This window comes from Oryzias latipes, chromosome 19 (assembly GCF_002234675.1).
Source record: "Oryzias latipes chromosome 19, ASM223467v1".
Taxonomy (NCBI): domain Eukaryota; kingdom Metazoa; phylum Chordata; class Actinopteri; order Beloniformes; family Adrianichthyidae; genus Oryzias; species Oryzias latipes.
Window position 1 is genome coordinate 15,191,892 of NC_019877.2, and position 72,089 is coordinate 15,263,980.

The 72,089-nt window shown below is 39.2% G+C and overlaps 2 protein-coding genes across 2 annotated transcripts; both read right to left on the reverse strand.

Moving 5' to 3' along the window:
• Positions 1 to 1,079: 1,079 nt before the first annotated feature.
• LOC101161194 (heparan sulfate glucosamine 3-O-sulfotransferase 3B1) lies at positions 1,080 to 22,873 on the reverse strand. Its single transcript, XM_020711996.2, has 2 exons — positions 22,049 to 22,873; positions 1,080 to 4,551 (listed from the first exon to the last, which is right to left on the reverse strand). The coding sequence occupies exons 1-2, from the start codon at positions 22,612 to 22,614 to the stop codon at positions 3,933 to 3,935; spliced, it is 1,185 nt and encodes a 394-aa protein (XP_020567655.1). The 5' UTR covers positions 22,615 to 22,873; the 3' UTR covers positions 1,080 to 3,932.
• A 2,323-nt stretch (positions 22,874 to 25,196) lies between these two features.
• Positions 25,197 to 56,839, reverse strand: LOC101161443 (protoheme IX farnesyltransferase, mitochondrial). Its single transcript, XM_004080592.4, has 7 exons — positions 56,723 to 56,839; positions 55,269 to 55,411; positions 54,736 to 55,132; positions 53,076 to 53,200; positions 33,010 to 33,080; positions 27,536 to 27,768; positions 25,197 to 26,066 (listed from the first exon to the last, which is right to left on the reverse strand). The coding sequence occupies exons 1-7, from the start codon at positions 56,751 to 56,753 to the stop codon at positions 25,645 to 25,647; spliced, it is 1,422 nt and encodes a 473-aa protein (XP_004080640.1). The 5' UTR covers positions 56,754 to 56,839; the 3' UTR covers positions 25,197 to 25,644.
• Positions 56,840 to 72,089: the final 15,250 nt, after the last annotated feature.

Here is a 72,089-nt window from a genome sequence, read left to right on the forward strand (position 1 = left end):
TCTGTAACAGGGATAAGATCATCCGAGGAGAGACAGGGTGGTCAGAGTCCAGGTGAGAGTCGGGGCAGGTGGCAGGCAAACAGAGTCAGAAACAGAAGATCAGATGCAATTACAGCGCTCAGTAAGGAAGGCAGAGTGGCACAAATAATACTTTGCACTGAGTGTGGCTCAGTGCAGTGCAAAGTATGCTGTGGTTGATGAACGAATGAGAGTCGGGTGTGCAGCATCCAGGAAGTGTGCGCTGGGGTTGCTGGGAGATGCAGTGTGGTCACCACTCTGGAGACAGTTCCTGATGGTGACCAGAGGAGGAGACAGAGGTCCTACTTCTGACAATGCGTAATTTACATAGACTTGTCAGTGAAAGTGGTCGCTCATCTTCACGTTTCCGAGCCCGGTGTGATTGTGGCATTACATGGTTGAAGGTTGGACTTATCATTCAAATACTCAAAATAATTTAGAATGGAATAAAATGTACTTACAAAATGTATATGGCACAGGTAATTAATAACGAACTGGAAGAATTTGTTTCAACAAGTTTTAGAGTGCTAATCAGAAGTCAGACTGTCCTGTTATGGGGTTGAATTTAAAACTAAGTCCCAAAGTATTTTTGGAAAAAGTTTTGGGATTTCATGTGAAAAAAACATTCTGAGAGGTTCAAATAGATCCATTACTCAGAAACACAATTTTTAGTGGTATATTATTTAAGAAACAAACGCGCATCGAATTCGTAAAATGGCTCAAAAAGGAAATGCATTAAAATAGCAGCAGTTTTTCTACTTAACTAAATGATTAAACTTTACAAACATAAGATAGTGACTTTAAAACCACTCTTAAGAGGTAAATGAACCCATGTTTGAATAAGTATAATAATGTATACATTTTCTGAGATATAACACTTACATGTTAAGAAAGAAACGCTTCTGTTAATTTATCTTAATTGCGCAGCTACAATCTTGTTCTAGTCAATAAATAAACAAACAGTAGATGTTTATCATTTATTTTTAGAGTTGATATTTAAGTAATATCTAAAGGAAACCATGAAGAAAAAAACAACGAAGCAGCAAAAGCCAGACACAAAATATTGGTAAAATATATATGTATTTATTTGTTTCCTCTTACAAAGAAATATTATGAATGCTCAATATTTATTCATCCAGAAACATCTGTACCCTTTTGCTCTTGAACAGTGAAAATTAATTACTTTGATGTAAATACCACAAAATAATTGATTTACATATCTTTCCCAGTTTTGTATATACAGATCGGCTTGTATACGTCATTTGTGAACAAGACAAGCATACTAGTTCTCAGTACAGGTTGACTAAAACTCAACCATAGCCAGAGCAGCATCATAGAATGGATCCATGTGTGCAACCATTTTCTTATGTATTCTTGATAATCCCCTTGAAAATATGACCAGAATTCATATGCAGTACTCCCATAAGTCGGAAAAAAGAATCTACTCCTTTAGAATGTAAAAACTTGATAAAAGAGGTCACCAATAAATGCCATTTCTAATCAAGCATTGCACAAAAGAGACAGGCAGGGAGATAAAGGCTTTTTCTTTCCAGAAATCTCAGCAAAGAATCACACATTAAAAGAAAAGTTTAACTGCCTCCATCTCCCTGCTGACAACTGTTAAATTGAAGTTTAATCAGGCAGTTCATTTCAACTTGAAAGCAAGAAAAATAGGATTGCTCTTTATCTATCTTTTATAACTCGAACTGGCTAATTATTTTGAACTGGTAAAGAGGCACAGCATTTTTTTTTTTTTTTACTTTAGGAAACTCGTCACAGTTTTATAGATCACCCTCTGTGAGCTTCATTTACATTCAGTCTGGGCTCTGCGTCAACACATAAAACCCTTCTCTGGATGTTGATAATCCCTTGCCATTATGCCTGCATTTATGTAATGGCCACAACGCCAGTCATGCATAGCACAGTGTCGCACAGAACTTTGTGGAGAACGCCGCTCCGTGCTTTTGTTAGTTGGTTTCTGCTCGCTGTAGAGCATTAACGTCAAAGCGCGATGGTCGCATATGTCTCTCCTGCATATCAAGAATTCAAGTACAAATACGAGAGACTAAATAATAAATTCAGGTTGCAGGAAAAAGGAAAAGTATGGAGATCAATCTTTTAAAACATGAAACACCTTAAAGTTAATTTCTTTTTGGCAACAAGCAGGGATTTGAAATCTGTAGTAGAAAGTGTGAATGTGATGAGGATGAATAAGGCATACACGATAAAAGCCATGGATGAGGACTCATGAAGTTTTCTGATGACACCAGAGGACAGACAGCTAAATCCTGCCTGAGGCTATTCATGCTGCGATCTGAGCATTTAAAACATCTTTTATTGTCTCATTGACTTCTTCAGAACATATGTCAGGTCTGGGCGGCTGCATTTCACTGAGGGGAAACCTCGTTGCAACTTTATGCACATTCTTGGGACCCGTGAAGGTTCTCATTCATCTAGGTGACCTTTTGTTGAAGTGAAGTCGGCGCTACTGGACTTGAAAATCTTATTCCTTGAAGCCCTTAAATTGACTCAACTTCAAAACATTTTTGGGGTCGATACGCCATGTCTGCTTCCAACAAAAGATTTCCATTTTAAGCTACCTTCACACTGGGCATGTGACGTGTATTCTTAAAAGTGTGTTTAGCAAATGGTGTTCAAACTGGACAAGTAGGGAGTGGTTTCTTCTTCTTGATCTTTTGCTAATGTTTACTATCAAATGTTAGCCACCTACAGTTGGAAAAAGCTTGACGTAAAATGTCAAAGCGTGTTGTGAATCTTGCTCCAGATGTATGACAGATTTAGCGTTATATAATTTTGTCTGGGCACCAACCACAATTATTAATTTCTCCTCCATAATCACTTTTTAAATCGTTGGCACTTTTGTTAATTAAAAGGGACACCATCCATACGTTACTACCAGTTACTACCCTGATTGGTCAAAATTCAACCTGGTTTGACTTTCATTGTGTGTTCAATAGCTGCATGTTTTGTATATAGAGCCCGAAAAAAAGAGTTTTGAACACCGAAGCGCAAAACACGCATTCACATAGACTTTTTTATTGAAAGTGGACGGTTGAACGCATGTTGCGGAGGGCAGCGTGAACGTCGCTTCAGTGTGAAACAAGGCACACACTGTTGTTGAGCTCCAGCTATCTGCTCTCAACAAATCAAAGGCCTCTGAAGGAAACTTGATTGAGACTTTGCACGACCTTTGAGCAGAGAGAACAGGGCATGAGCCTGGCTCAAAGCCAGCGCCGCTTCTGAATGAAGGGGCCTGATCGATCTGCCAGTTACCTTTCACCGATTAGCATAATGTTAACATGTGCTCTTATGTGGTCCGAGATGGGATTTAATGTTTGATGGATGCTTCATTCATTAAAACAGGCAGCAGGAGCACTGAGAGGGAAAAGGGCAGCTGTATACTTTAAGCATGAGTGACACAATGAGTATCAATTAGGTCTATTGATCAAGCCTTAATTGAGTGAAATGGGACATTAGAACTGCTTCTTGGGCTGATGAAAGGGATTTAAAGCTGGATTCTAACAGAGAATTTCACAAAAGAATGGCAGCAGCTATGATGCCTATGTAAATGAGGATGGGTTGATGCTCTACACTTCTCTGGAAGCACTCATTTTAGTGCTTTTCTTTTTCCAGCTCAGCTTTGACTTCAGCTGTTGTTGATTATCTGAATCAAGATGAGGAATGTTAAAAAGAAAAAAAAAACGTGGGTTAAACGTTATGTACAAATATGGTTAGGCAGCTCTGTGAATTAATTGCTTAAAAATAAAAATAAATAATAAAATAGATTTCTGTACATTTTACATATATCTCAATACCGCCATGTCTTGCGTTTGAATTACAGAGAAATAAAAAATGTACAACTTTAACAAAAAAAGTGTTTTGGGACTTTTACGTCAATCCCAGCCAAAATGATGTCCCGTCATCTGATAGAACTTCATATTGAAGGGTCTGTAGAAGTCCCGCAGCCTCTGTACCACCTCCGGATCAATGTTCGGATGAGTCCGTCCTTTGGTCTTCCCCAAGCAGTGTGGCTTGCTGCTGCCTTCTGCTTTCTTGAGGCACGGGAAACCCTTGGTCTGGTTGAAGTAGAAGTGTTTGTCTGTGATGATCCTCTTGAGGCCTAAGAAGTCCTGAACGCGACCCAGCTCTCCAGCCGGGTCACTGATCAAACGCTCGCCGCTGACAAACAGGATCTGCTCCATGGGGAAATACTGCAGCCAGTTGTCCAGGTGCTTGGCGTAGATACCGATCTGGATGGCGCTCCAGGAAGTGTCAATGAGCCCTGTAGTCCTGTTTTTGAAGGTGAGGCTCTCAAAAGAGGGAATGTCAGGCTTCTTAGACAATGTCTGTGTGTAGTCAGAGATAGCCCTAGTGACGGGGTCCCGCACTACCACGATTAACTTGGTGTCCCTGGACATGGCTGATATCCGTGCTGGAGCCTCTCTGGTCACAAAGTAGCTGGGGGTTTTCTCCATGGTGATCTGGCCCTCCAGGGTCTTCGGCATCAGCTCCCTAAAAAGAAAGAGAATTAAAGGTTAGGAGAAGGGTAAGATGGAGAAAGGTCTCGGATAATGTAATCAAGCTGATGGAGTGTACTGCGTTCTGCAATCAATGACTCACTGAGCCTGTTTAGCCTTATTACAGAGCTTGAAAACCTATTAGTGCAGGCAGCTCTCCAATGTCAACAATCTCACTCAGTCAGGAGATATCTCACTTTAAAAAAAAGAAAAGAACCCCTTAGAAAACCTTCATTTACTACACGATTATAGGGATATTTAGAAACATTATCCAAGTTCTGTTTAAACAAGTGAGGAATTAAAATCATGTGTTTTCCTAAAGCTAATCTGGCCATATGTTCCTCTTTTGGGATGAATCTCACCCACTTACATTAACGTGGCTTTCTAAAATTATTTTCCAAGCCCTTATTTCTCAAACCAGTCCAAGCTTTAATTCTCCTTTGATCATAAGAAAAAAAAAATCAAAGCCTTAGCCAATTTAGAGTGACGAATGGACAGATAGAAGAAAAGACAGTGAATTTTTTTGTTAAACCTAGAGCTGTTGGTTTATTTTAAGCTCATATAAAACTTAAAAGACTGATATTGTGTCTGCCAATTCTGGCCATCCCAAAAATAAGGAGACATGGGGGACAAACAAGCTTGACAATTGTAGAATCTCAGCCAAGTTATCAATGTATAAAGGAACAAATGGAGACTGCTATGTTTGGTGAATACAAGCCCCTGAAGGTTATTAGTGCAGTGGTCCCCGACATGGGACAGCTGGTACCAGGCGGCAGAGAAAAAAAAAAACAACCTACATTTTTATTTATAATCTGATTCTAGAAAATTACAGGATTTTCTGCACCACATTCAACTCATTCTTAACGCTTGTCAAGTCACTCTGTCATGTTTCTAAAATCCAACTGCTACTTTCCCAAAGCGGGACCTTTAAACTGAAACCTCTGAGCTAGCAAAGTTAACAAGAAACAAACATATTGGGAAAGGGTTAAGGCACTGAGAAGCCAATGAAGAAACAGAAGAAGAGTCCTCGACTTCAAAGATAAAAGGAAAGCTCCTCTTAACAGACAAAAAACAGGAGTCTTTACTCGAAACATGGATTTTTTGTGAAGCTATGGACACACTGGACATGTGACGCAAGTTCAGTAATGCACTAAACGCCAGTTCTTGAACACGCATTTAGCCCACTGTGTTCACACTGGATGAGCAGTGCATGTCCACCACCTACAGTTGGAAGACACTTAGTGCGAAACTTTGAAGCGTTGCAAATCTTGTAAATCCTGCTCCAGGCTTCTTCCTTTACGGTTCTTTTTCGATATATGATGGACTTGGTGTCATCTAATTTCTCCTCCACCTCCTCAGTTTTCAAACAGTTGGCACTTCTGTTAATTAAAGGGATGTCATCAATAAATCATTTATTAAACGTTTGACCTATTTAACTTTCAATTCACGTTTTGTACATAGAGCCTGAAAACATTTGTAGAAACTTGCATAGCTATGGGTGAATGCAAGAGTTTTGAACGCAGACGCCAGAAATGCTAATTTATGCGCGTTTACTTAAACTTTTCATCGAAAGTGCTCACGTGAACACGCGTTGCAGAGGGCAGTGTGAATATAGCTTGACAGTTGTTCCCTCACTCCACATATTAAATAAATAGTCCACTTCTTGTGAAAAAAGATTTAATACCAAAACTTAACAACATTTAAGTACTGTTATTTAATGTTCATTTCTGTCGTAAGTGACCATGGTATAAGCAGGAAAATGCTCTCCAAGGTGTCTATTATCAGAAATGACTAGGTTATATAAAGGCGTGAACTGTCCAAAGCAGAGCCCAGTCCAGGCTGGTCCGTGAAAATACTGTCTGACACTAAACCGCTCCGTGGCCTATAAGGTTGGGGACTGCAAATTTATTTTTGTATTCAAATGTGCTTCAATCTAGACATCAAAGGGTTATCTCAGACTTTATACTCAGTTATGAATCCAAGCCCTCTCCTTCTACCACATATTCCCCTTCTCCATTTCTTTATTGTTGTGATATCTCAACCAACAGCAGACTGACTAAAAAGAAATCAAACAACCAAGGCACTGAAAGTTGATCAGGTTTGTTGCAGCTTTTTTGATACAAAAGAGATCCTTTTATAATGACTAGAAAGGTTTAGATCAGCACTGTCTACACAAGCAGCACTTGAAAGTGGCTGGTTCCATAGAAAGTGAATGCGCTTTGCTCTCTCAGCATTAGGTTTCACAACTGGTGGCAAACCGCAAAGTCAAGATTATGGAGGAGCCGATAAGAGCTGTTTGACTGACATTGGGGGATATATCATCTTTCTCTGTCTGGGCTCTGGACCAGGAAGAAAACCAGCCTGAGTGATCTACATGGGATCAAATGCTTCTTTCAGATTCCCAGTGGACAGATAAGGGGTCAAATTTTGAACTGTACAACAGGTTATGTGAAAAGTAGCTTTTTTTTTTTACGCATTTAGCCTCGTGTGACAGCCAGACCAGACATCAGACTGGCTTTACCCTTCCGGCTGCCTGACACAAAGTCAGTGTAATGTGAGAAGGAAGCAGGTAATTGTCAGCAGAATTTGTTGCCTACTGCACGCTCTGCTCTGACAGCTCACCTGTTGCGCATTGCGTGTCAAGACAGACCATTTTTTAAAACGTGTTCGCCATAGCCTTCTGATTTTTGTGATCATCGTTTCATGATCAGTTAAAAATGGAAGGCTGTTTTAAATAATGTTGGAAAACTAAAGTAAATTGTGATCAATACACAAATAAGCATTAAAAAGAAAGATAACCAATGGCATCGATCTATCAGAGCACACACCAACTCTGTTGTACCCCTAAAGCCTGCTTTTGTTGTGAAAGCTTTTTAAGCTGAAGCAAACAAGGAATCTGGAAAGCTTCACCTGGACTGTTCAATACCTAGGTATTAATCTCTAAGTCACATTGGTTGAATGTTCGGCTAAACATGTCCTAGATCGCCTTTAACCCTTGTGCTATCTTAGATGACCCCACCCTTACATTGACGTGTTCTCCCTACCATGACAAAGGTGGATAAAGGTGGAAAGATTTCATGTAATCCATGGACACCAGTGAAGATCACAAATCATTGAAGAAAAAAGGTTCAGAGCACTGTCTAGTGGGTCTAGATGACCCAACTCCCAATGGTAAAAAGTGCTTAGGAAAGCACAAGGGATACTAAGAATCAGATGGTTCAAAATGAACCAATGTGAACATGACTATGAATCAGATCGTTGGTAAAATGAATCGTTACAACCTCAGCTATTCAGATGTCGCCGGCAACATCTTCACTGTTAAGCTTGTTAAATTATATTTTCAACTTGAGGTAAAAGAAAAAAAAAAAAGATGAAACGCTGGACACTTTCTTTGCAAGGTCTGGCACTACTCCACAAAATAATGCAAGAGCTGAAATCTAGTTCATGCCCATTAACACATGGTTAATTCATGCAATGCAGAGCTCGGTGCTCAAATTTGTGTGCAAAGAGTAGGAGAAAAAAAAAACATCAAATGGTGATGTCAAGTAACCAAGAAAATGAAATGGCATAAGTAGATTTGCATAATCCCAATTCACCATTAGTGATCTAATTATGATAGCATCACCCTGAATGCTGACATGTCAGAGCGGTGAAGGGAGCAAACAGGGGTGCAAGGCTGCCACTAGAATCTCACTAATGGACTGGTGAAATCAACACACTCAACGAACTCTGTGCATGCAAGAGCGTGGGGGATCCTGCAAACTGCAAACCAAACAACTTAAACGGTGCTGCACGTCGCCGATCTCTCGATGCACAATGGTGAGAGTGGTTGCAACCTTTTCGTCAACCCATGTGCCAAGATTCAAATAAAAAAAAGAGCCCCGAATTAAACTGAAAATGCTGCGCAGTCTAATCCGATTTCAATATGACAATACGGCATGGAGATGGGGAGGAGGCTGGAGTTACAATGTGACAGATTATGCTGATCCAAGCGAAGGGACTCCTCTTTTTAACAGCTAGTGTTGGGGGTTGCAGAAGCATAAAAAAAGGGGGACGGTGCGAAAGAAAATGGTGAGGAAGCCTTTTTTTTAAAAGCAGCAATGCCACAAGAAAAGATCTCCTCCTCCCCCCCACCCAAATAAAAAACCTCCACCTCTGACTTTACCCACTCAGGCTGCCAAAGGAGCAAATCAGGGTGTGAGAAGGGAGAAAAAGGAGAAGAAGAGGAGGGGAATTTTAGTGCGACAAGTAGCTCTTGCAGAAACAATGCCCATTATGTTCATTTTTGATTTATGAGGTGCTGCTTTTAAAGATCCCGTCAGCAAACAGGCAGTCCTGTGACACCGGCCTCTTCTTTTTCCCCTGCTTTTCTTTCAAAGTGAACCATTGTCCCTGACCACTGAGCAGGGCAGCGGTCAGGGCCGAGGGGCGGTGATGGGGGCAGGGTAGAGAGAGGGCAAGATAGAGGAGGAGGAAGGCTGGGAGGTGTGTGGGAGGGAGGGTCATCATTGGCAGCTGAGTGAAGCACTTCTTCATCCTTAAGAGAGGCCCTTTGGAGGGCTCTTGAGCAAAGCGTGTGCCAAAACTGTCCTCCAAACAACACCCTGTTCTCTTTAGATAACAGCGGCCCCTCAGGGTCCGGCTGTCTGCCGCGGCAACAATAATACTGTAAAGATCTAATATCATGACACAAACTTCCTTCCTTCCTTTGCTGGTGTGCTTTAGAACCTGCACCTTTACCCTCCAAGACTAATTCCATGTGGGAAGACGTGATAAGACAGAAGGCAGAGGCCCCTGTCAAACGGTTGCATTAAACGTGGGCAGGCGGAGAAGGCCTCTGGCCTGAGTTTTAAAGAGCCATCATCCCAGTAGATCTAAACGGGAGGCAGGAAACAGGTTATTTCTGTCTGATGCTTCCGCCTCCCCCCTGTCACTTTTGATGTGAAGATAAGGGGCTGCCACTGAGCCACCGTGTGTCACAGCATCCCAGACGAAACGACTAGTTTGCTCACAGACAAAAGGAAAAGCCTCACGTCTGTCGATTTTCGATCCGGAATGTTTTCAATTGTCTCACATGTCTGGTTGTTTGAAGGGGGAAAGATTTGAATCTCAAATTAGGGGTTTGTACATTTGAATGCGAGAAAATCAGAGGGCATTTTGTGTCAGCAGCGAAAGGAGGGTGGAGTTCACCATTTAGAGTTGGAGCCGTTTCCATGACTTCAAGACCCAAGTGAGGGCCATCTACCCGTGGGAGGTGACACCACCGAGGCGATCACAAACACCAAACAGTAAGCAAAGAAGCTCCAGGGTAAACTTACCTGTCACAATAAAGCAAGATCAGAGAAGCAAACACATCCCAATCCCAGAAATCCAGGACTTTGAACAGCATGTTTTAGCCATTTTAGTTCACTCTTTTCTGATCCAGGTTTGACGTAACAAGTGCAAAGAGGGAGGATAAAAAGTGGGAGAAAAAAATGCTAAAAGTTCTCTGAGTTCCCTTTTTCTCCAGCTGCTCCTAACCACAGACTTTTCTCAAACTGATGTGATGGACTTTTTCAGAAAAAGGCTTTATTTATTTTTGGGTCGTTAAAGACCCACTCTAATGAAAATAGTGTTTTGGGTGTTTTAAAACATGATCTTGTGGCTTTTTTTCTAATGATGGAGGACAAATATTAGGAAAATTAAGCTTACAATTGCATGCTCCGAGCTCTCAGCAACGGGGAGGGAAAGGGGGCGGGGATGCTCCTCGCCAACAGTCCCGCCCATAACTCAGATATGAATTTCTAATGACCTTCGGCCACTCTGCAGACACTATGACCAAGAAAATGACGTTTTCATTTTGGATAAAAATGTAAAAATTATAATTTAAAGACCACTGGGAACTTTTTGTACTTAAATCAAAAGATGATTGGAGTGGGACTTTAAAGCAAAGTTGTGCTCATTAGTGGACATCAGTACAGAAAAGGACCAGGTTTAAAAATATATATTATTTTCATTAAAATCAATATTCAGGTATTAAATGAAATGAATTCACAAAATCTACCCACTTGGCTGTTTGATTCAATAACCTTTCTAATGATAATGATGATGTTCAATAAGCTCTTTTGTAGAGATATCATTGCTTTGGTGAAGTCCTTCACTTGGAGCTTTTTGACACTTCATTTCCTGACAAGACAAACCGTTTACCTATTAAAGTGAGGTTTCTCCCCCCAAAAGGGGACCCTGCCTTCTTGGTTCACTCTAAAAGTAGTGTTATAAACTTCTGTGTCTGCATACAGATTTCACTGCTGATGGGATTGTCCACTGATTGCAGGAATGCTTCAAATTACCAAATGTGGTGTTACTGGGAACTCTGGTGGTAATGGAAGCCCTTCCAAATCCTCAGCTCAAATGAAGAATTCCGACTGGCCTAGTATGAAAACTGGATGACGTAGTGTGTCAGAACGTCATCGTATTCTTCCTAACTGAGCAACTGAACTGAGTCATTTTTTGGGGTTTCTTAAAATCTTTCTATAAAGTCCTAAAACTCATCAAAAGAAACACCAATCTTGAAGTTGGACAACTTGTTAACAAAGGCCAAATCTTTCCATTTTTATGAGTAGAGAACCTGCTACAAGTAAAAAAGTCAAAACACACATTTTTCTTTGGGGGTAAAAAAAAAAAGGAAAGAAAAAAAGTCTGTTAGAAGGAAATGATCCAGATCTCCAAAGCAGTCCGTTGACACTGAGCTATCCAAACTCTGAGATTGCTTAATGAAAGCAGCTCCCAGACCCCTGAACTCCTTCCAGGAGCTGCAACATGTCAGAGCAGCCTGGGAATCCACTGACCCTCCGCGTAAACACAACGGCTAACCCAAAAAATGCAACTCGCTAGGCCATCATTTGTCTCTGAACCAGGGAGTTCCAGTCAGCGCAGTGCCTCAAACTGCCCCGAGTACAAGCCTGCATATGAGAGGGGGGAGTTTATGGCAGACATCATGAATCAATAGGAATGAGAGCAGGCGTCAAGCGCTGTGGTCACAGTCCATCCAGTCTGGGCTCAAACCCAGCCAGTATCACACAACAGCAAGACAGAAAAAAAAATAAACAAACCAAAACATGAAATGACTGCATGTCAGCTCCCTTCTGTGAAAACACTTCCTGAGATGTTCCCCTTTGACTCTGTCGTAGTTGCCTCATGATAGACAGCACCATGGTTGCACGACTATCATGTTTTTATTATAATCTCTAAAAATTTTCTTTTCAAGTGACTTTGGGTCCGGACTGAAACCACAATGGCTTGCGACCGTATGCCCTAGTCACACAACTGGACCAGGGGTTGAACCAAACAGGTGGTGTGGGTTTTTGGGTAGAGGGTCACATTGAGGAGCGGACGGATTTTAAGAGGAGCACAGGTTTGTCTTGCAGTTGCCTTGAGACTCATGACGTAACACCAGTAACCCCATCATGAAAATGGAACGTACGATTATCCCTGTGAAGTATAATATAAGTTACACATACTTTTGCTCCAAAGCTTTCTCTGGAGCGAAACACCGTCTATGCATGACGTTAAATCAGAGCAGTAGTGACACACGATCGGAATGAACTGCTTACATGCGCAACAATCGGATCAACAATCAGCATCACCCATCTATCTCGATCGGAAAGAAATTTTGATCCGAACGGCGTGTTTACATGACACATTTTTCTTCCGGTCAAGCGTTCTTTCCGATTACTTTTGTCCATGTAAACGCAGCTACTGACTCCTTACTGACCATGCGCAACTGCTGCATGCACAGGGTGTGCACTTGATATCTAAGTGCACCAGTAGGGTACCCATAGGATGTCAACACAGACTTCACTATGATTGCCTAATTTCCTCATTTTTAAGACCCAGACCACATGCAACGGATGTGCAAGGAGCGTGCATTTTTCACTTTAAATGCACTAACTTGTGCAGTGTGCAGGATTTGGAGGGTTGAAAAAAGGAAAAATCCACATGATGTGCCAGCGTCTCACCTACTTCACCCATACTCACCCTTGCATGTTGTTTAAGTGTTTGCTACGATCTGTCAACCGCAGCGTGACCATGGTAAAAAATGTGCATGAACATTTATGCCCCACAGGTTAATAACCGAGCTACCTACAACTTTGATATTTCTTGTGACCCCACTTGCATATAGATTTGCCTGCAGACAGCCTATACCCAACCGTAAGGGCAGTTCAGACTAAGGCAATAGATGGCTGCCTAGGATTACTGAGAAAAGAATGCCGGAGAGCCCACCATGTGACATAAATAAAACAGGGGAGTCTGTGAAAAGGATGGTGCAAATCAGAAAACAACAAGACCTCCTCTCCGTCCCCTCATGAATTGAGACTGAGTATTCCCTCAGAAGTGCAGAGCTTTATTCCTTTCGATTCTAAGGAATTGCTCTGAAAGTTTTGCTTATCTGACAGAATTTTGCCAATTTGATCAACGAATGATGCAGGACAAATGACTGGATGCTGATAGAACAGGCGAGGCCGTTGTGGAGTTGAAGTCCACTAGAACTGTGATTAGTCGCGGAGTTTGTTCAGCGCTGATAATCCTCTCTAATCAGCGTGTTTGCTGAAGGTGTTAGTCCAGAGCTGGCCTCAAATTCCTCCACTCCATCAGCATCAGGGTGCGACTGACTGACAGCCAGAGCCAAATCAACTGATGAACTGCAACAAGCGAATAGCTAAGACAATAGGAGCTGCAGACTAGCGTTTTTGCGAGCTGTTTGGGTGTGCGAACGTTTTCAGGGTGTGAAGACAAAACCGGGCTGTCTGGCTGATTTCCTGACACTTGACATGCACCAGGAGGCACATGACTCCTTGATCTAGCTGCAGCAAAGATGAATAAAAGATGAAAAAGACTCCAGGAGAACATACACGCCACCACCCCCACTCCCCAGGCGCACGGAGTCGGAGCAAGCTGCTTTGCATCCTGTTTGAATTGGCTGTCACCCGTAACTGCCTGCACACCTTTTAGAAAACAGGTGAACTGCATTGTGTGCTGCAAGAGAGGGGATTTCCTTCCTACTGTATGTCACTCCCCTGCGTGTTGGAGTTATTATTTAGCCCCCATTACTCATCCTCCAGCTGTCGTTGCAGGTTAATGCTTTACAAATTCCTCAAGACAGCCTGACAGCCAACATATAATTAGCGTTAATAGGTGAGACAGCTCCAGTGACAATTAACCTGCACCTTTCAGGGGTGGAAAGAGTGGCGTGAGCATTCCTCCGGTAATTCTACTCCTTTCTTTGAATTTGAGCCTTCTTCAGATCATACCTGTGAAGACAACAAAACTCTTTTGTCTCCCGTGTCTGCACTTGACGCACAACATTTCCGCAGTGGCTAAAATATATTTCCATCACACAGCTGCAGCACAAATCAACACAAGAAGCCACAGATTGAGCAGCGATTCGAAAGAAAATAACATTTTCGAATGTTTTAGTGGAGGACAAATGAATCATGTTTTGATAAATCAAACAGCAAAACTAAAGACAAACATGGCTAAGTTGGTGAACATGTTAATGAACCTAATATCCGCTTGTGTGTGTACATTTTTCAAGACAAAGTAATGTTGTATACAAGTGTATTTTTGCATGAAAAACAAGTCATGAAACTTTTTTTATTTTTTTTATTTTTTATGATTTTAAAAGTTAAACCCCAACAATTTATGCCCTGAAAAAGACCAAAAAAATCAATGAACGCGTTTTCCGTACAATGGAGCAAACAAAACTATAAGCTTCGTTTAGCAAAACAAAGGAGTCAGCAATTAGTTTATCAGTCAGACCATATTAACTGTGTTTACAGTAACTCTAGAACTTGTTTGTAACACGCTACATGTTAGCCACGTTAGAAGCATTGGCCATGTTAGCATATTCACAATAGCTGTAACTCCCAACCTTGTTTGCATCAAATACAATAACAAACTGATACAGCCGAAACAACGTTACTGTGACTGCGCTAATTCAATTCCCAACATTGATCGTCCGACATCGCTACAAATGAGCTGCGTTAACTTATTTATGACAACACACAACTATGTTAAAAAAAACAGCCCAATACCGCAAAAAAATGTGTTACTGGGAATACACTAACCTTGTTAGTAACACGTAAAAATAAACAGTCTGACAGCGCTAGACATTAGTGTATTTACAGCAACATCCAACTTTGTTTGCAACCCTTAGAAATAATAGACGGACATTTTGACACAGCGCCTTGTACCTCTTAAAATGGCTTCAACATCAGTATACACAACCATTTGCAAGGTGGAGCGCCTTACATAGGACACATTGTTGTTTTTTTGAAGACTTTTACATCCTCCTCATACAGTAAACTGAAAACTGAATGTTTGATTCTTCTTTTTGCTTGTATTCAGTTGCAATTGGTTTTTAATGTACTGGAACCTACCAATTTGTTTTCTCTTGTACTCTATTTTATTGAAACTAAACCAGGAATGGCTTAAGAGGAGTTTAAGATTTAGAAGAGAAATCTTTCTTTTTTATCTTTGGGAGAATTCTTTTTTTTTTCTTCAAATTTATTTTAAGGACTAAACTTCATTTACATGTTGGGTACATTTTTTTTAAGTGCACACATATTCACTCAATTTTGGAAAAACCTAAACTGCTCCATCTTTAATAAAATAGCAACTTTTACACTTAAACATTTACACTTAAAATTTTAAAAAGAAACATTTAAATTCCCAGTTTGTCCTAGCAAAAATGAAGTCTGGATATTCTCCAACTTAATCCAAAAAATGTATCCAGCTCGGAATTTCTACTTTTTGTTCCCCTTTCAACCAGAAATAGTTTAACCCATTTGCATATTTTGCTGAGATTAGGAAACGTTTGATGAAGATAACTAAGATAAATAAATTCTCTCTGGTTCTCTCTGAACCAGATAGATATTTTATTAATTTCCCGTCTACTGATCACTGTTTTTCTTCTAAAACAATTGCCGAATTTACACCACAAATGTCTAAAATGTCGTGTAGAGGCACTCACTCCCATTGCTCCCCCAGAGGTGCTCCTATTTGCACAGCTCTTTAGCCGGGGTTCTTCCCCTCCTTAACCCTGGCAAACTAATCACTGCTGGTTGACGTAAAATCTATAACAGAGCTCCGGCGTGGGAATGCCATTACCCCACCATAAACTCTTTTGGCAAGTGTCTGGATGTAACTAACATTCATTTACAGTGTATGTTGACGTGCCACACTCTAGCTTTAAGTGATCCCAGTGAAACACAGCCATAAATTTAATACTTATGCAGGAGTTGGGTTAAATTTGTACATTTAGAAAGCTTATGAACACACTTTAACCCTATAAAGGCAACTATAGCAAAGAATTGATGGAAAATTGTTTTTGTTTTTTCATTAAGAGATTTTTAAAACACTTTGATGATACCCAGACAAAAAATGTTAGTTTAAGGGTGTATTCAGACTGGGAAAACGGATAATTCCGGACCCAGTCTGCTTAATTTGGTCTGGATCGAGTTCTAAACCTTGCATTTGGTCTGCATTCAGACAGCAGTTAAGGGGACTTTCCTGTTCCGGAGTAAAGTTTGTAAACAAGTGACATATGACTAAAGGTCTCTTCATTCATTTGTCAGGAATTATGAGGGTGGGACAAAGTAACTGGTGGCAGAAATTATCAATAATTAAGTTCCTTTTAGTTCATTCAAACTTCATCTTTCTCTCACAGTTTTAAACGCATGTATCAATGTTACTCTACGTCAGCAAAAGCAGACCAAATGTGTCCAGTCTGAATACACCCTAAGATGTAAAAATATTAGGATGCATGTTCAGGAAAAAAAGACCTTATTTACACACTGTCTCAAAGTTGATTCTCTCACTTTTAACATAGTTTAACTGTATTATTAACACATAATTATTAGGTAATTTAATATTCCTTTAATACATCAATTAATTAAAGAAAACAATAGATGTGTTATTTTCAACATAAAGTTTAAGATAATTTACATAACTCTTGCCTTTGAGAGTTATGACCAGGAAAAGCCCTTCTACTGCCTCTAGTGGAAAGATTATGAACTACAGGGCAGACAATTTGAAATAGTTTATATCTAATGGGTTTTTAGGAAAGTTTGGATCATGCTAATGAGATCTTAAATATGATACAAATGTTGATATAGGGTTAAAGCACTTCTATCAATTTAGCTTCTAAATAGGGGGTATACCAAGCATTGTTATTGTCTTTTTAATTGTCATAAAATTAACATTATTCTAGTGTGCTTGGGGGTGAAGTGTCCATATTCATTTGGGATTTGTCACATTTGAATAAAGCAAACCAGTTTAAAAGTTTAACTGCTAAAAATGACAGAAAAAACACATGTGCTGCCATCGAAAGTGGAGTGTGTCCAGCTTGTCGAGTCAAGCTGAAGAGTTTTGCCAGCACTTATGAGGGAAAAACCCGACGGCACGAGGAGAGTACATCTAAATGGAGGGGACGACCGTGGCCCAGCGAGGTGCCCGCAGAGGACTCGCAGCGTTTAATGAGCTCTGCTCTTTCCCTGCCAGGCTAATGTAAAGCTCAGGGGAGCGGCGGTGGCGCTCTCCGTCTGTGTGTGCTCTCCCACAGGCTGAGGCCCTCTCCAACACCCTAATGGCCACCTCTGGGACTCCATACGTGGAACAAGTGCAGCTTTTGCAGCTTTAGCGTCAATGTTTTCTGCTCTTCTTAGCTTCCTCTTTTTCCCAGGAAAGCATACATAGCACAAAATAGAAAACGGCATCTGTCCAATTAAGCAAGGAGTGTTTAAACAGCAGCAATGATCGACCATTAAACCCTAGAGGGAGGATGTCTGGTTCTGCTCTGACTTGTAGAACAAGGTCTAAATTATCACCTCATTATAAAAGCTCCTGATTTACACTTTGCAGATTGGCGGGGGTAGTTTCTTGTTGTTGTTTATTTTATTTTTTAATGAGACAGTCTTTTTTTAATAGAGGATGAGCCGCAAACGTTTACTGTAGCGTTAACTTCCTGTTTTTTCTTTTTCTTTAACAGTTGCTTGACTGGTCATATTGTCTCTACTGATGTGCCACTGGACACCCGCAGAAGGAGGGCTGAGGGGGCGACAAAGTGCTGCCACTCCCTTCTCCACAGGCCTCCCCTTTCACTATTAACCGCTTGTAATTTGCGCCTGAAAGCTGTCTTTTCCTCTGTTCCTCCACCCACATGGGCCACGCCAGCTTAGGCAGGAGGAAGGAGCGGAGGACAGAGCGCTCGCCTTTACGCTGACCGACTAAAGCGAGTCAGTGGTCAGTGAGGCCTGCAGTTGGATCCTCGCCGGACTGGACAAACAGACCGTGAGGTGTGACACTTTTCTTACACATCAGCGGCACAAACGCACAGCTGCTTGGTGGAGTGTTTCTTGGGAGATTGTAGAATGATATCCGAGGAAGGAACTGGAAGTGGAAGATTTAATGAGAGGATGTGAACCTGCTGTCAGCTGCACGGTTGGCTGACCAGGGACTACCAGGAATCATAGAGGCAAAGAAGGAGCCGGAATATTGAATCTTGTGAATGGAGTGTTTTTCCCCGAACGACTGGATAAAACCGAATCCTCCTGGAAGATATGGTGACGCTTTAAAGTCCCACTTTGATCATCTTTTGATTTATTTTAAGAGAGTTCCCAGTAGTCTTTTAATTATGATGATGCTTTTTTAGGCAAAATCAAAAAATGCCTGTCGTTTTCTAGGACATAGTTTCTGCAGAGCGGCAGTAGATCATTAAATTCTCCTCTTGAGTTGTGGGTGGGACAACTCTGCCCCCACTTCCCCTCCCCACCGCTGGGAGCTCTCTGTTTACACCCTCTCTCACTAGCCTACAGCCCCTAGCTAACATTAGTGGCGCAACAAAAATGGGGTCGAATATTGCAGCCATCCGGTCGTACAGTTCTGAGCCAGATGCCAGCTCAGACAAGGAAAACTAAGACGTAGACGGATCTAGTCATCTAAATGGATGCATCGGAATGGAGCAGAGCATGGAGATGGGGCCTGCCCATTGAAGTTTCCAATCTTTTTCAAACTGCATTATTTCATCCTCTTCTGATTCCCAACAATTTGAACAAAGAAATACTCAGAAAGGTCATTTTAAGTCATTTTAATTATATATTTCCTCCATTACAGAACATGTTAAAAACACCCAAAACACATTTTCTTTATCGAATTGGGTCTTTGAGAGCTGAGCTGATAAAACCCCCAGCGGGGCTGCAGCTTCCTGCAGATGGTCAGCACAGACTCAGACGTGGTTCTGACCCCATCAAGGGCCCTTAACCCATCTCTACACATTACGTCCAAACACGCTTGACTAATCAATACTGGCCATCCCAGAGGAGTTAGGCCACGTTTGTATACAGTGTTTGAGCGCTTCAGTTTCCTGTGGCTGCAGATGAAGATTATTACTGCCCCCACAGCTGAGCCTTACCGAAACATCCATTAAAAGACACACCTCTGCGCACCCGCCGACTTCCCACAATGTATGCAAACACCAGCAGCTCGTGTTTAGTTGGCTTGGTGCCTTTCACTGACACTCTATAGAACCAGGTGGCCTCTGCAGCCATTGAAAGGGGAAGGAAGGAGGGTGAGGTCAGCGGCGGTGCGGAGCGGACGGGTCACCTCCGTGGAAATGGGAGTCCTCCTGCGGTGAGCAGATAAAAGGACGCGCACCCATCCAGAACTGTCCTCAGCGTGGCCCGGAGCTGCAGCCCCACACACACCCTCACACACTACCAGTGGGGGGGGGGGGGGGGGGGTTAAAAATGCCACAGACTTCCGGAAAATTCTGATAGTGGAACAAGATTTTTTTTTTCCTTCTTTTGCAACAATGACCCAGTTGTGCCTTTTGTAGCTTTCAAAGCAGCTTCTTCTGATGCTGCTTTGAGATTTTGTTTTCCCTCTGAGTTTATCGCAGTTTGAATACAAAGGCGGAGCAGAGACATCCTGATTCAGGACGGAGTCTACAGACATGTTGTCTACAGTCTGCACTATTAAAGCAGGTGTGACACATGCTTTTCTAATATTCCCCACATCTATGCTTAAAAAAAAAGGCAGATTAAAGACCTTTGAGTTGCATCCAATTTAACCAGATCATCAAGTTAACCTTTTGGCCCATCTCTCACTTTATAGTCCATTCAGAAATAACTATAGAAACAAATGAAACCTTTGATTTAATCCAAAAATGTTCATACATCCATATTGAGACAACGTATCAGTAGTTTTTAACATAAATAATACAAAAAATGGTTTTGAGCCTCTTTTTTCTTTTCACATACTTTTTATTTGATAGTTTTCATCTTTTTTTTATTTCACTTTTTCATTTCATGGAATTGCATTTTTTAAGCATTGAAATTAAAATTACCCACAATTTCTGAAGTTTCTGCACCATGAGAAGCTTCCACTGCAGCAGATGAAAGGTGTGCAGATGAAGAGCACCTTTTATCATCAGATAACAGAAGTTTTACTTTTGTTGCATCATAAAACTGTTGCAGCAACTAAATATCCCAGTTCAGTCCCTCCGACTCTGTGTGTGTTTGTTCCTTCAGGCTGGTTCATGCATGACCTCACTGTGAAAATGTCTACCTCCAGTTATAAGGACCCCCCCTCAGTGAAAAACATGAATCATGCGTTTGTCTTTGGCACAAGTAAAAACTGTCAAAGTGCATCAGAAATCCACAATGAGACGCGTTTTTTTCTTTTATTTTGAAGCTCCTCTTTCAGGCCGCTTCCTCCTCTCTTCTCTCCTCTCTATGGCTGCATTTATTTGCCGGAATTCCAGCTCTACGTGAGCGTCTCTTTTTTTTAGGGGGGATGGAAGCTGTTTATGCAAACGAACAAACACGGGAAAATTTGTTACACAACCTGGACATGAACAAACTGTCTCTATGAATGATCTTTGACAGAATTTGAGTCTGGAAAATTCCACTTTTCCCTCCAAAGTCATCTCCAGGAACTGGTCCTAATGGGACGGTTAAAAGGATAAGTAATAAATAAGGTATGATCTCCTTCTTATGTACATCCTCACTACACAAAATGATTTTTTTTTCTCCTTCACTTGGGACCACTAAAACCATCTGTTTTAATGAAACACGCATTTCTGACAGTAGTTCCCCCCATAAAAGTTTGACATGACTAAATTTACTGTTCCCTAAATGCAACTTGAGAGAAAGAAAAAATTAGAAGCTGCACTTTTAGCTCGACACGTTAAAATCACAAAAAATGCCCTGGCTCAGGTTATGTGAAATGTCTTTTCATTTGAAGGGGAAGTTGTAAAACCATCTCTCTTTACATTTTTTGTTTTGTTTTTCATGGTTGACTTTGGTGGTACATTACAGGCTCCACCCCTTTCAAATCTGAACTTCAAGAAGTCCGTTGATTTAGGAAATAAAACACAGAAAAGGCCTACAAAAGTCACCGACTTGACAACATCCGTAAAACTCAACCGTTGAAATCGAGTTGCAAGTCAACACATTTTTGCACCCAAAGCTGTCCATGAATGAACTTCCAACAGGGTTTAAAACCAGATTATGAAAATCAGCCTCGTCTAATCAACCATCAAATGAAACCAAAAGCCTCCAACTCTGGTGGAAGATTTGCAAAACACCAAAGGAACCACTTCCATTCCATTTAACGAGGCTGCATGTTGTGAGCATTCAGCTGCGATGATGAAGCTCAACAGTTCCTCCACTCATTATATTAGCACTTTGTGATGGAAATGAGCGAGGTAAAGTTAGTTTATCAAGCTCTGAAGACTTTAAATGGGTTTCTTCTCTGAAGGCCTCTCGCTTTTGTCTTGTAGATCCCCTTCTCTGGGGGCAGTTGACATAAGAATGCTTGAACTACATAGAGCCTGTTAGATATGGAAACATTTTGAGCTTAATCTGGACAAATACAACTTTTTTTTTCCACCATTATATCTTTTTGGTACATTTATTATTTTACATCATCGTTTTTTTTACTTTAAAAAAAAAGGTTAATAATTTAGTAGATTGTTGTTGTAGTTTTTTTAATGGTAACATGACCACCCATTAATTAAAAAAAAAAAATCATATTCTGATGATAAAAACTGTAATTTGAAGGGTCGCTAGGCTGCAGTGTTGCTGTGTGTCCGACAGAGATCACTGCGCATGCAGAAGCAGCCAGGCCCGTGCGCACAGCTCTCCAAACCTCACTTTTACGCACGAAGAATTTTTAAATAAAGAACGATTTGACGCGATAGGGGACAAAAAATGACGTGTGCAAGAAACTTTAAAGCAGATTAAAAATATGCACACCTTCATTATAATAAAAATTCAGTGGGGTTATGACTGAAAGAGAGGAACCTTTACAAGATCAATTAGCGTAAACGTTGAGTTTATTGGAATATTTTGCATTCCACTGCTAGAATAAAAAGCCTGAAGATGATCTGGAATGAAGCTGCTTTGCTGCACTAAATTTCATTTGAAGAGAGTTGTGTTTAAATGAAAGTTTACCTGTACCACTCCAGTCCGTTGTCGTAGTTGCGGTCGAAAAAGTGCGGCTCCGCTCCCACGGCCCTGATGTCGGGATGAACCCGCAGGAACTCCAGCAGAGCCCGAGTGCCTCCCTTCTTCACCCCGATGATGATCGCCTGCGGCAGCTTCTTGCTCCCGGAGCCGTTGGAAAAGCTGGACAGGGCGCTGGGGTCCGGGGCTCTCTGCTCCCCGGCGCGCATCTCCTCCTCCCAGTCCTCCAGCCGGTCCGCCTCGTTGTTGAGCAGGTCCCGGGACGCGGCGGTCCTCACGGACGGCTCCTCGTAGTCGCTCTCCACATCCTCCCACGGCTGCGGTTTAGCGAGCAGGCGGGAGACGAGGTCCGCGCCGCCGCTCTCGGTCCTCCTGCCCACCGCCGTGCCGGTCTCCTTGCCCACCAAGACACTTGGCATGGTGGAGCAGTGGCCCACGCACGAGTACAGCATGTAGACCCAGACTAAAAACATGATGCCGAGCACTACAAGTTTCTTTTTCACTGGGCTGGACCACAAGGCATACAGACTGTGACAAAGCAGGCTATATTCCATAAGCCTTTCGGGGGGAAATCGTCTCCCAGCGGCGCATTTTGCCAAACTCACTCCCGGCGACACCTCCGCAGAATTAAAAACATATTTAAAAAACAAGCTAGTAGCATAACAAATCACAGGAAAAAAATGTATTGAATACAATTATTAAATAACGATAACTAAAAAACATGAAGCTAGTATTATTAACAATAATTTAGGGGGAATATTGTTCCTATTCCTAAAGAGAAATTCACTCCGCCACTCCGTGAAGGTTCATCTCAGGTTTGTCAGCCCCGCCACTCGAGCCGCGCGGGTTATACAGTGACACCAAACGAGTGACACCGCCAGCAGCCAATAGCAGCACAGACATTAAATGGCAGCAGGTTTGTTGATACGGGAAAGCCAATCAGAGGAGAGATTGGGCGGTGCTAGCCGTGGGATCCTCGGTATGGAAATGAGACGCGCGTGCCGGACTCTGTGGAGTTTGGAAAAATAAATTTGATTTTTAAACATTAACAGAGAATTCTGCGAATTCCCGCGGATGAAAACGGTTCATGTAGGTTCAAACAAGACAAATGGTCTTTTTTGGAATCTTTAGGCAAAGAAAATCATAATTTTAACAGAAATAAAAAGTAAGTTGTCTGTATTTAATTGACGTTATATTCATACTTTTTATTTATTTTATTTTAAATGTTTTTTGACCCTCTTTTATTTTTTTAATGTGCCACAAGTCATTTTGATGTGGAATTATCAATTTAGCAACGTTTTGGGGATGTGAAAAACCGTCAGTTACTGCAAATAAATAAATTCACAAGTTCACAAATTGATTCATATATACGGTTTTATTATTTTTAGGCTCTATTAAATCCAATTTGTGATATTACTCTTACTTTTACATTGAAAAAAGTATGCTCCAATGTTGTTAAATTGAATTCTACAAGTTGGACTGTTATTTAAATAATTAAAAAATCAATAACAAAACAAGCTATCTGCGGCTTTTATATAAATATATTTAACTTTATTTTAGTTGACAAAACTTCATTTAAACTTTCAAATTGTTTTTTTTTTTTTTACAAAAAGGTGGCGAATAACTGAAATAAACTTTGAAAAAAGTTAATTGATTTCCAATACTTTTATTTCTAATTTGATTGCAATAATATAGACATATATATATAAAAGAGTTCATTAATTGAAAACAGTAACATGTGAAGGATTTATGTATTGTCATTACACGCAGTTGAGCATAAAACAAACTTACAAATAGACTGTTTTGTTCTTCTAAAGGACATCCACTTATTAGGAAAACAAATGAAGATAATTAGGATCAGATAGTTGTTTTTTTTCTCAGAAAACACCGTTCTTGTCGTTTCTCCGTGTATTAAAGTCACTTTTGTGATGCAATCTTCAGGCAGGTGATCCAGTTTCAGTGTAAATGTTGCTTTAGGATCTCTGCAGCGCTTTCGGCTCTGGTTTGTAACAAGCAGCCCTTTGAAGAGCAGCCAGCGACCATCCGTCATCCTGGAAGAAGTTCTGGAGGAGGGCCGGGCTGCTGCGCGCGGCTGCCCCGCTCTGACGCGCCTCTGTCCGGGCGCGACACTGAGCACGCAGCCCCGGCCGTCCACGCAGATGGCCTGTGTGGGGGAACTTGCTGTAGTCTGAAGACACACGCTTTACTGGAGATTTTGATGCGTCTGGCGGGAAGTTTTAACCTAAAACTGGATAATTAAAGGGTAGAATTTGACTTATCTGAACGAAAAAGGAAGTTGGGGGAAAAAAGATCTTGCATTCAACAAGTTCTTCTAATTTTAAACTTCGTAATATTTTAAGAAAAAACAAACTGCATTTATGCTTGTATTATCTAAAAAATATCTAAAAAAGTGCCTAAAACATGCACCAGAATTCAATGCATAGTTGGAGAAAAAAAAGGGAGCACATCGTTTTGGCAAGTTAGATCAAACTTTTGCCAGCAAAAAATATATTTTTTTAGTTTGTTTTCCATCACAAGTTGCACATTTGTATTTAAATAAGCTACAAAACACAAGTTTACCTCTTATTAAAAAAAAAAAAGAAGAAGTTTCCTGTGCTGAACTCGGAGGATTTAAGGTTAACATGACAGGACCAACAGAGAAGAGAACATTTTGAGGAAAAGAGATCAGAGCTGGTTCTTCGACTCAAGCGGCTGTTGTCAACGACAACAGGCCGTCACCCTGCAGCCCGGAGGTCAACATGGACATTCTATCTTCACCCAGGTTTTGTGGATTTTTTTCCTTAGTTTTTCTTCTGATTGCAACAGCTGGCCCCTCTCACACCCTCTGATATCGAACTTCACATCCGTTCAGATGCTGCAGGAGGATGTCGTTTCAGGTCTCTCGGCCTTGGCTAAATCCCGCACGCCATCTCCGACTTTCTTTTTTTATTAGAAGGGGGATGATGGCAACTCCGTGTGCCCACTTCCCCACATGCACGGATGGTAACCAAACACCAAAACTGAGGGTAAACGGCACAGAAGGGGAGCACATGTTGACTGACAGGCGCAGAGGTGGCCAGCTGAACACAGCTTTACATTTGGGCTTGAAGTGATAAAGACAAGAAAAGACACCTCGCTGAGTCAGCATCTCCTTTTTATTTTATAGGCCGATGTTGCTGCTGGACGTACAAAAGATCGGACACACAACAAAAATCATGAAATGTTTTTTTCTTGAAGTATTCGTTCTTAGAGAGTTCAACCTTCTGCTTTTGGTTCATTTCAGACTAAAGTGCCACAACGCCAGCAAATAAAATAGGGTTTATTAACTGTTAATTACCAGAGATTAAGTAAAAGTTAAGAACACCCTGACATATTTACTCCAGATGAATAAAAAAAATGAGGCATTTGTAATCCCCTTGAGGTTGTCCAGGCGCTGAGGTGTGTTTAAAGAGAGGTTTAAACTGTACAGGTTCATTTACGACCAACAGAGATAAACTTTTTAGAGATAAATACAGAATATGTACATATCCACAATCAATGGTGTTCTTCGAATTCTTTAAAAAACAGCTGTGAGTTCTCTCACATTAGTTAGCTGGCACTGTGAGTGGCGCCGGCCCAGAGTCCTCGCCACCTCTGTTGTACTTCTTGCAGGTGAGAGCCAGAAGCAGCAGCATGGGAAGGTGCCAGAGGCTGCAGAAGAAGAGCTTGCGGGCGCTGTTACGGTCTCCCTTTTGGTAAAAGCGGAAGGCCAGGTAGCTGATGTACAGGTTGATGGGTAAGGAGATCACGGGAAAGGTCCAGGTGGTGACGTCCAGCACGGGCGCCATCGTGGACAGCCCGATGAGAGCCAGGCTGTGGCGCAGCGCCACGCGCTTGCACATGGAGGGGTGGGTGACGGACATCATGCGGTAACCGCCGCGGGAGTAGTCTTCCCTCAAGTTCCAGCTGAGAGCATTGAAGTGGGGGAACTGCCAGCTGTACAGGAAACCACCCAGCAGCAAAGCACCTGGGGGGATAAAAGAAAAGAAAAGGGGAAGAAGGGGATTAATGAGGCTAAATATAGAGGCTGCACACTTTAAAGAACTATTTCTTTAATTCAGTCATCTGGGGAAAAAATAGAACCAACTGCTGAGATGAAAGCCAACGCAAAACTTAAAAACTGATTTTAGACTTTGAATAAGTGATTGAAATATATTTTTACATGTTTTTATTAAAAAAAAACTATCAATCTATCTATTAATCTACATTATGAAACAAAAACGTAGGTATTTACATGCAGGTAAACAAAGTGAATCAAAAAATATCTTGATATATATTAAAAAAACAAAATGGTCAATTTATTTCTAATAAATATTGAAAATCCCGTAGGTGTGACATTTTGACGGTTTCAGTTTAAAACCATGTCTTCAAACTTTAATTTAGCTTGGAAAACCTGTTGTCTGTTCGTAAATGATTTGCGATAAAAAGCAGCTGCTAGAAATTCATAAATCACAATAATATGAGGCATAAACATGAACTCCAGGGTCTCTCTGAGATGAAGCAGCACTGATGACACATATTTCATGTAGCTGTCATAACAAAACACTTGATGCGTCCAACACACATGGGCTGGATCACCCGCCAAGTCTCTCCTAACTTGACTTAGCATTACACTCAATGAAACAAAACTGTCTCTAAGCTTTCTGTACAGTCAGATTAGGCTGTTCGGAGGTGTGAACTCAAACCCAACAAACAGTCCAGCAAAGTCAAGAGTTAATATATGAGAAGAAATACAATAAATATAAAGCATTAGGCAAAACATTTTGACTCCGAGTGTTTTGTTAAAGACCCACTCCGATGAAAATTGTGTTTTTAACATGTTTTTGCGGCATTTTTCCGATGATGGAGGACACATTTAAAGAAAATTAAGCTTAAAATAGCATTTCTTTATACAAATCACTGTGAATGAGTTTGAAAAAGCTTGTATTTGTGACAGAAAATACCCTGTGGAGGCCACAAACACCCTGCTCTGCTGCATCCACTTGGAAATGAAGAATTTCTCCAGAATAAATAGATTTTGAAACATGAAAATTGTTTCTATTTTGCTAAAAGTTTCTTTCTAAAATGAAAGATTTAAATGCCAATTAGAAATGTGTAAACAATTTATAAAAATAGAAACCAAAGAGACCCCCGAAAAACTGGATCCCAAAAATGAAATTTTGCCAGATTTTGAAATAAACCATTTAATTTCCACCAGCTGTTGACTTAGTGCTTTGATGGTAAACAAAAAAACATTTTTTCTTCTTTTATATTTAATGTAAAGAATAACACAAAGGCCTGCGACAGACTGGCGACCTGTTCAGGGTTTATCCTGCCTTGGCCCAACAGTATCTGGGTTCGCTCCAGCATCCATGTGACCCTGAAAGGGATTCAGTGGGTTCCGAAGATGGATGGGATAATATTAATATTTACTTTGTGTCCATTTGGGAAACATACCTGGGTCCACACAGCCCGTGGCAGCGGTCCAGCCCATCACAGGAGGAATCGCCCCAACCAGCGCTCCAATCCAGGTGTTGGTGATGCTAAGTCTTTTAAGTGGCGTGTAGCAACAGGTGTACAGAAAGATGTTGAGGGCACCCAGGAAGCCTGTTAAAGGATTTACTGCCAGGGTGAGCAGAGCCACTCCAGGAACGCCACAAGCCAGGGCAAATGAGACGGCATGTAGGGGACTGATAAGAGAAGGAGGCAAACAAAGGAAAAGAGGGATCAGCTATATCAGCAAGATAAAGCCAGACAAGACAAAACTTACAAAGAGCAGAGCAAAACTACTTTGGGAGCAGTGGGATGATAAAGTTTAGTGGCTTGTACAGACACCAGATAAGAGTGATAGCTTAATATGATCAGAACAGACGCCGTTTAGCTACGGTGCACGGCTGACTCAAATGAGACGCTCGTCTGATAAGAGTCTGTCAGGGATAAAGGTGTTCCTGTAGGATGAAGAGCATGCCGGAAGATCAAAACCTGAAGAAAACCACAGAGGCTCGGGGTTTTGGCCGGATGAACACTTCCTTCTCCGCCTCCTCCTCCTCTTTAACTCAATCAAAGCAACGATAGCAATGTCTGGTTCAAATTCACCAGTTAAATGCTCCATAAATTAAAGAGTGCGCAGATTAAAATCTTGACCAAACGCGGTCTTTTTCTTCAAAAAGCAAACAGGGCTTTTATTTCAATGCAGTGAGTTTGGTTCAATAATGTGATTAGTGGTGCAGTGTCTGTTTCATGTGGGTTGAAGTGGGGCTGTGCCGGCTGCCTTTGAGCTGTTGACAGTTTGTCTGTGGGCTGACTCAGTGGGGGTCAGGGGAAGTGAGGTACGTCATGCATACTGAGCTGAGTTTACAGGCCTGCGCTATCCTTCTGACACAGCAGCGCTTATGATAATAGCTGGATGATGTCAATGGAGAAAACCCAACATGGTTGAAGAAGTACTGTGAAAAGAAAAGCCACTAGAAAACATAGATACAGAATTTATTACTGTATTTTCTGCACTATAAGGCACAATTTTTTTTTTAAAAGGAGACAGTGTGCCTTACAATTCGGCGCACCTTCTAGAGCGATTAATTCAGGTTGTGTTTACTGATGTTGAAGCGAGTTTGAGAGGTGCACTTCGCTGTCAAAATGTCAGTGTGTTTTTTTTGTTTTTAACAAGTTGTAAGCAAAGTTTGGTGTTATTGTGTATACGCCAACATGTAGCGTACCGGACTGTGTTTTTTTTTTTACATAAAGTTGGGAGTCAGAATAGTCGCAATAACATTTTGTTATCGGTATTAATCTGTTTTTGTACAAGTTAGGCCTGCACAATATACCGCAAATTTATCGTTATCGCAATATCAAGCTGTGCAATATGCATATCGCAAAAGACAGCAAATTTGCAATAAATGGTTACCTTAAATTTGGCCAAACAATCTTATGGCAGCTTGAAGTGTTTAATGGATTGAAAGAATCCCTTTGTGCATTTGAACAATCAGATGGACCCCTTCACGTTGTTAACTAATCGGATGGCGCCCTATTATGTTGCATGTTCGCCTCCTATGTCAACAAGGGTCATTTGTAGTATAATTTTTAAGCTGTTGTAATGGAATGGGAATAATATTTTTGGTTGTTTTGCCAATTGTTTATATACCGCAAATTATATCGTTATCGCAATATTAATATCGCGAGTTTTCTTCAAATCGTGCAGCCCTATTACAAGTTGTACACAATGTTGGGAGTTACATGTATTGTTAATATGCTAACGTGGCTAATGTGTAGCGTGTTACAAACAAGTTCTAGAATTACTGTGAATGCATTTAATAAAGTCTGAATTATATCCACCTTTTTACAATGTGTTGATCAGGACCACCAAAAAAGACAAAAAAGAATTAATATAAGAGAATAAAATCCTAAAGGTATGAGAAAAAAGTAAAACATTTACCAGAATAGTCATAAAATTATAAGAAAAACATTTAACATTTTACAAGAATAAAGTAGTAAAATTATGAGGAAAGAAAATGATAATTTTACTAGCTTTTTTTTAAATAAAGTTGGCTGCGTACACCTTCATTCACATTACATGCCGACTAAATCTATTAATGCAGCCATTAATGCTGATGCCATAAGGCTTTAGTCTATCATAGGAATCCATGTGCCACCATGGATTTGGACCACTGTAGCTACAGGCTAGTGCAGACAGTGAAAACATCGCACCTGCCGGAAATCCTCTCCTTGAGGGTCAAGAATCTTTTTGGAAATTCTTTTCAATGCCCTTGTGCTTATAATAAGCCAGTGTTGACTCACTAGAACACTTATTATTTCTTTATTTGTGAAATCAAAGTGCAAGTAACCGCTTACTATGCGCTTCACGTCTCTCATACTGAAACAAAATATACGCTTTTTATGTTTTTTTTTCTCTATCTTCATTGGTAAATAACCTATTGCTTCAAAAATGCATGACTTTAATCTAGTAAATTCTCAAGTTATAGTTTATGTATTACTTTATTATCACGGAACTTTGATTTTTTTCCTATACTTTTATGATTTCATTCTCGTTAAATGTTAACTTTTTTCTCATATATTTATTCATTTATTATTTTTAGAGTGACCCTTATAGTCCTTCGTACTAGGGTTGGGCGATGTCCCTTAAATTGGCCGTTGACTATGTTTGCTGTCAACCATCAGGATGGACGATGACATCGTCGGGGGGGGGGGTATTTTTACATTTTTCGTTCTTATATAACTGCTATTCGTTTTTTTGCTTTTTTCATTTTATTTCCCAACTAATGACTAATCCGCGATGATCCAGAATAAACTGACGGAAGTGACTTTAACAAAAAAAGTAACAAACAAAATAGAAAAGAAGTAGTCCGCTCCCGCACTTCACTAGTGAAGTGGACCGGCGGAGCGCGGACTTCCAGCTTTGTGTTTGAGGGGAAGGGGGGGGGGGGGGGGTACATGAGCAGTATGTGTGGGAGATTTAAGACTGCGATCCGTCCCGCAGCTCTAGGGGTACAAGCAACCAAACTCAGAACCGGGTCTAAAAGTGTGTGTCTGAGCACAGCTCGGATCGTCAGCACACACACAGCGGTTTGAGCTTCAAAGCAGAAATGTCGCTCAGTCCTTAGAAAACATTCAAACAATCACGCGGATTTGTGTTTCCAGTCGTGTCCCGACTAAATAAAGGCTGATGTTATTCACAGGATGCAGCACCACCCAAAGCTAATGTTGTTAGCCCGTGTTAGCATACTGCTAATCCTGGCTTCGTTCAGAAAAAGCACTGACCCCACGGATTAAAATTCAAATGATGAGCGAACAGGTGTTTCATAATAACCGTAACTTTATTAAAGGCACGTTTTGAAGATCGTCTCGTATTTTACCGAGCTGACATGTCAATGTATATAGCCGCTCGGCGCTGTTTAACATTGTTTTGTATTGAATTGTTACATTCAATAAAGTTTGAAAAAAAAAAGCCGCTCGGCGGAATTTATATCCTTCCGGTTTTCAAACCCTACTGCGCATGTGCGAATGATTTATTCCGACGGAAAGTGTGACCTTAGTGAACGTTTTTATATTCTGAAAACATTTTTCTGGGCCCATGTACACGGTTGGATTCTAATCCGACCATTGATCCCATCAAGATATTTTGTACATGTAACCGCGGCTTATGGTGTCGACGCGCAACGTGGCGGGGGCGTGGCATCACGATGGTGGTCTCTCCATCGGGATGTCAGTCACCCATCACGACGGACGATGATATCGTCCATCGGCACAACCCTACTTCGTACCTTACATTTTGGTGCACCTTAAATATGACATAAGTTTGAAAATAGACCTTTTATTGATAGTGTGTCTTATAAACCGGCACGCCCTACAGTGTGGAAAATACACTACCTTAGAGCAAAAACATCCCAAGAAAAAAAGTTATTTTTGAATTATATTTGGTGCAGGACAAAAATACAATTTTCCTCACTTGAAATATACTTGTTGTCTTGATTAGAACAAATACTCCCACACACTGACATCATTCATCTAGACTCGATAACACTGACAGGTAACGACTTGATCAAGAGGCATTTGGGAGGAATCCTTCAACATTAACAGTCACCTCTTAAAGTGTAATTATCTGTGACTCAGCAACTGCAAAGCATTTATCCTCTTCTGGAAGCCACAAAATGGCCTGCTGTGCCCAACCTGAAAGCTTTTCATCACAACCACGAATGCCGTCGTCAATGCTGACAGGACCACCGACATTCCTGCACAATTGGTGCCCCAACGAACTTCAACACCCATATTGTTGAGATCAAGTCGAGCAATGCAAAGTGGAGGAACTATCATTTGGCCTTAACACAAACACAGAGTGTGTAAAACCTGGCCTTATTGATGGTTTGTTTGACAGGACGGTCCAGCTTTCCATCTGCTCTCCATCCTCACACAGGACCGTGTGGTTTAAAGAGAGCAGAGAGACTGAGGGAAGCGAGGAGAAAGAGTCTGGCCGCCACACAGACAGACATGGCGGGACAAAAAAAGCAGTTTAAACTGTCAAAGAACTGTTTTAATAACCACTCTAACAGCTCTAGTTTCGACTTTTAAACAGGTCAGTGTAGAATTTCTGGAACTTGAACAAGACAGTCGAACACTTACGGTACAGTTCTCACATCTTTAGCTGTATAGCTCTAATTTTGGCATGCATACACTAGCAGTTCCGATACATACTTTTCTAGCTATACAACTAGTGAAAGGCACGTTTTTTTTCTTACGTAAATGTGTTGCTTATTTTAGTGCGATCTGGGAAGGAGTAAACTGCAATGGATGCAGTTTCCAAGCATAGACAATGCGGTTGGTTTGTGTTTCCACTGGTTCACGCATCGCTGACTATTTGTGCTCGTGCTCACTGCTCACGATTGACAGCTTCACAAAGAGGGCAGGTAGGTACAAGTAAATCCAGTCACAGAGAGATCTGCCAAAGCATGGCACAGTTCACTGTACAGAGGTTATTAGAGGAGGTGCTGAACCACAACTCAAAATCTTACCAGCCTACCACTGCTTCATGAAAACACCTACTTTTGGAGATAAACACCTTAAAGCTTGCTTCCCTGAGATGTGAGGTCTGTAACTAAGAAATTGGCATGAGGAAAAGCTTTTTTCTACTTTTGTAAAAAATTCTCTGACATCAAAAGGTTACGTTTCATTCCAGTTGATGAATAATGAAAGGATCAAGTCAGAGAGCAAGAAAACAGTGGGATGATTTGTCATTCACCCAGCATGAATGGTACAAAATCGTAGCTTGTGTGGCCAAGAAGCTGTCAAATGTTGCTAGGCTGGTTCATTTCTCTCCTGAACACTGTCAAGACATACTTTTGAAAAGAAAGAGTGCAAATGGCACTGCCCATGCCAAATCAGAAAAACAATTCTTACATACACAAGGAAGACAATCGTACCTGATCTGTCCCCTGACAAGGGGACGGTTCTTTGTGCGATTCATGTTGGAGTCAAAGGGCACCTCAAAGTACTGTGGAGAGAGAACAGGCACGTTAATGACGGTGACGGACGATCAGGATATATTGTTCCTGATAAAAAGTCACAGCTACACAAAAAAACCAAGAAGGAAATGAACTGTCAACTTTTATGAATAGTTTCTCCATAACTCCCATGGTGTAGTTCAAAAGGTACATCTGCTTTAAAGGTGTGAATGAAAAACAAAAAAAAAGACTCGACTATTTTATGAAGTGCATCATCAGGTAAAAACAGGACACTTCTACAGTTGCAGCCTCAGCAGTACTTTATCAAAATCACAAATCTTTCAGCTAACGGTCTAATATTTCAGAGTGGATGTAGGAGGTGGAGCGTTTGGTGAGGGGGTGTTTGCGGTAAAGGTGCTCTGGGACACCACTATGTGAAAAACTACTTATACTCCTGTTTTATGATCAGCTCTGGAGGAGTATGCTTCAAAGTGCTCCCACGAGATTGGCAATGTGTGACTAAAATGCAAACATATGGAGCGCTTAAATGCAGGAACCGGCCAAACTGCATGTGTTTGTGCATAAAGGCACCAAAGATGTGTGAACTCGCTTTCCCTATAAAGCTTGAAACTAATGACGAAAACAGAGGACGGCCTTACTCCCTGGAATACCAGGATGCATCTCTCATAATATATGGTGCACATAAAAAGTTTAATAAACAAATAATCCACTTTGACGTGGTAGTTCCCAAACTCACTGCATCGTGACACCGGACAACTTAAGTTTATCAAAATAAAACTCAGAAATGCATTTGAGTTTTAGGAGTGAGCTGCAATGTATCATAAAGGGATACGGGTGTTGTGGCATCCAAACTCTGGAGCATAAAAGGCAATAAAACCAACAGTAGAATGAGTCTCCCTTTTTGCACTCTTAAAAATAAAAATGTTGCTGTGGTAAACTACTTTGCTTGGTTTGGACTGGGCTGACGCGCAGCTGCGTATGTGGGCTTTTGGACCCCAAGGCCCCAGACATAGGTGTTAATTCTATTTCCTGGGTCAGGAAACACGTCAAGAGGTCAGGGGCCACATGAGAGAGGAGTACACTTTGTGGCCAGGGTAGAGTGGAGCGGCGCTGAGGCCTTAGGCAGGCCCAGGGCCAAGCTCGCTGCAGCACTGCACACATAAAACAAACCCTCTTAAGTTTCCAAAAAGCAAAATCCCACATGTTTAAAAGAAAAACACAGAGAAAAAAATACAGTGGAGGACAGATCTTATACATTGTTAACCCACCTGTGCAATAAAAGACTATCACAATCACCCAAAAGTTTTTTGTTTTTTTTTTGGGATGAATCACGTGTTGAGTACAGATGATTTACTGTGAATGTCATTCAATTTGTCCACCCCATTGCAGGCGCTTTGCCGTCATTTCATAATTTGTCCAGACCTGCTCTGGTTCCTTCCCTTTCAGCTTTCAAGTTAGCCTTTCTCATCTGGTTTGCATCAGCTGGCCTCTAAGCCCGTGTCATTATTTCCGCCAACAATGCAATGTGTTATAACCAAAGCAATAAAGTCATTGGAGCACTTGTGTTCGTGTGCAATGGCAGGTAGGTCTGATGTTTTACACCAGCAGCACCAGATCTAAAGCTGCATGGAGTTGAGACACCACTGTGTAACTGAGGAAACTAAGGCAGGGCTCACACAAACAGACCTTTAATGTATACTATGACAAATAACTAAAATGTATAATGTGCTCACCTTCAGATAAAATACTTTTCTGATTATGACATTTTGTCTAAGGCCCTAGTCACTCAGATTTAGGTTCTGTAAAGTCCGTCCTAGGTAAGAGAAGTTCTATGGCATGTTTTACTAAAAGGAACACAAAACAATGTAGAAATTAAAATAATGGATACCTACAAATGTTTCCTTCTGTTATGAAGGAAATGACAAGATTGTCAAAGGATGTATATTTTTGATGATCAAGCAAGCTAGCAAAATTTTATTATACAGAAGTTTCCCCCATAAAGTCCTTAACCAAAATAAAAAATACATTAAACTATAAAACTACATATTCTTTTGTAATTTCTCTTTTCCCCCCTGAAATGATTATTTTTCCTTTATCTAAACCAGGGGGAAAGAACAGCTGAATAAAGCCAGCTTTAGGGGCCTTCTTTCATTGCTTTATCACTGTAAATGAAGGGTTTATTAGGTCTACTATAGAATAATGAAATCAAAATAGATTATTTGTTGCGACAAAAATGAACAATTTGCTTTTATATATATATATATATATATATATATATATATATATATATATATATCTTCTTCAGTTTTTTCATCACAATTGCAATCCTTTTCAAATGACATTTTTTCATCTGCTTCTGATTCACAATGATTTCAATAAAGAAATACTTAGAAATGCAATTTGGGGCCTAATTTTCTTCTTTTTTCTTTGGAAAATTTCCAAAAGATCGTGGTAAAAACACAATTTTCATCAGAGCGGGTATTTAACATCTGATTTGTCCTCAACAATAAGAAAAAAATACATATGATCACAGTCTTTTATATTGTTGTTAAATGTCTATACTCTATTTTCCAATTACAAGTATTAGCAAAAATAGTTCTGTGTTGTAGATCTTTTCATGTTTTAGTCTAGTTTTATATGGACTCCTCACTCACGTTTTTACATTTTGGATTCCTGATGTATTGTTCATCAAATGCATTTCACATATGTCATCCTCTGCTGTGAGATGGACCCAAGGAGACAGATCAAAGGCGTTCTGTGATTCTGTAGAGTGAAATGTTCCTCTAAAAAAAGAATAATTTTGCTTCTTAAAAATAAAAATTTCTTTGTTCTTATTGGGTGGAACTAGCTTTAACATTAATCAAATCTTTGATGGGAAAATTCTTTTTTCACACTTTGCCATAGCTTCTACATTTACTCTTTAAGTGATTTTCTTCCTTTTAACTTTTCACATTTTTGAAAAAACTGTTAAACAGGTCAAACATGTTTACAATTGTACTATTCCCTCAGAAACTCTTCATATCAAAACTAGCTACTTCCATTGCATAATCAGTCATGTATTGGGGATTAAAACAGGTTTTAAAGACCACGTATCTGCTTTCAATTAAGAGCACATACACAAAACCTATAATTGTGAGGCAATTATCTTACAGATGATGAAGATGAAAAACAGACAAGACACCAAAGCACAGCAAAGAAGGAAAGAGGGCGTTCAGCTGCCAGATCCTGCAAGCTATCAAAGGCAAAAACGACCCACAGCCAACCAGGAGGTCTGAATTGATAACAGGCTGTGGGAGTCGCTTCCCATTCTGGTGTGGACGTTAGCAAAGAAAAAAACTGTTCATCACCGTTACTGTTTACTGAAATTGTGAATGAATGTTTTCTGAAGATAATCAATCATCAATAAGCACTGGATTTTGTTACTTGAAGAGAATCTTATCTGATCAGAACCGGATTTCAAAAACTGTAAAACTATCAAATGAATTAACTCAGTAGGGGGTGGGATTATTTAAACTTGCTTCTTCCCACTCCTTTTCAAGCAATACATCAAGCTCTCCTTAACTTTAGTTAATTATCTCTATATTTAATTAAGCAAATTTGATTTAAGTGACTGTTTTGTTTTGTTTTATTTTCTATCTTTTTAAACTACCGGTATGCATTTCATCATTTCTGTAATGAGTTTGATAAATATGTGTAAATTCTTTTTTGCTTTAACTACAATGCTTGAAATCAAATCAAATCAAATTATGGGAGCACTTGCTAAATGGCACATTTTTGATGACTGCAGCTTATCAAGGTTTATTTTTTAGATTGTGAAGAAAAAAAAACTTTTTTTGACATTGGTTTGTGCCGCACCATACTTTATGCTCCTCTGGAGAGAAGGACAATCGAATCCACATGAGAAATAATCCTAACAGTAATACTGTAGAGCAATAGACAGAGGCAGTAGAGTGTTTACTCCAAAGGAAAGGAACAAGGAACAGCCAGAGCTAAGCAGCTGTGCGGCTTTAACTCACAGAAACACCAGCTGCTCAAACCCAGGTGCACGAGCTAAAACCAACAATCGCAAGTCATCGCTTGTCAGAAACCAACGTGCGTGCACATCCAAGTTTAATGATAAATTCAAACTTCCACAGAGGTGGGTGGTACTCTATTGCATGCAAGCCAAGTCTACTTAGAGGGAAACAAAGGGACCTTCAACACCAACTGTGAACTGCCTCTGATCAAGCACTTGAGATGCAAGAAGCCGAAGATGCACACAGATTAAGCTTCTCTTAGAAGTCACAAATTCAATGCTTTGGGCCAACAATGTCCTGATGAAAATCTAAATAATGGAGACTAAAAGACAGACGTGGTGTGCCTCCCGTCACAAAACAATTAATTGAATTCAAAGGTGTTTCAGGGCGTTTCTCACATGGACATCTGTAGTTAAAAGGAATTAGACTTTTATTGGTTGCTGTGACTTTGTAGCTTTCATAGAGATTGTATATAATTTCTTACAAATAACTTGCTTCAACTTTTACACAAGTTGCTATCAAATCTTGTCCAAGAATTAAAATATTTCTAATTAAATTTTCTTATGCATGCATTTGTTTGAGCGCTTTGTGTCTTCCTGAGAGGTAACCATTAAAGTTAACCTACTCAAACCTTTGGGTCTAAATACTGGATCGCTGCTGCTTCACAGCCTTCTGTTCTCGACAGGCACCCCTCTACAGACTGCAGTACTGGGTCTGGCCAAAGAATGGGTCACGTCTTGCTTTCAGCTGTGAGCTGAACTCACACCTAGCTCCCTTTACAGAGGTCTGTGCAGCTCTGCTGGCGGCAGTTCAGTTGGCAAAGCATAAGTCTTGATTAAGGAGCTGAGTGTGAGACACTGGAGTGCTAAACTGTCCCCATGTTAATCAACCAATTAATGCTGAGCAGAGCCGCATTACCTCTGCCCTGCCGATAATTAGTCCCTTAACTTTTGAAGATATGAGGAAGGATATGGGCAAGATTACTGCAGAGAAGAGACATGACAGGCTGCACACATCACCTCTTGAGGCGAATTAAATTCGCCCCCCCAAAGATTTAGGACCTGAGAAAAAGACATTTTTATATTTACAGTTTAATTGACAACACAACAGAAAACAAATTTCTATTCTGTGAATTAAAATGTATTGTGATATTTGTTATATAATTTTTCATTTTTAAGATATTGTTCAAAAGATTACACTCAAATTGTATTGAAATATAATCAAAAATAGTACAATGACCATATTTGGTATATTTTACAACTCATTATCATTCAGTTCAATTCCTGTCTCTGAATGCTTTGGAATAAACAGATTTACAAAATACTCGTGTTTTATTCCTTCCTCTGTTTTAATCATAAAACCAATTTTGCTTACTCACCAAGGATTATTTTTATTAATTTTTATGTTCTGCATTAAATGTTAAAATTGAAAATTAAGAGAGAAACAAGACATAATCTATAGTTTTACTACATCACTGTAGCACATAAAGAAAAATAGGCATTGATTTCTAAAAACAGGCCTATTGTTTGATGTTTTATCATACAGGCGAATATCTGTTTGCCGGCTCTGTCTTTTTTATCTACTTAAGGAAGAATGTTTCCTAAATAAGATGCTGGAGATCACATTGTTTACCTTTAATGTCTCAGACTTCAGTCATATAAACTAAGGTTGTCTTTTGCTGAGAAGGACAACCTGGATAACAAGACCTAATAATTTAGGGTCAGTGTGGTTAATCTTTCATATCAACAGATTGATTTTAAGACATATATGTTACACTTTAACATGTTTTTTTTTAATTTATTGAGGGGGGGGGGGGACGTGCACTTAAAAGGTTAACTTGTCAATTTTCACAGAGGTGACCTTTTCAGTGATACTTTTTTTTTTTATATCTATGTTCAGTCATTAAGCAGAAACATTTAACCAAAGCAACTTACAGGCTTCTTACAACTAAAGGGTATGTGGGGTTAACACTAACAGCAGAGTTTTAGCTCCAGTGTTGACATTCTTTCGACAACCGTAACTCTTCATCCCTTTATGCAATTGCCGTAGTTCCAATGGATTCTGAAGCAGAAAAAAGCAGCCTTGTGCTAATATGCAACATTATATAGTAATGTTTAGAGCTGATTCTGACCCGTATAAAAGCAGCTTTGCACTGTTATCGATTCAAACCCGATTGGCATTGGAAATTTCAATAAAACAACAAACACTTGCTTATTAACCCAACAAGTACCAGCCATAATTTTTTTGACGGGAAACTAGTTTAAATCTAAAAATGTTGGTGGAACAAGCTCATGGGGACATTGAACCATGATGGCTGGCAGAAACTTTAAAAAACATTGGGAATTCCTCTGGAAAACTGCCCGGTCATATCTCTAGTCTCAGTCTGATAACTGAATTCTGCCCCTAATGAGGCCATTTCAAACCGGCTTGTAATTGCCATTAACTACACAGACACTGCCTTATATTCAGCTGCGCAAACTGTGGGAAAACACATCAGGGAAAGCTAAATACATGGAATTAGGCTCTGTGTGTATGTGTGTGTGGTCACTTGTTTAAAAAGAAATAAACAGTCCTTTCCGCTGTGATCGAGCATTTGCAAATAACTGTGAGGGTGTGACTGACATGACATGAAGTTTAAGAGCCTTTCAAGAGTAGGGCAGCAGTTGAAAGTGGGGCATGTGCATGACCATGTGTATTTTTGAGAGAATGCAAGTGTTTAGATATTCCGTCCGCGGCTGCGTCTGACCACAAGCAGACTGGAACGAAGTGTGTGTGAGTAGGTGTGTGCGTCAGCCACAAATTTAGTCTTATATTTGCCCAGAAGATCCTAAAAAATATCAAGGGATACATATCAACATTTGAAGCTTCCAAAGGATTTTTCACAAACACAACAACAGCCGTCACCACCTCAGCAAGATTTGTTTCTTGGAGCAAATGATCCATTGAAAAAAGCTTCACCAGTTCATGTAGACCAGTGTTTGTCAACCAGTGTGCCGTCGGAGATGGTCAGGTGTGCCGTGGGAAATTGCCCTCATTAACTGATCTAAAAACATTTACCATCTCCAGGATATCAGCTCTGTGTTCATCAAAACACTGAGTTGTTAGGAATATGAAAGATCGTAAAAGACTTTTATTTGTGTTTATTTGATTCTATTAAAGACACTTTGATAAGAATGACGGTACCGGTATTTAGCCGTAGCATCAGCTGTTTCCGCCCCTTTAACTGTCTCATTCTTGGAGGCTTGATCACACGTCATCAGTATGACCAATCAGAAGTGGTTAAAGTCCTCACTTCCTTGTTTCAATTCTGCTCATAAAGTTGCTTAGTTTCAACAAAAAGACCAGCTAAAGCTCACATATAGCGGTGTAGCTTTCCGCGGGATCCGGTATCAGATCGTGGAACGTGAACAAAACAATGAAGCTCAGAGACGCTAGTCTGTCTGGCGTTCGGCGGCTGTTTGCGCTACATCTCCCATGAGTATGGAGAGAAATTAGACTCAGTCGGATTTGTGCGTGCGTAATTCTTGATTTGTGCGTAAATTAGGATTTGTGTATGCATATTCTTGCTTTGTGCGTGCGTAAATTAGGATTTGTGTATGCATATTCTTGCTTTGCGCGTGCGTAAATTAGGATTTGTGCATAAATATGGATTTGTGCGTGATTTCTTACTCACATAATACATTTTGTGTATAAGTTAAAAAAATATAAAATGAAAAAAATACAAAATGCAATTTCCGTATGCACAAATTAAGATTACAACAGCTTGAAACTACTTACACACACACATTTTTAAAAAACACGCACGAATCCTTTGTTACGCACACACGAAGCCAAAGTTACGCACGGATCTACCGTGAGACTGTTTTCACGTCTCACAAATTCGTCCGTAAGTGCTGCGTTTAAATACCAGTGGAATGATCGGTCATTAGACTTTTCCTATCAGCCTTCCCTTCTAAACGTATTTCCTTCAGTGGGTGTAGCAGGGCTTAAAAAAACTTTAAAGGAAAATAAAAATTATTATCTGAGAATGTGATGTTCACTTTTAAACGCTAATATATATATTAAAAGTATATTATTCTCCGAGACACCGAATTGATACAAAATGCGTAACAGGAACGAGCAGTAGGGGGCACTGTTTTTTTTCTTCCGGAAAAATCAAAGGCAGTCAGACTGAGAGTCACGGGAAGAATGGCGGCCCATCTCGGTGGTCAACGCCCCGAAGTAAGTAGCCTCTATGTTCAACACTAACATCTACTGTCTTCATGTTTTGATTGAGTCATTGTCTGGATACGTTTAGAAGGGAAGGCTGATAAGAAAATTCTAATGACCGAGCATTCCAAGGTAATTTAAACGCAGCACTTACGGACGAATTTGTGAGACGTGAAAACAGTCTCACGGTAGATCCGTGCGTAACTTTGGCTTCGTGTGTGCGTAACAAGGGATTTGTGCGTGTTTTTTAAAGATGTGTGTGTGTGTAAGTAGTTTCAAGCTGTTTTAATCTTAATTTGTGCATACGTAAATTGCATTTTGTATTTTTTTCATTTGAAATTTTTTAACTTATACACAAAACGTATTATGTGAGTAAGAAATCACGCACAAATCCAAATTTATGCACAAATCCTAATTTACGCACTCACAAAGCAAGAATATGCATACACAAATCCTAATTTACGCACAAATCAAGAATTACGCACGCACAAATCCGACTGAGTCTAATTTCTCTCCATACATGAGGCATTGGGTTAAAGTGACAGCGTCTCAGCTCACAATGAGTCTTCCTTTGACGTCTTGAAACAACAACGAACACAAATCAGACAGTTTTTAAATCTTCTAACTTAACTTTTATTACATCTATCAGAGAAAACCGCTGCAACTTCGAGCTTTTCTTGCCACAATTATCACAAAAATGCATGTGAGATTGCGGAGGGGCTGTAGATCAATACAGACTATGAGTTAATTCCTTTTTTCCCCTTTTTTTTTTGCTGGTGTGCCGCTGGATTTGTATCAAGTTTAAAGTGTGCCGTGGCCCAAAAAAGGTTGAAAAACACTGTTGTAGACAGATCTTTTAGCAGAAGATTGTTTAGAACAACCACATTAAGCGTGAGTGTAAGTATTTTCAAGATTAAACATCAAACTTACCTCTGAAAAACAAGATGTATTTAGAAAAAAAGTGTCAGTTTTAATAAGGAAAATAGAAATCTAGGGAGCAACATTTCTAAGGATCAGTGCAAAGTTTAGCATCAGAAATTAGTCATAAGAACTACACCTCTAAGACTAAACACTACAAAGTATTAGAAAGATTTGGTCTTATCTCCAAAACAAAGCAATTAAAAGGTAACACAAAAAAATGAGAATATTAAAGCAGGGTTAACATTAAAAAAAGTAAATCTTACAAAGAAAACATCAATGGTAGTTAGAGGTTTAAAAAATAAAAAGCAGTGGGCTCACTTGACTTGTAATGAATACCCAACAAAAGAAAATTATTTTTGACAGATTTCTGCCGCGTTGTGGAACTGCCCCTAGCGAGTCAAAACTAAAACTTTAAATGCAATCTAAAGGTAACCTAAATTATTTTCGTGGGGTTAAAAACAGTTTGCTTTGAGCTTAAGAAAATATTTTAAAAGAAAAGATGGAACATTTAAATGTATTTTGTAAGTTTTTATACCATTTCACTGGTTAAATGTTAAGGTGTGTATGGATAAAACTGTGCAGTAGTTCAAAATAAAGTTGAGAAATTTTAATGTAGATCGGATTTGTTAAAACTCCTTTATAAAGTGTTCGTATTTGTGTTTGTCTTTAAAATTGAGTGATACGTCATACATGAGCATTTCCATAGGTCCTTTCAAGGCAGAGTGACATTACTCCATCACATGATAAACTTTTAAAAACATTTTTTGTTTGCATAATTACAAAACAAACATGTTTTCTGCCCTTCTAGAAAAACTAATCATTATTTTAAGGTACCTTCTTTTGTTAAAACAATGATTTGCGTAAAGCACAAACAACAACAAAAAAACAGTTATAATTCCAGCTACAAAGAGAAGGCCCCATCTAATGTAAAGAGTACGGATGGGTCAGCGTCTGAGTAAATATGTATGTATGTGTTACACACACCCAAAGAAAGACTCGCTTTGAAGTGTCTTTGAGCAGTAATAAGCAGTTAGGCCTCGACAGTCAGGCTGACTCCTGTTTCATAATAGACCCGTGTCTCCTTTTAACTTGCCGGCATTGTTTACAACACGTCACAGTCAGACAGAAGACACCGAGCAGAGCGGGGAGGCCGCACCAGGTGGAGAATGAACAGGTGAACCAACAAGTCAACACAACACAAGCAAGACGACAAACGAACAAGGAAGCTAAGATGTTGAATTGAAGCGATGGAGGGACCTAGAAAACACAATGAGCATTGTTGATAATTACACTTTTAATAACAAATATCTATTGATGGAACTACTTTTCTAGCAGTGAGAAGGTTTAGCCTTTGAACAACAGTCAGAAGGAAATAGCTCCCAAGGTTGTTTACAGTTTAAAATGAGACTATGATCAAAACTCAAAGGCCATCCTTGGTTGCACAAAACTAGACCTTTTTGGTATGCTAAATCTCCAATGAGGCATTATTCAGTTGTTCCAGACAGGCTTTGTGATTAGATAATAAAGAAGTAAAGATGTGGGTGGCAGTTAGAAATCACAGGAACAGCCTGAATAATAGCCATCGGAGACGAGACCTTTCAAAATTTGAAATATGGAGAGGAGCTAAACGCTTCGACACAAAAACCCAAACGGCAGAGTGTGGAGAGTGACAGCTGGTTTCAATTTCAAGTGCCTGGTAATAATGTAATGTCTTCACAATGCTCAGCTGATTGAGAGCATCTTACAATAGTGATCTCCGAGGACATTTCTTCAATAGACAAGGTGTAATAGGATGCATGCTTTCAAGAACGGACTTTTAGCCTGAAGCCCGGAGGAGCCTTGCACTTCAAGAGAAGAAAACTATTCACATCAGTCAAAGTTGGGGGAAAATAAGGACATTACAGAAATATGTGGACGATGTAAGGAACATTAAGATGGACAGAAGAATTGAATTTAAAACGACCTTTTGATTGGGAAAAGACGGAAAATGAGCGATACTGAAAGACATACCAAAAAATGAATGCCGCTGGCCAAAAGAGCACTGGCAGATACATTTACAGGGTCTAATGTGAGCTGAGTGAGAATAATCTCTATTTACATCAAGATGAAAGAATATTTAAGATTAGGAACTCGTCTTTAAGGAAAGAAAGATGCATGAATTCCAGACTCTAAAGCTTTACAACGAAATGAGAAAATACTAAAACTGTGTCAAGGGGAAAATATTAGCATAACATAAAGAAACCGGTGTTAAACCCTGGTTTTAGCATGTAAGGCACACCCAGAGCTTGGGGAAAGACTTGGTAAATGTTGGTAACCACTTTGTTTTCCAGCATTGATGCCCTTGCCCCCAAAGCTTCTCAGATTGAATCAAATTAGCATGTAGGGTTGGCTCAGGGGACCGCCAAAAACAGGGCTGCTTTTAGCGATTATCAACGGATCTTAGCTTTAAAAAGAGGGTTTCCACTTGCTTCTGGCTACAGAACGAGCAAACCTAAACTTTAAGGAAAAGATGTATTGTATAAAAAACATTAACAGTCTTCAGGAAGAAAATGTAAAATAAAGGTTTTATACAGTGGTTCCTCATTAATTTTAGGAGTAAACATTCTAAAAATAAACAGCAAAAGGTGGAATTGGGGGTTATAAATGTTTTAAGGCTGTTAAACCCCTCACTACACACTTTGTACACTTTTCTCACACAGAATTAACATTTTCACGTTTCTCTCATGTTTAAACTCTCTAAATCTTCATTCAAACCTTCATCAAAAAATAAGTCCAGTATTATAGAATAAGAAAAAAGACCTACATGTGATCGAAGATAAATGAAAATTCAAGAAGCCGGAAAAAAAAATCTGGAAAAAAAAGCTAAAAAATTCTGAGAAAAGTTAACCGCGACACAGCGAGGGACCACCATAGTATAATTTCCTTTAATTCCAATGTTTTTTATTTTTGTTTTAAATAAAGATCAAGATATTTAGCATTTAAAACAGGAAAGCCAAAGTAATACCCACATTATACCCCATTAACTACACACCACATGACAATATTAACAACAATTATTTGCAATAACTGGTTAAAATAAAAAAATCTTTTACAAATTTTCATGTAGTTAATTTTAGCTTTAAAAATATCTTCTTCACCATAGCAAAACTATTCTTTTTATACTGCTAAAAATAATGTAGACTTAGCGCTTCAATTTCTCCAACATGACATCCATGGCAGAGGCATGCAAACCTCTGACTCCTACCATGCAAGTGTTTACCTCTACAAAGAACTGCAACAACACATGTTTGACAACCCCTCATTACAGTCCACAGTCTGCCCCAGAGAGACTTGAGACTATTTGTCCCGCAGACATGAAAGGTTTTCAACACTGCTCAATACTTTGAACGCTCCCGTTGGTGACACGCCATAAAGCAGAACAGCCAGGTTTACGTGTTGACAGCAAAGTGAAATAGATACACAAAAGATTTTAAACAATTACTTTATGGAGGGCCAGTTAATAGAGTTGTGCCAACAGTAAGAAATAAATATATAAAAAACAACTAAGACTATATTCGTGAAAGAACTGCGGACAACTTTAAGGGCTCCAGACACTGTTGAGGTGAGTGGAGTCCTACTCGCTTGAGTCCATCTTGTTGGCTGGTTGGTTATCATTTGCTGTAATTCTGGAGTTTTGTCAAGAACTAAAGGTTAATCACGAAGGTGTAGAGGGGTGCTTCACTTGCCATTACTCTGTCATGTTTTACATTTCCTCAAAGGCAAATAGTACTGACAGCTCAAAGAGATGGCTGGTATGTTAGCTTTAGAGCAATAGTTGGGTGTGGGCTTTAAAGAAGGAGGCGGCCAAGCAGCAAAAAACAGAAACAAAAAAAAAGATCTGTTTGCTTCTTTCTTCTCTCCTGCCTTAAGACATTATTTTGTTTAAGCCAAAGTATATATAGTAATGAATTGTTGATCAAGATATGTATTGTAGGATTGTCTAAGAAAATCTATGGCAAGCAATCTGTACATGTAAAATCCATAGAATTATCATTATTTAAAAGCAGATTATGCTTGATTAAAACTATTTCTACTTTGTTTTATTTAGGGGTATTTTGTGGGAGTAAGTCAAATGTCCTAGAATCTGAGAAGTTGCATTAGAAATTGTCTACCTGAAGTTTCTAAATTTTCTGCTAGCTTGATCTAATTAAAAAGCAAAATAAAAAAAAATTGAAAAAAACTTTAATAAATTGACTCTTTTATTCTTAAATACATTTCTATCCAAATTGGCTAAAAAAGAAAAATTGGCTGGCTTCTATCAACCCATTCAGTTACAGACACTAGAAACTCACAAAGTGTTGTGTTACTGTAAAATGACAATTTTGTTTCAATGGCGACGTATAACCAGTGCCAAAATACAATAAAAGTTATATATTTTTGGAGCATAAGGCGTACTAAAAGTCCCTTATTTTTCCCAGGAATAAACAGTGCATCTTATGATTCTGAATGCTTTACGGTCTAAAGATACAATCCATTCAAAACAATCTATTGTTAACCCAACGCTTAGCTAAATTCCTTAATTTGCTTCTCTCCCTTTTCCCTGAGGGTAACAAATAGGTGGATTTTCCAATTCACTTATTTATCAGACCAAAGCATCTGTCTCTCCAGTGAGACTACAAGATCTCCATTTGTGCCTTTTTTAAAAGAACTGGCACCCCGCAGATGACAAAGACCAACGGTTTTAGAAATTAACTATTAAACAGGCCTGTCTGGTTAAATATTCATTTAAATCCAGCATGAAAAGAGACATTAATTGAGTCCTTTTATGTGCCATCTTTGCAGGGCATTCACAGAAAGAACGTCTATCCTTTCTCTCAGGCCGTATATGAACAGCTTGGTGGAGACCAGCAAATAAAAAGATGAGAAGCGTTCATGTCAAAGATCAACCTGCTCTTTTGTTTTAACTAAGGCGGTGGAAAACAAGATCTTAAGACCAACATCTGCAGGACAAAAAAAGGGATTTCCTTTCCTTTTAAAACCATCCATTTAATGAACACCTAAGTGTTTGACCTTTCACTTCAAAATAAAAGCAAGTTAATATTTTCAAAGACAAAAACAAAGACCAATAAGATACTGTATTTTCCCACAATAAGGTGCACTTAAAAGCCTTAATTTAAAAAAAAAAAAAAAAAAAGCAATTTATAATCAAAGGCACATAATCTATGGGTTAATTCTGGTTGCCCCTAACGATATTGAAGCGATTTGTAGAGGTAAACTGTGCTCTGTCAAAAAGGCCGTCTGATTTTTTTTTTTTTTTTTTAAGTGTTGCAAACAAGGTTGGGTGTTGAGTGTTACAATTATTGTTAATACGCTAACATGGCTAACTTGTAGCAGGTTCCAAATAAGTACTAGAATTACTGTTAATAAGGTCTGACTGAATGCCTGATCTCAGACTCTAACATAAATTTGACATAAATCATTAATTGATAGTGTGGCTTGTAATCTGGAGCGCCCTACAGTGTGGAAAACAAGGTAATAATACAGAAAGAACATTGCTATATTATATGTTCTCAGCATAGAATCAAATTTAATCCAACATCTACTGAAAACAATTCCGTATAAATAATTATAGTTTGAAACATAACATTTATGTTTTCCTTTAAATCTCAGATCCTGCCTTAATTGTATATTTTGCAAAATAATTTTGCAAAGTTCAATTCTAAAAATCCACCTGAGCACAACAACTGGACTTTGTTAATAAAAAACAGTCCTCAAAATTCCCATTTTGCTGTTAAATGGAAACAGACAAGTCTGGTGTTTTTCTTGAAAGAGTGTGATGGTTGATGGAGTTTCAGTAGTTAGGATATCTTGTTACAACAAAAGATCCTCTCACGAAAATCTAACAGAAGAAGATGAAAAAAAGCAGCAGCAATCATTGCTGTTGAGGCTCAGTAAAACAAACCCATTCTAAGAAAATAAAAACCATCTACTGTTCCTCATATATCCCTCTACTTAAATCTTATGTATAGCCATAACAACAAAAGCATTTATATGTTGTTTAGGTAATGTATTTCCAAAAGAGTTGCCATTTTAAGAATAAAGATAAAAAGTAGAAAGAATAAATGCACAATTATGGTGTACTGTCCTGTAAACACCGTTTTCACCTCCATTAATCGACAAATTCCAACAGAAAGCCTGAAGGAGGGTAATGTATGCCTGAGCAGGACAAAGAGAAGGGTGTAGCTTGAACTGAGGAGGGGAAGGTCTGAGGGCCTGTCAGGGCTCCTATTTTCGTGCCAGCTTCACCACAGAAAACACACATGCATGCACGCTACTCCCCCTTAAAAAAAAAAAAACAGTCCTTTGTCAACAAGCCAGTTTGATCTTTCATTAAAACACATGCAAACAGACAATGTTGGCTTACGGTACAGATGCTGTCAAAACAGCTGAGTGGCTCTTGTGTGACAACAAAAGGCTTAATCAGGTCCCATTGCCACAGTTTGAGGGACATCAGACCTCCCTGGGGTCTTTCAGGCTCCAGCCTCAAACTTTCATCTGACCCAATTATTCAATTAGCTAAAGCCCTGGTCAGACCAGAGAGTGATGATAACTGGAACACCAGCAAAGGCAGCCCCGGCTCCCCAAAGGCCGGAGCAACAACCATTCCAGAAATACCAGTGACCAGAGAAAAAAAACTCTCTTTGCTGAGGTCTTTAAACGCATTTATAATAAACAAGTACAGACATCACTACGAAAACGTCTTTGCCAACACAAAACAGTTTCAAAAGGAGGCTCAAATTACCACTGGATCTGAATATAAATCAGATGTGACATGTCTTTTGATTGGCATATATTCAAAAACGATTGCTGCGTGACTTCCTTTTGTCAGTTCCGTGAACACAATAAAGTTTTATGGAGAAACCACCTTGTCGTTTGTCCTCTGGGTATTTCCTAAGAAGAATGAGAGAAACCTTGGCTTCGGACTGTTCCAGCAGCTTCAAGACATTATCCTTCTTTCCACAAGCTAATTTAAAAGTAGCATGGTTGCATTTTTGTACAACGTTCTGCCTCCTTTGATGTCAAATATTAAAGGATTAGGTTGGAGATCTAGAACCTGTAGGAAACAACCTTGGGTCTTCCTGTGCTTTGATTTGTTTGACAAGCCGTACACTTGATTATTTGGATAAAAAGACCTGGAGCTTTGATCAGACTCTAACCACATCTATGATGAGGCACCCCTATTTTAAAGGATCACACGGAACAAACAAAAATTAAAAGGCCCTGTCACTAGATCTTAAGGTGGAATGTTTTCCTTCAACTGAACTCTCTTTCTAAAACAATTTAAGATACTTCAAGTTTATCACCTTTTTTATATGTACAAGGACTCATATTGTAACGCAAATGTTGTTGGGTTGATGAGATGCAACTTTCCACCACACAAGTTCCATCTTGGTGTAAATGTATATAGTTATCATTAAAAGACAGGACACCAATGCAGAAAGAATCCACTTGGTACAAAACATGGTTGTGATCTTTCCACCCAAGCAAATCCATCTTTAGGGGCCCCGAGTAAGGTTTAGATCAGGGGTGGGCAAACTGCGGCCCGCGGGCTGGATCCGGCCCACCTCCATGTTTGGTCCGGCCCACGGAACAATATCAGAGACCCTTCTGCAGTATGTGCTCCAACCTGAAACCCTCTAAAAGTCTCTGTCAAATAAAACAGAAGACAGTCTTCCCTTTCTACGTCGCAGTTCATCTTTCCGGTTTAGCTCATTCTTGTAGAGCGATTATGCTGCCTTTTTTAAACAGTGCATCCTGTTCTGTGTCCTGATTGGCTGGAGACCCTGTCAATCAATCTCCTCAGTCCGTTCCGTGTATCCTGTACAAAAACACGGAGCTCTTCAGATCAGAAATCTGTGATCGATCAGATCTTTGTTTTCATTCTAAGATCCTGGACATAATTTCTATGAAGGTTTGAGAATTTAAACAAGAGAAAAAAAGGAGAAAATGTTCATGTTTGTGTGAGAAAAGTGTAGAAAGTGTGCAGTGAGGAGTTTTACTGCCATAAACATCTGTAATCAGTCTCAGTGGATTTCACCGATCACGGTTATTTTTAGAACGTAACTCCTGCAATAAATGAGGGAACTGTTCTGGTGAAAAGGTAACGCAGGTATATGCGTAGCTGCAGCAGAAGACATAAAAATGTGCTTTTTCAGTATTACTGGATGAGAAACGGACGCGCAGGTCACAGCGCAGCTGCGCAAACTGTGAGACGCGTGATGAGCTCAAAGTCTCTGCGGAATTCTGACGGGAGAGGATCCATTATTTATTGCTTTTTTTTTATGTATCAGTATATTTTTCCTGAATTTTTGTCTTTGAAAATCATAGTGTTATTTGGTCATTGCTTTATTTCATAAATAGTGTTATTTATTTTATTAAAAGGATCATGAATTAATGAAACTTTATTCATCCAGCACTTTACAACTCGTTGAAGGTACCAAAGGGCTTCACAATAAAAAAATGATCTAAAATGGGAACAAATTTTTAAACTAAAAACTCTAGAATATTCTGTTTTAGAATATAATTTTCAATCCAAATGTTTTCATTTACATTCCATGTTATATCATTCTCACTCCACGCATCTGCTCCTGGTCCGGCCATTCTATCGAATTTTAGAACCCGATGTGGCCCGCGAGTTCAAATAATTGCAACTAAAAACTTAAAATTAAAAGTTCTACCAAATGGATTTAAAGTTTTCCCTGTTAACAAAGCAAAGTGACCACAGCAACAATGCAAGCAAAGATTTCACTGCTCATATAGTGATGGAATTCTGGCTCTTCTTAGAGAGAACTGGCTCTTCTGGCTCTGCTCACTGAAAAGAGCCGACTCCTTCAGCTCCCAATCAGCTCTACAGATTGTTTTGTTGCTTAAATTAATTCATGATTGATAATAATGAAAAAAATATGCACAAAATAAATCCATAATGTTAAAAAAACTTAAGTTTTCTTATTATGTGTGTAAAATATGCTGTTTTTTGTTCACTGCTGATAAAATATAAAAATAAATTATAAAATACAAAAAACTACAACCCTACTTACAACTATATAATTCTTTACATCTTTTCATTTTAAACAAATTTAAAGTGAAACAAGACAAAACACTGCATCCACAAACCAAAATATAAATGAAAATGTGCAAAACGGGCGGCAGTGGCTCAGGCGGTTGAGCAGGACGTCCAATGATCGAAGGGTCGGTGGTTCGATCCCTGCTCCCCCCAGCCAACTGTCGTTGTGTCCTTGGGCAAGACACTTCACCCTCCTTCCCTCTAGTGCGGCTCCACTGGTGTGTAAACGCGTATGAATGTCCCGGTGATGGTCAGAGGGGCCGTAGGTGCAAACTGGCAGCCACGCCTCTGTCAATCTGCCCCAGGGCAGCTGTGGCTACAACCGTAGCTTACCATCACCAAGTATGAATGAGGAGTGAATGAATAATGGACACACTGTAAGCGCTTTGAGCGACTGGAAAAGTGCAGATAAATCCAATCCATCATTATTATTATTAAAACAAGAATGTTGGACACACTTGTATATCAGTGTTTGACTAGACTTTAAGAAATGATCAAGCTTCACATGATGGCATCCTCCAGGCCAACTCTTTCCCAGACACAATTTAAATTCTTTTTGCAGTACATGCTTAGCTAATTAATTTGTCTACTCACGATTTGTAACTATAAAATTCAATGAAGTAAAAAAATAAGATAATATTTTCTATTTATATGCTTTTCAGGCTGGACTAAGAAAATATAAGGCGAAGAATTTGCCGTCCATCTAGACTCAGCCAGCGCCGGCTGTCTAGTGGTCACTCAAAGGTCTGAATTTCTTGTGAATGTTTGAGCTTTGCTCTTTGGCATTTACAGAGCACAGCATATTTCAAATATCTGCATATTTACACACCTGCTCTGGCTGTGATGAAGAGAAACCCCGTTTCGGGCTATTGCATAGACAAAAAAATGAATAATTCGCGTGATTCAAGCCAGAGAAGACAAATACGAGTGGATAAACACGTGCGTATTAGCGTGGACATATGAAACCACGTTGTCTACTTTGTGGGACACTATTGCGCAAAACAGAAACTGGAGCATAACCTGTTTTCTGGCTCCGGTGGAGAGGAGGTCTGCCTCAAGGACACTAAACTTTAGCGTAATCAAGGTCTATGCCAAATTACAGGCCAAAAACATCACTAAGCACAGTTCAAGCCAAGGCTAAGGGAGAGGTCGCCCATTATCAAAGAATCCTTAAGTCACAGAGCAAATTCCTTTGTAGAATGTCAACACCAGGATGCAGATGGACGCTGTACTTAAACTAAAGAGCTTCTTTGTTTATACTGGGAACAAAGCTTTCAGCGGGCAAATAATGACAGTATTACAGTCAGCTTAATGCATTTTTCAGATACCCGCTAAAAACGAATGATGAGTGGATAAACAAGAGGATGAGTTGAGTGTTTCTAAGGGTTCTGGAAAATAATTCACTATTACAGATATCTGCCAAAACAAGAACATATCAACAAGCAGCGTATAGAGCTGAATTACAGGTGGATAGACACAATAATGTTGCATGTTTTCATTTTTAGTGCCGTCTTAGGACATCTTTTGATGGAACTTTTCAGCCATTTCTTGGCTTGATTGTGGAGTCAAAAATGTAGAAAACACATTTTCTAACAAGTCAAGATAGAAATAAACCCTATTAGACTAATCAAAAAAAAAATTAAACTAAAAAGTGAAAACATTCTCTGTTTGTGTTTTATGTACCATGAAAGCCACAGAAAGTTCTGAACGTTTGCACCACTCTTTTGCATTCATGCAAGCAAAAAAATAATAATATGTATACACACACGACCAACCTGGTTAATTGTATTGGCTGCACAAGATGCAAGGCCTGTTCCCAGAGAAGAAACTACAAAGTTGATGGGGTCGAAGGGCACTGGAGCCATTGAGAAACCAGCAGCTGCAGTAATAACCACCAGAGCTGAAATCAAGAACAAAAAAATGGAAAGCTTGGGTATTTCATCAGAAATATTTTTAAGACCTTTAACCAGATCGCTGTCTCTGGCAAACATTCTAAAAGTTTCAGAAACTTCTTTTAAAAACTATCCAGAGGAGCGATTTTGTATCTAACCCTCCTCACTGATTTAGCCATTTCGTTTTAAATAAAGTTTAATATGATTCACGTGCGTCAGTTTTTTTTTTTTAATTAATGTTTGTCAACAATAACCAAGCAACATCAATTTAGAACATCATCATTTCATATACTGTATTTCATGGTGCAACAAAGTCAAATCAAAGCATCAGCACAAAAGTAAATATTTCTCTAAATACTCAGGCACTTTGTTACAGTTTTTAGCCAAATGTCTACTTTTTTTCATCCCGTTAAAACTGCATGTATTTTTTCTTTAAAAAAGTAAGCTTCTATTAGGACTGCACAATATACCGCAAATTTATCGTTATCCCGAAATCAAGCTGTGCAATATGCATACCGCAAAAGACGGCAAAAATCGCAATAAATGATTACCTTAAATGTGCTAAAACAAACTCATGGCAGCTTGAAATATTGAACAAATGAAATAAATCCCTTTATGCATTTAACCAATCAGAAGGACCCGTTTACGTTGTTGATCAATCAGATGAGCCCTTTTATGTTTGATGTTTGCCTCCTACGTCGACGAGGGTCATTTGGAGTAGAATTTTTAAACTGTTGCAGTGAAATGGAAATGATGTTTTTGTTTTTTTTGTTATTTGTTTATATACCGCAATTTATATCGTTATCGCAATATTAATTACCAATATCGCATATCGCGAGTTTTCCTCATATCGTGCAGCCCTAGCTTCTATTCATTTATTCTAATGATACTCAGCATTCAGAGGTGAAAGCCTTTTTTCATAGAGTGGGTTAACAACACGTATAGCTTGAAAGCCTTGCCCAAGGAGACCCCGACAAGCCTTGGGTATCACTGCCCAAGGCTGTACTGCATGGATACAGTCCTAATTCACAAGTTTAGGCTTGATTTTCTGTTTGAATAAAAAACTATTTTTCATGATTATGAAAAAATTATGTTTGTTTATAAAAAGTGCTTTTTATATAACACATGACATAAACTCAACAAAAGTGAGACTCTAAATTAAAAAAATGTAAATCCTTGCAGTAGAAATAAACTGAAATGTGTTTTTGTCTGAAAAAAAAACTCGTAAATTACTTTAAATGAAAATAGATTCATAAATATAATGAGTTAATATTAATTTTTCAAATAAAAAAAAGACTTGATTTTAATATTGAACACAGCCCCGAACATCAACGCACTCAGCAAAGAATAACCACCAACAATTATTCTAAATTTAACAGTTTTCCTCAAACCTGTTACAGTCTGGCTGATTATGCAGATGGATGCACCTCTTCAATACTGTTATAGCTTCCGGGCAGATTGCAGAAATATTTTCTCCATATGAAATAGCTGAGATTTTCAAAACCCAACTGCTTCACACAATAAAAGCCACATAGCATCCTACCTGTCAGTTTGATTTTGGAAAGTCTGGAGTAGATATCCGGTAACTCCGACAGATCAAGCTTCAGCTGCTTCCACTGTCTGTCCAGCCGCGCCTGCCTCACTTCCTCCGTTTCAACATAGATGTGCGGCGGCTCCGCTGAAGACGCTTCGGCTTGAGACACCGTTCTTTCCGGCAAAGTCTTCTTCTCCATAGCAGGTTGTGGAGTGGAGAGTTTGGGCTGCAACTTTGCGGCAACAAAATCCGGTTGGGAAACAGAATCTGGCATCAGAGGATTAATGGCCGATATTCTTTCCACTTCAGTTTCAAGACTGTCATCTTTCTCATCCACAGTGTTCATGATGTGTGACTGTTTGGGGATGGCACGCTGGTGGAGCTCGCTGCCTTTTTTTGTAACATACTGCAAGAACCAACGAGAGTGAATCAAAATTTTTGGCAAATTAAAAATGAGAACCAGAAGATGGTCGACATAAATTCTATCCGGAGGAGAAATTAGTGCTGTTTCAAGTCAAAGTATTGAAAATGAAAATAGTTACCAGTCGCTTAAGGAAATTAAGATGTTGATACGTCAGCCAGGTTGAAGGGTCTCTTCTATGCAGCTGGATGAGGCAGCTAAAAGTCTGGTTACTTTGAGGAGCATTTTGAAGCAGTTTTTGTTTCACATGCACTCCAACAAAACCTGCAAGACAAATCGTGTAAATTTAAATTGATTATCAGAGAGGCATGACAACTGTTTTCCTGTAACATGATAGTTGAATAGACTACAAGTGACAAAGACTGCATTGGTTTACACTTGTTATCCAGTAATTTGTTTATCGTTAAAGACCTACTCCGGTCATCTTTTGATCATAAAAAGCGCCCCCAGTGGTCTATTAATTATGATTAACCCATTTTTAATCGAAATCTAAAAACCTGTGTTGTTTCCTGAGAGATAGTTTCTGCAGAGCAGCAGGCGTTCTTTAGAGATTTGCGTCTGATTTGTGAGCGGGATTGTTGACGCTGAGTTAGCCCCGATCTTTCCTGCTGCCATTTAAATAACGAAATATTAAAAAATGTCATTTAATCTTAATCTTATTCTTTCATGTTCTCTATCATCAAAAAAAGAAAATAAAAACGTGATTTTCATCAGAGTGGGTATTTATTTTTTGAGGATATATGGCTTCATATCAGGCCTCCTTGGCAATCATACCAATATTTCTGATTGATATCAGAAAACCATTATTATACATTTGATCCAAAAAAAATGACAAACCTATGTGAAAAGGTATACAACATTCTGTTTTTATTTTGTGCAGAACGGATGAGTTTAAACTGCAAGATGTTAAAATAGAAAAATAAGTAGCTGATAATTCTGTCACCTTTCTTCTTCCAAAGCATTTATGTCTTTATTTTCCTTACAGGTATCCAACATCTCACTATTTGGCATAATTTAAGAGCTGGGAAACACACTGACCTATTTAAATTTCAGAAGGAGCAAGAAAATCTGAAATAGGCTAGCAGATTTACAGTTGATTACGAATTGTGACCCAATTTAATGAAGCAATAAATTTCTGACATCCTTCTCTGGTGTTGGTGCAACTGGGGGCAACATTGACTGCACATTACATGATAATATTTGTTGCTCCAGTAAGAATAATGACAGTATAAAAACTTTTTCAATGATAATTTTGAATGTTTTTAGCATAATAATTCACTATCACACACATAAAATAAACTAGTACAAACACATGGCTTATATTTCTGAGACGGAGTAAAACAGCGTTCAATCATCTAATACATGATAAAACAGTTCCATAATTGCTTATTTTTATCCCCGACATTTAAGGTCATAACATGGCTCACTGTTACGGATCGCTTTCACCGGGACGGGAGGCTACATGCTTAGCTAATTTCCAGCTTAGCTTCCGGACTTGCAATAGGTACACGCTAACGAAAAAAGACTTTACACAATGTAACACATTAGACAAAGCAACATTTCCTCTTGACCAACCTGACAGCCTTCTACATGGTGTTTTATACATGTTCCCGAAACAAAAAGCCGGTTGTAGTTACGACCTCTTTACATGCAGCATGCCGCCATTTTGACCTCACTGGATGACAAGAAGAACTTCCGGGGCACGAAACGTCAGATGGTCTGTCAAAATAAAATAAAATAAAATAAAATAAAATAAAATAAAATAAAATAAAATAAAATAAAATAAAATAAAATAAAATAAAATAAAATAAAATAAAATAAAATAAAATAAAAAAGAAAATTTTGCTGAAAGGGAAATTTGCAGAACCAGAAGTGTTCTGAATGATGCCCTCTCTCTCCGCATCAACTTGTAGGCATTTAATCTTGGGACATTTTTAAACATCTATTTTAGTAAAATTTTTAAACTAGATATAAAATAAACACTGTGATTTTACAATTAGTTTATTTGTGATTTGGTTTAAAAACGTATAATCTACTTTCCAAGAAGTAGCAAACATTTCTACTGAAAACTATCTGGGGTTAAAAAGTATCAGAAACTTGCATCGTATTAAAACAACAATTCGTCAACTTCCTGTGTGAACAACATATTCACTGTAAGAATTTAGAACAGAACATTGGAGGTTTTTTTAACAATTTTAAAATTAACCCACATTTAGGACATTTTAAACACATAAAAAACGTGGTTTAAACAGTCATTTTCACCTGTGTGATCCAATTTTCAAACACCACCAGATTGTCCTTTTGCATTGCGGATCTTCTTAGATGTGTCTTTACAAGTGCGGTCCCCTGTTGCATCATTGAGAGTTTGAAAGGTGGTCACTAAAGCACACAAAACCACCATTAATACACCTTTCAAATTATTCTTTACGTTTGTTTGTTTTTATTACTCTGCTTAATTAACCCTACCTCTCCTCAAGAAAAATGGCTGCTGGTTTATAAATTTACATATTGGGACTTTACATGTTTAGCTATTGAACAGTCGTCAACTAGAGATCTAAACAGCGTTGTGCAACAGGTCTCTAAGAATTAATGTCTAATGCATATTGCATATCTCGCTGTAAACAACAAAGTAGCCTTAATATAAATATCTAAAAGATGTGTCCGAACCCAGTGGGTTAACTGAAGTGTAATATTCAGTGTTTCTGTAATTTTATTTTGCAGTAGAACTGCTCTGTCAAACTGGCATTTGGATGTACATCTACTATGCCCCAAGATATGCCTACCTTATATGTATAGTCTACCCCATATGTCACAGATTGAATGGAAACATTGCTGTCATGAAAATTATTGAAAATGTTTATTAAATGTATCTCCATTTTTCTCAAATTCAATTATTAATAATAATAACAATGTTGTACTTGAGTATGTGTCAGTATACCTACCCTATTTAGTTTTAATGAGCTCGTGAAGCTGTTAACCTACTTTAAAGGAATTATTTGTTGTTTCTTTTTAAGGTTGTCTTTTAAATATAATTTAATTTTACATATCTGTAATCACGAACAAGCATGTTTGAAATTATGATTATACTTCAAGCAACTCCCTATTCTAAAGTGGTATCTAGATTAGCATTTGATCTGTGTTACTGTTGATTTATCATTGCCTAAAATGAACGAGGCAGCTGGAATGATCAATCACAAGTTTCATTGAAGCAATCTCCCAAAACGGCAGTCCCAAATTTTTTTTATGCCACCTTGGAGTCCCCGTTGCAGGGCTGAAGGAGGTGTGGTTAAGGAAGTCCTGGCATCTCTACTTAAACTACTGCCTCTACTTTGCAGGAAAAAGATGGATCGATCATTGAAAAGATGGAGAGGGTGATGATTGCTAACCTCATGCAAAAAACCTTTCCAGACCAACAATAAAATCGTCTTTCATTGCAGGGATACCCACTCTGATCTATCATACTCCACTTTATCCCACACCGACTGGGTCAACCTCAAATTTGGTTTTGTATTGAGAGCTAAAACAGAATTTTATTTCATAATATTTATTTCTGCATACAACTTTAGATTTCCACGTTTGGCTTTATTTCTTCAGAGTTTGAAGGAATGCATTCCTGAGTGGTTAAAGCTGCCAAGTGAATGGCTTAGAAAGGCACAAAGTCAAACCATAATCTTTTGTATAGTAATTGTCGGTTACCACAACTGATGACTGACATTCATCCCACGATGTGGGGCTAACATTAACAACAAGGTCATTTGTTAGCATGTTGCTTAAACTTCCTGAGATTACAGTAGAATTTATTTGTTTTTTCACCGCCAGGCAGTGTGAATAGAATTGACTCTGTTAGGAAATTCCAAGAAACCATGCCATTTGAAGACCCACTCTGATGAAAATTGTGTTTTATGTGTTTTTTGGCTTATTCTTGTATCATTTTTCTCTACATGGAGGACATAAATGAAGAAAATTAAGATGAAAAATTGCATTTCTGAATATTTCTTAATTCAAATCATTGTAAATCAAGAGCAGACAACAAATACAGTTTTCATCACAATTTTTAGTTTTTTGACTTCATCACAATTTCCGTGATGTAGAAAATATGTGGGAGGGTTCCTTGCTTTGCATATGGGAGGCAAAGAGGGGACAGGGTTGCTCTGAGCCAACGTTCCCACCCACAACTCAGAAGCAAATTTCTATTGAACTCCTGCCACTCTTGCAGAAACTATATCCTAGAAAACAACAGATTTTTTAATTTGACCAAAAAATGCATAATCATAATTAAAAGACCACTTTGAAATAGATCAAAAGATGATCAGAGTGGGTCTTTAACCCGGCTGTCTTACCTTCACTTTGGTCTCTTGTACTAATACACCCACCCAGACTATATAACTGCGGTGCGTCTACAGTTTTACCATTTTCGGTGTGAGCTTCTGCTAAATTGAAACACTTTTTGGAAATTTGATGACTTCTCTCCTCAAATTAGAAAGCCCCACTTTGTTTGGATGCTGCACTCCAGTGAGTTAAGACAAAACCAAACATGCTTTAATTCACTTAGACCATGGGGCAAACAAGCAGACAGGACATGGAGGACAGATGGGAAAAACATAGTGGCGGCGCTGAGAAGCAACAGGAGTTTGTGGGGCGTGTTTAGGCCAAAAGTGTCTTTGAAAGAATCTTAACGGTTACTCTACCCCTTGTGGTGGTCCCGGCATGAGGGCTTTTTATCACTCCGCTTTCACTGCATCTTAAAAAAAGACGAAAAAGCCGTAAACATCCTCTCCAGAGAGCAACAAAAGAACAAAAGAATTGAAAGGTTCTGTTGTCTGGGTGATGACATAGTTTATCAGAATAAAAGCTGGTTATTGTCAGGAAAGGGATGCTATCTATTTTTTTTCTTTTATGAAGGGAACTGTCACTCTTTTTCAACACAATAGTGGCACAGTTAATGTTAAGGCAAGACAAGAAATGTCTGCATAGTTGAAGCATTGGCAAAATAGAACAAAACAGCCAAAATAAGAGAGATTACAAATCCTGGAACCCACTCAGAGAGATCAGATAAAGATTCTTTTATTGTTATTTTACAGTAACATACAAAGAAATGGTCCCTAAGTCTAAGACTAGGGATAGATTTTAAATAGCGAAACACTTAAAAGACATTTTTTGTACCAGTGAATGCAATACACATAAACAAGCAATTTCTGAAAAGAATGAAGAAATAGTAACTGAAAATGCTTTATCTTCAGAGTTGTTTGGTCTTTTTTCTCCCAGATTACAGTGTGTAAGGAGTGAGACTAAAGAGACTAAGTTATTTAAGGGCAGTCATGATTGATTGAAGAAGCACAACTCATAAAAAAGTAAGATAAGGTCTCTAGGGCATGTAACAGAACTTGTTTTATTCCTCCCATGACTGGAAAAGCAGGTGTTTTAACTGTGGAAAGCTTGCTTTAAAAGAGTAAATATTTACTGAAAAATGTCTTGTTAACAAAGAGTCCGGTTGGGAAGAGGTATGAGCGCTGAATGAAACAGTCAGAGAACTGTATTAACAAGCAATCCACAAACCTTTTTTTCATGTGAAACAATATTTTTGGACAGATATGGAAGCAACTAAAAAATATTGGGTAAAGCTTACAACATATTGTAATGACAGTGCCCACTATACTGTAGACACTCAAAGGGTTAGGAGCATTGTGGGACTCCTCATCAGTCTGATGATAAAGCCTTGGTCACATGCACCTGTACAGTTAAGGCTGTGGGTTTTTGGGTTGTCCTGGTGGAGAGGAGCAGTCTTAAAGGGAGCATAGGTGTGTCTTGCAATTCCCTTTTAGCACATGTTGTTCACACTGGACTGTTGCTAACCCATACTAGCACATGTACTTACACAGTTGGAAGAGGCTTGGTGTGACATGTCGAAGCGGTGTAAATCTCATGAATCTTTCTCCAGGCTTTTTCTTTCGCAGCTCTGTTCCAATATTCAAAACACTTGGTGTTATTTAATTTGGACCAGGAACAAACCGCAATTCTTTACAGTTGGCACTTTTGTGAATTAAAAAGAAGGCTTCCCATTTGTTACAACCAAATCCGAGTCCTTGATTGGTCAAAGTTTAACTGGTTTAATTTTCAACAAGCCTGAAAACAGACTTAAAAACATTTATTGACATGTGAACACGAGAGTTTTGAACGTGGAAGCTCGAAAAGTGCATATATGCACATTTACATAGACTTTTTATTGAAAGTGCTTGAAGGCTTGTTACCGAGGTTAGTTTAAACATATAGTTTATGAAGTGAACCAAAAAGATGCCTCACAAACAAGTTACTGCACTCACTCGGCCTTCACAATGAAGCCAATATGTTTTTTTTTCTACTTAAAACTGTGCCACACAGAGAATCTCACTGACTGCCTAGAATAAAACACTCTCCTCCCAAAAAGCCGCAGTAAATGGTCCAGTCAGACAGCAGAAGTCTCTCAGAGCTGTCATCGCCTCACTTCGTCTGCTGTGATTTACAAGAACTGTCCCAGAGGCTTTTGTGCCATCACTAATCCCATGAGGATGACCCGCTGCACGGCAGTGAAGGCAGATCTTTCTAAAGAAACCAAAGGAGGCAGACAGTGCTGCATAGCTCCAAGCAGAAACAGATGCAGACACTCTGGTGTTTATAATTGATTTTCAAGGGCAACTTTTTGTTGTCATAGTTTGTCTAACGAGCTCCTGGCTGGCGCCCTTCATGTCAGACTTAACAGCCGCTCTAACACCCCCCCCAATGGAATGGCACCAAATTGACGTCACCCATGCATGTTTTTTTTTTTTTTTCTGGCTTGGAAATGGATTTGCCAGTCTCAAATGCTCAACAATGCAAATTATTTCAGTATTCTGAGCTGATCTGTTGTCTCTCCCAGTGGCTCACTGGAAACCAATAAGGACAGGTATTCCCAAGCCTCATGACCATCAATGTTTATGTCTGAGATCATTCATGTCTTTGTGGGCCTCCATAGCTGAGCTTCTAATTGGCCATGGCTCATCAATCACAGAGGAACCTCTTTGACCAAAAATCTCATCCAAACAGCCAAGAGGAATGAGATCCTTGGAATGGATCCCGTGTATTCCAGAGGCCTAAAAGCAGGGTTTGGGAGGGTAAAGTGGTTTTTGGGAAAACCACAGTTCCTCTAAATTGATGTCGAGCGATGTATGGGTCTGTCGTTTGTCTTTCTGACATGCAGACTGCTTCATTTTAACATTTATTAATGACAAAAGGGTGCTTTTATGATTAAATAATTACTTCTTTTATTCTTGTTTAAGACTTAGGGGCAGATTTTAAACCATCACTGAAATGGTGTCTGTCAGCTGAATTAACCCTAAATAAGGCATTTTCGTTGTTTCTTCTTTATTGCTTCCTCTGTAACTCTTTTTCATGCCTATAAACTGAAATCTTGGTGTTATAAGCCTCTTTTGTTCTGGATGTGGAAGCCTTCTTAGTGGAGGGTAGCTTCATAGGTGTCTCTGAAGTCCAGAAACATGCAGTCAAGTCAGTGGGGTCAGAGCAGCCCCTCGGCCACCCTGTGGTTGTTATCTGGTTTGGCTGCACTGCCAAAGTCCAGGATTTTGGCCATAGTGTGACACCCACAAATTTGTCAAAAGGAAGAAGAAGAAGTCTACCATGCATGTGGTTTCTGGGGTTACAGTAAAGTCTCCACATGTCTTCATATCCAGGGACAATGTGTTTTTTCAATCAGTGTGGCTGTGCTTGTTTTTTTATCCCCCCACCATAAAAAATACGTTTTCAGCACACCAATTTACCTTTAATGACTGTCTAAAGAGTTTGTTGATCAATGAGAAGTTTTTAATGAAGATCAAATCTTGTGGAGATGTGGAGAAACCTATACTATGGAGCCTTCATTTGCCCTTTTCCTCACCAGTAAAGAGTATATTTGAAATAAACCCTTTAAAATCAAATCAAATCAAAATTCATTGTGTCCCTGTTGTTGTAACTCTACACAGCAGCAGCACCTAGTCCAGATGTGAAAAGATTTCTCTCAGGTGCTCTTGCATGTGTGTCATAAATCCATAAACCCATCTTCCTAACTCAGTTTCCCATCAGAAAAGTACACAAGGGAGGCTGAGCTATTGCAAGACCGCATGTTCCTGAAAGAGTCCATTTACAAAATGGACTTTGTCTTCCTCCCTGCTGAAATAATGTTGGGTTATAGGGCAATTTTTTTACTATCAGATGAAGATTTGTAGCCTGGTTCCTGTGAGGCTGGAAATCTGAATCAGCTTGAAAACAGGGCGAGGAAAAGGTCAAACAGGCCTTTCTTGGAAACTAGGTAAAGAAATAATAATAATAAAAGGGGAACTGTTATAAAGCATATTTTAGTCACCTGTTTTTTAAAATGCTTAAACTCAAATTACCTATTTCTACAGAATCCTCCTTATTTTGGAACCATTTTCGAACCTGCAGAGCGGAAGGAGTTTATCAAAAATTCCCCTCTGAGTTGTGGGTGGGTGCGGAATTAAGTCTCCGCTGTTATCCCATGAACTATGCTCCCCCGCTAGCTTGCAGCCTCTCACAACCCCGAGCTAACATTAGCGGTGCAACAAAAACAGCGAGCAATATTGGAGGTTTACAATCATACAGTTTTGAGTCAGATGACAGCTCAGATAAAGAAAATGAAGACTTTAATGTATCTACTTGTCTGCAAGTGGATGCATCAGAATGGATTGGAGCAGGGAGACTTTGGTCTACCCATTTTAGTTGCTGGGTCATAACTGAGAGCTTTCTCAAACCATGAGTTTTTATCTGCTTTGATCTGAAATTCTTTTATATATGCTCTCCATTGTGCTTCTTGTTTAATTTTGAAAAGCATCCATGGGCCATCAGCTTTAATTCTTTTTTGTGTTAACACTTGGATTGTGTTGATTGCAAGACTCATAGCCGGCTGTTGGTCAATCCCCAAATAATGTATTTCCCCTTTTTATTAGACCTGAAGCCTGCTGGTCTCCATTCCAAGTCTTTTATTAATGTTTTCTTGAATATGAGCCTTAACGATTTCTTTTTTTTTTAGTCTAACTTTGTGAAGTCAAGTCTGCTTTATTTTGTTGCCCTCTTTTAGTTTATAATATTGTATTTTGAAGCTATCATATTCAGTTTTAGCAAGTTCCAATATATAACCTGTTGTTGAAAATTACAGTGTATTTATTGAGTTAAATAAAGCATTATTCCTGCTCCAAAAATCTCATTTGCCAAATCTATTTCTAAAATACCTACCCAGATTTACATATTGAAGTTTATTACAGGAGCACTAATACATTTACATACAAAGTCACTTCAAAAAGAAAAATGCATAAATTGTTTGTTGGCAGAAAAAATACTATTTTATGCAGTTATCTAATGATGTTTATATTATCCTGCATCTTTAGATTTTGTCCCCAATACATGACGCATGTTTCTGTTGAAATGTTTAATTCGTGAAATTCAAAATAGATCAGACCCTGAAACATTGCTATAATTGTAATTTTCCCAGATTCTTGAACTAGTGGTGCACCCTGGTCTTTGCCTTTGTTCATCACAGACACTTTCCACTGCTACATAAAGTGGTTTCTTCCCTCCTTTTGAAACTGGCTCTATTCTTGCTTCACACACTTTTGGCATCAATATGTTCTTTTCTCAGTAACAGGCGGCCACTTGTACATACATTGTGATAACGTCAAGGCCAGAAGAGGACCTTTCTCTCAGCTGGTCAGCATGCATGGCTGGCTGCATGACAGACTCCTGGCAGTGGTGGTCTACGAGGTCTCACAAGATGGAAAATATGGAACATTCCTGGATGTTTTTTCTTATCTGCAGTTCCATAGCTGCCTGTGCTTTGGTGGCTTTCTTCTCCTCCTTTTCAGGCCATTACGAATCACTGGAAAAAACTTGGTGATCATGCTCCCCTAGATTGCATTTTCTCTAGTACAATAAACTCTTTTAGTAAATTACATTCATAAAAATAAAAGACAGAAAAACAAAAACTAAAATATGATGCTCTCAAGCCCCCCAGCTCTCTTTTTAGAAAGTGCCAGAATGACAAAGTGCATAAGAAAAGCATGGTGACAGAAAACGAGGGAATTCTATCAGCCTATGAATTTAATTACCAGTCAGATGGCTCCTAGTAATGAGGAAAAGGTGGATGTGCAGAAGACGTGCATAATTAATTTTGCCTCTTCCCATTTAGCCCCAGCACTCCTCACCACTCTTCTGCATTTTCTGCATAAAGTCTGATTCATGATCAAAAGTTTCTTTCCTAACCAAAAAACATGAGCATGAAAAGGAATACGTGTCACTGAGAAAGCATGGATGGCTAGTGGGAATACAAGTTGGAATCTTCTCTCATGTTAACTTTTGTTCTTTCTTGGTGTAATAAATGGCAAAGCTGCAACATTCCCTCCAGACTCCGGATCTACTGTGTTAGACTTCACATCATTTACGGCAGCTTGGTGGGCCATAAAAGAGACAGAGAAATCCATTTCATAATTGCTCTTTTATGGAATCACTCTGGAATGAGTTTAAATTGGTTTGTCAAATTTAATAGCATCCATCAAATGTGGTAACTACAAGTTGAATTTTACTCCTAAACAAGCTGATGATGGATTTCTCACTCTGTTAGGCTTTATGCTGCCATATTCAAGGAAATGCATATCTAGGTCATATTCATGAACATTTTTGTTTGTCAGCATTAGTCCATCTCTGTTAAGATGTCTTCAGCGGCTAAGACAGCAAACACCAGAGGCTTTTCGCGGCTGATGTCGGGGAGCTGAGCACCTTAACGGCAGGATTACAGTCTGTGTTCAGGAGGAAAAGCTGCATACGTTAGCTAAATCAGGTATTAGTCTTTTCGCATTACTGCAGCCCAGCCTGAGCTTTTGATGTTTTACTACAGCTACGAGGAAGACGTTACCCTCTGAACAAACTCAGTCTTTCTTATTATTCACAATATCTAAAGATTTGACAACACTATTTACAACAGCACTTAAAAATACATTAATACGTACAATGTTTCCATGCACTCGTGTTCAAACTCATTGACTGTATTAGAGAACTGGACCACGGGATTGTGATGTCGCTCATTGAAAACATCTTAAATATCAAAATAAAATCAATTCAGTCGTCATTTTTCCACGATAGGGACGCCACCATTTGGAGCCAGACATCGTCAGATAGCAGTGATTGGTTTCGAGTCAGACTGAGTCCCTGTTTTTTATGGCAACCACTGTAACCAATCAGGAATGAGCTTGTAAGAAGTCCACACCCCTTCCTTGGTGTAATCTGTCAAGCGTTTCAAACACTATGTCTGAATACCCATCTTAATCCGTAACTACTAAAATATTATATAGCCCGGGATTATCTAGTGCCCTGACTTTTATAAGCAATTCAGACACCATGCTCACTACTCTTGTTTTTATTTTATTTTAATATGATGCCACAGATTTCACTAAGTGAAACTATGTGCTTTTTACGACTATTATTTAGTCGTAAAACATCCACCATGTTCTGATGATGAATACATAAATAATTTATTTATTTTTTATGTTCAAAAACGATGCAATGTGGTCTATATTCGCCAATCTAATGAGCATCGATGCAGACTGATTCTGCAAAGACTTCAGGGTAATTTCTAGGGCACTCGATTGTAGATTGTAGACAGCACTGCAAAATGGTGAATGCACTATATAGTGCACTACAGTATGTAGTCATTAGTGAAGGAATTCAGGCACAGTTGTATTTTCACCAGTGTAGGTCTATAATGTGAACATTTTAACCATACAAGGTCTGAGTCCCAAATATAAACTGGGTTTGGATAGAAAACATATAGATACAATTGTCAAATGGGAATTTTTATTTTGGGAAAAACGTGACCTATAATCTTCTTCCAATTTGAAACAATTATTTTAAATCTTGTAAGTATTTTTCCAATATTTGTGTAAAATGATACAAAAAAAACTGCAAATGGACTTGTCTGAATGATGCATATTTGACACCAATGTCTACAAAAGTTGGCATCTCTCTGCCTGATGGTCTTTAGTCCTAAATTATCTCTGGGTTCACATCGTTTATGGAGCTCTTAAATGTTCAGTCTGGATTCCTAAGGCTTTAACAAAAAGGCCAACAGTCGCCTCATGTTACAGGGTCTCCGTTTAAAAGACACCTCAGGTTTTCATAGGCATTTGTATTCTGCCAACACACTTGTTTTGTGGACATGAAGAATGCATATGAAGATGGGGATGGCTGTTAGAGACTTGACCTGGGGGGACCAGTTGGATTCATGAAGGCCTCTTTCATGTCCCATTCCCATCCGGTGTCACACTTGAATTGTCCCGCTTGAAGGCTTGGTTTTGCTTCCCTGCCAAACCAAGCTCTGTTACTTCAGAGGAGTACACAGGTTTTTTGTTTGCTGAAAACTCTGAAAAAAATAACCAAAAAGCAAAGTAACGCATAGCATATGATTTTGTTTCACTGGTCAAGCTGTTCAGTTCTTTTCTTTTTTTTTTTTTAAACTGTCACTACTTAAAATGTCGCGTTAAGAGCTATCTATTGGTATTTATGGGAAAAATCAGTCTTGGACAACAGGTGAAGTTGATTTATTTAGTTGTTTCCTGTCTTTTCTGTCTCAGAACATTGATGCCAGCTGGAAAAGTCATTATCTGGGAGTTACTTGAAGCAGAAAAAGACAAGTGATGAATGTGCATTTCTTACATACACACTTAACATGACCTGAGATCCACTGTGAAGACTTCTGCCAAGATAATGTGAACAAAATCTGGTATGTGAACAAAATCCTTTGTGGTTAAAAACAGAAGAAAATAGCAGCAACTCTGGTAACGTAACAACAACACAATACAGTGTCTAAGACGCAACAGAAAGTTTCACTGTACACTTTCAGCACAGAGTTCATATGCAGCAGTCACTTTGAAGAGCTCATAAATGCTGGAAAAACTCAAATTAAAACCAAATTTGACCCGTCAATGAAAAACATCTGTGTGACAAAGATGGTTAACATCTTGTAAAAAGAACTACTTTACCCAGCTGGAACATTTTTTCATGCACTTTGATAGCTTAAGTCTTTTGTTCTTGCAGCCAATCAAAAACTAGATTAGGAAAAATCATATGCACCCCAAAAACGCCTGCATGTTCCCCTCATGGCGCTTCCTTTTAATGAATAAAAATGGATGTACTATTCATGTCGGATTCTCATTTTACTTTCCTGTTTTTCTGAATAGGATATTACCTTGTTTTGCCATTTGGGGACTTTACATTTCAGAAAGAGTAATGTTACACATTTGTCATATTATCCTCTTTCAAAACAAGAAGAATGATGAGCTCCTGATTACTATTCAAAGCCAGAACCACCGTCATGCTCCTATTCTCTATAGAAATTGGAAACATGAATCTACAGCATGCACTATTACACTCCAGCCCCTTCCTCACCCCCTTAATAACTAGAAAATATAATCTTTTCAATGCCATTAAAATGTGTCAAAACAAATCACCTCTGGAACTGATATCACCTGTGTTTAGTGGTTTTGCTCTAATCTAAAGCTGAGATTTCCTTGCACAACGTATAATTTGCCACTAAAATTCAGAATCCGCCATGGCCATTTAACTAAATAAATTGGATTTGTCCATGTCAAAATCATCAAGGTGCATGGATGTTCATTTTGCTGCCATATATGGTCTTGGTGGAGTTGAAGTGGACAGTGCACCACCCACCGAACCACATAGGAGAGTACTGGTTTATCTTGCTGCTGCCCTTTTTTTCTGTTTCAGAAAAGAATTTTTAGAACCCTTTTACTACAAAACATACATAGGTGGACAAAACATTTAGATATTAAGTTCTATTTTTCTCGCTCTTTTACGGGGATATGAAACACACCTGGACCCGGTACTTAGTTATGAGTAGGTCTTGGATATCTGGAAATCATGCAGACACTGGCCCTCGAGGCCTGGAGTTGTTAATCCTTCTGAAGTATAAGTTGCAGCAGCCAAAAAGAGCATAATAAAGAAGAAAAAAATTCATATATACGTTGCATTGGAGTATAAGTCGCACTTTTGGGAGATAGTTATTTGACAAAATATGGGAACTAGAATAGAATGTATAATAATATTATAAGTTTTCTTATAATTATAATTATATTATAAGAATGATAAGAATAGAACATGTATAATATTTCATTAAAAAAATTGTAATAACTGCATAGATAACATTCATAGAATGAAAACATGCACGCTTAACTACCGTAAAACACTGATCCTTTTTCATGAAATATGGGAGGAATCTAGTATATTAGTGCACCATATGAACAATTACTGTATTAAGCCATACTATTCAAAAAACAGCAACGTACTAACAGAGTTAGTGAAACAAGATAGCCTCTGAGTCTCAAGAGTAGGTCTTTTTCATGAGTTTTGTTGGTGGGAAAATGGATCTTTAAGGTTTAGTCAAGGGCACAGTTGTTCATAAGTGGGTACCATAGACTGAATGTATTTTTGATTGGGCTAAATACTTCTTGACTGCAGCTGGATTTTCACACTCCCATTTTGAGGAGCTAGAGGAGTGTCAGTGGTTTGGATCATTTTCCAGTGTGGGACAGTTAGTGTATGTTCGTGTCAAGAATGAGAAAGTGTTGGAACCAGCCACAACAGAATCTTTAAATCAAACAACTGAAAATATGTCATATTGTAGGTTCTTCATAGTAGCAACCTTTTGATTTGATTGCTGCTTTGCACACTCTTGGCTTTCTCTTGTTGAGCTTCCAGAGGTAGTCACCTGAAATATTTTTCACTGCACAGGTGTGCCCTGTCAGGTTTAATAAGTGTAATTTCTTGCCTTATAAATGGGGTTGGGTCATCAGCTGTGTTGTGCAGAAGTCAGGTGGATAGTCCTACTGAATAGACAGTTAGAGTTTGTATTATGGCAAGAAAAAAGCAGCTAAGTACAGAAAAATGAGTGGCCATCGTTACTTTAAGAAATGAAGGTCAGTCAGTCCAAAAAATTGGGAAAACTTTGAAAGTGTCCCCAAGTACAGTCATAAAAACCATCAAGTGCTACAAAGAAACTGGTTCACATGCAGACCACCCCAGGAATGGAAGACCAAGAGTCACCTCTGCTGCGGAGGATAAGTTCGTCCGATTCACCAGCTCAGAAATGGCAGGTTAACAGCAGCTCAGATTAGAGAACAGGTCAATGGCACACAGAGTTCTAGCAGCAGACACATCTCTACAACAACTGTTAAAAGGAGACTGTGTGAATCAGGCCTTCATGGTAGAATATCTGCTAGGAAACCACTGCTAATGAAAGGCAACAAGCAGAAGAGACTTGTTTGGGCTAAAGAACAAAAGGAATGGACAATAGACCAGTGGGAATCTGGGCTTTGGTCTGATGAGTCCAAATTTGAATTTTTTGGTTCCAACCACCGTGTCTTTGTGCGACGAAGAAAAGGTGAATGGATGGACTCTACATGCTTGGTTCCCACCGTGAAGCATGAAGGAGGAGGTGTGATGGTGTGGAGGTGCTTTGCTGGTGACGGAGATTTATTCAAAATTGAAGGCAGAACTGAACCAGCATGACTACCACAGCATCTTGCAACGGCATGTTATTCCATCCAGTTTGTGTTTAGTTGGACCATCCTTTATTTTTCAACAGGAGAATGACCCCAAACACACCTCCAGGCTGTGTAAGGGCTATCTGACCAAGGAGAGTGATGGGGTGCTGGGCCAGGTGACCTGGCCTCCACAGTCACTGGATCTGAACCCAATCAAGATGGTTTGGGGTGAGCTGTGTCTCTTGGAACTCCTTCAAGACTGTTGGAAGACCATTTCAGGTGACTACCTCTTGAAGCTCATCAAGAGAATGCCAAGTGTGTGCAAAGCAGTAATCAAATCAAAAAGTGGGTACTTTGAAGAACCTAGAATATGGGTCGCTTTTGAGTCAGCTGATGTCATTTCTCCGTGCAGGGCCACAAACTTTGGTTATAGCAATTCAGTAACCGGTGGAAGTAGCTGTGAAATATTCCTTAGCAGGAGGAATGGAAGCCGACGGGCCGACGTACTGTTCATCTCCCCTCTCCTCCCCCGCAGCACCTCCTTCGGACGCAAATTTTTATACAAGCATCTTGAGCAAAGTTTTTGCGATGAACCGAAGGAGTCCAATGAGCAGATAAAAGAAACAGCAAAAACGAGTCACAAATTCAAAGGATTGATGGATTTTCTTTTTATTTGTTTAGCCAATCTGGATGGAGTTCAACTTTAATGAAGTGTCAACCTGTCATTAAAATATATTTTTGAATTCTTTATGTTATGTTGCATGTAAGGGGGCAAAAAGCCAAGTAATGCAGCTTTGAGTTTCTGGATTATTAAGTCTATCTTAAGTGTGTTTGCTGTTAAGCGCCCGGCTTCCAGTGTGCAGCAAAACAAGTAAAGCTGGCCATAAAAAGTGTGTATGTACAAGGAAACCTATTTGCTCTAAATAGAGAACAGGAAAACAGCATTTAAAAATTCACAAGATCTCTAGCCAGGGCATCTGTGCCAGCGCTGACTGTGCCAGGTATTGATTATGCTCTAAAGCCATCACTTGCATGTTAAGGACTCAGCACATCTTCATCCTGGTGAGTCTAAACTTCACTTCGTCTAGCTCATGAATTACTCAACCACTCTTCTCATGTTTAATTTAGCCTCAGAAAAGTTGTTGACACATGCTTTATGCCAACTGCTCATTGCTTTTTATTGCACTTTTTTTTATCACCCTTTTAAGAGACATGGAAGTGTTGCTGCACGTTCAGCGTGTTGCTATGGCCAAAGACAAACTCTGCACCAACAAATCCTGCCTGTGGTTCCTGATGTGGTTCTTAATGTCATCATTTCAAATGATTTTTTTCTTCTGAATTGGTAACATTCGGCCCCTACCTCAGTGCCA

Bases quoted from the DNA above. Each gene is read 5' to 3' on its own strand.
- LOC101161443 (XM_004080592.4), bottom strand. From the start codon at position 56,753: ATGTATAAAACACCATGTAGAAGGCTGTCAG. The intron at 33,081-53,075 runs GTTGGTCGTGTG...CTCTCTCCACAG, and splicing joins CAGCCAATACAATTAACCAG to TACTTTGAGGTGCCCTTTGA. The intron at 27,769-33,009 runs GTACGATTGTCT...TTCTCTTATCAG, and splicing joins CTTGTCAGGGGACAGATCAG to TCCCCTACATGCCGTCTCAT.
- LOC101161194 (XM_020711996.2), bottom strand. From the start codon at position 22,614: ATGGAATATAGCCTGCTTTGTCACAGTCTGTATGCCTTGTGGTCCAGC. The intron at 4,552-22,048 runs GTAAACTTTCAT...CTTTCTTTTTAG, and splicing joins AACGGACTGGAGTGGTACAG to GGAGCTGATGCCGAAGACCC.